The 72,089-nt window shown below is 37.8% G+C and overlaps 1 pseudogene; it reads left to right on the top strand.

Moving 5' to 3' along the window:
• The first annotated feature begins 15,639 nt into the window (after positions 1-15,639).
• LOC147603714 (uncharacterized) lies at positions 15,640-37,459 on the top strand (annotated as a pseudogene).
• Positions 37,460-72,089: the final 34,630 nt, after the last annotated feature.

Genomic DNA, 72,089 nt, shown 5'->3' with positions numbered 1-72,089 from the left:
AGTTTAATGCTATTTTTTCCTATTTTTTGTGGTTTAAAATAAGCATTAATGAAAATTTTTACCAAAATACCACATATTTTATTATGGATATTTTTGGTAGCTTTGTATAAAGCTTAATTAAGTTTTATTTAAGTTTTAATTAAGCTTTATTTAAGTTTTTTTAATTAAAGTGTTTTTTTTAAATTCCAAAAAAAAAGCTTTTCAAAGCTTGGAAAAAAAGAGGAGAGAATACGAAATTTGGGAAAAAAATTCTTTGGATAATTTTGAAAATGATTTTCTTGGAAACTCTTGGCTTTCCGCATTCCTGGGAAACCCTTTATCTTTCCACATTCCCGGGAAACCTTTTAGCTTTTCGAATTCCGAAAAATCTTTTGACCTTTCGGATTTCGGAAACTTTTGAGCTTTCACATTTTGATTTTTTTTGTCTTTTCATTTGCCTGAAACTGTTGGCTTTCCGTATTCCAGGAAGACCATTGGGATTCTGAAATTTTTGTCCGTTCTATTCTTATGCATTCGAAATAAATTAAAAATTTAAAAAAGTTATTGAAAATTAGTGCAAAATTAGACAAGGGTTATTTTAAATTTCTGGAAAATGTGGGGTTGGTGTTTGGCATGTAGTGTGTCCATTAGGGCACCCGTGACTATTCAAATTCCTTTAAAATTATATTTTTTGACCCATAAAATTAGAAAAACCATTAAAATTGTAAATTTTCATTGGATTTGAGAATTGTCGGGCAGAATTGAAAATATCATGAACGATGGGATTCTTAGGAAAAATTAGGATTTTTCTAGAAATTATTTTTAGAAAACCTAGAAATTGAAAATTTTAAAATATCAATGGCATTTTAGCAAATTTTTTTGCTAATTTTTTTTGGAAAAATATAGGTTTGAAATGCCATAAGATAGGTTTGGTAGAATTCAAAATTATCGTATTTTGAGGCCCTATTAAATTAGGAAAAATTAAAAAAAAATCATGATAATTCTTTTTCTTGAGAATTTAATATTTTGAAAGGCTATTTAATGTTAAAGTACGTTTTCTCGTGCTGACATTAGATAGATGCAAGTTATTCGTATATTATTAATACCATTATACCTCGTATTAATAGTTATTTCTATTTGGATTTATTCTAAACGATGTTTTCATGATTTTTTACCATTTTTTAGCCATTCTTTTTGGACATGTTCCTTAATTTCTTCAATGATGGCTAGAATCTGCGTTCAAAGTGTGTTTCACCTTTGACACTTTTCCATGATAAATTTTTTTTGCACTTGTTTAAGTGTGGTTTGTGCTTAATTTCTTAAGCCTAAGACAAATTCTATCATGGGTTAGTTGATCTGTTTGTTTTGGTGGATTTATTGGATGTTTTCCAAGTTTTATATGGACTCATCAGGTTCTACCTAGATCAATTATGTCTAGGGGGTTTTTAATGAGTGCTACACACATGTGTTTCACTTTCTTACTTTGGAGTTTTGCTTGAATGACACCACGTTCATATACTCCGGATTGATGCATTGGCCCACCAATTTTAATGCTTCTTTTGGCATGATTAATGACCATTAGATGGCATGCATTGATTTTTATGATCAACTATGGTTTTTATGGATTCGAGGAGCTTCTATGCTTTTATTCATGGTTTTATAAGGATCTTTTGATCTTTTAGATAATATCATGTACTTTGAAGGTAGCATTTGCCTTCGTTTTTTGCACTTAATTTTGGAGTATATTGTTTGTACTCTTGTACATATTCCAAATTAGATACCTAGTTACTTATGTATCTAGGTGAATTTATTTTTTTATCCCAACTTTATTGTGTTTATTGGGTAGTTAACATTAGAAAGGTACTAATAATTTAAATTCTTTTCTAATGATGTACTCGGAAAGAGTTATTCCTTGATGTAGTCTCATGTATATAGAGACAGGTTTTAGTATGTGAAAGTCTGGGATAAGGCCATCTTATTCCTATTATACAGGATTTTATTCATTTTTCATAGACGGCATATTAGGGAGTTTCAAATTGTTAAGGTATGTATGGGTGGTATCATGGTGGAATGGGACGCTAGCGATCCCTCACATATATTATCTTATGGGATAATTGGGGCTCAAGATTGTTGCTTTGCTTACATCACTTAGCATGTTGACCTCAACATTCAAAGACAATCTCGTTTTCTAAATTCATTTAAAGTTATTGTGTGGGCATTCACTAGATAAACTTCTTTTATCTATAGCCTGCATGTATTGATGAGTGTAATCTCGTCAACATTTTCACTTGTTGAAATCTCTTGCTTTAAAGTTCAATGAGTTTATCTTGTTGTGTTCGGATTAAGGAAATTTGGATTTTTCCTTTGTTGGCATTTCTTTCTCTAGTTCCGTACTTTAGGTGATTTACACAGTCAACCTGATGGTTTACGGATGGACATATGTGACTCATCGAGACATTGATGACTCTCTATGTTGATATGGGTAACTCGAGATGCCGATACTTCCATGAGCAGATGTGGGTACATCGGGCCGCCGATGGATACCTGGTTCCTGCTGTTATAATGCCATGTTTTCCTACGTTATTGGGTGTATGCATAAATAGGTGGCCTTAATACCTATGTATGGGACACAGCTAGTACACTGATAGTAAGCATCTAATACAAAGCAAAAAGTGGGTTGTTTAAAAACAGAAAAAGAAGAAGAACCGTTTTTCGGTTACAAAGCAAAAAGTGGGATGTTTAAAAAAAGAAAAAGAAAAAGAACCATTTTTCGGTACTCCCCACGTCCTCTCTCTCTCTCTCTCTCTGCTGTGAACAAGCTTCCATGGCGACTTCATGTCTGTGTGTGTCTTGTGATTGATGGTAAGGCTTACCCTCTATAGTAGAATCTTTCTCTCTCTGTCTCTGTCTCTGTCTCTGTCTCTCTCTCTCTCTCTCTTTGCCGTGAACAACCTTCGATGGTGACTTCATATGTGTGTGTGTGTGTCTTGTGATTGTTTGCTAGTGGTAAGCCTTCCCCTCTATAGAAGAATCTCTCTCTCTCTCTCTCTCTCTCTCTCTCTCTCTCTCTCTCTTTGCTTTAAACAAGCCTCCACGGTGTGTGTGTGTCTTGTGATTGTTTGCTAGTGGTAAGCCTTCCCCTCTATAGAAGAATCTCTCTCTCTCTCTCTCTCTCTCTCTCTCTCTCTTTGCTTTAAACAAGCCTCCACGGTGACTTCACGTCTGTGTGTGTTTTTGCATTACAGGTTTCCTGGATTTCTTAACTGAGGGTCCAACAAGCCAAGGCTCGGCCAAGGCACCAGCCAAGCCAGGGCGGCCCAAGCCACCAATCGCAGCCCGCCAGATCGAAAAAATAGACAATGTTACAAGCAGCCCTTCTCAGAAATTAGAAGCATTGCAGTAGCTGCGTACGGGGCTTGTGGACAGCTACCTTCATCTCATCTTACAGTGTCTTCGAAGTTTCGATGGACAGGTCTGACTCTCTTAAGAGCCTCATGCTATCCACAAAGTGAGCACATTCGACTTGTTGAACTGATCAAAAGGAGGCTTATGGACAGCTACCTTCATCTCATCTTACAGTGTCTTCGAAGTTTCGATGGACAGGTCTGACTCTCTTAAGAGCCTCATGCTATCCACAAAGTGAGCACATTCGACTTGTTGAACTAATCAAGAGGAGTTTTTTCAACATGGAAATAGTTCCAATTGCACAAGCAGAAGATGTTCAAAGCAGCTTATGTACATGTGCTGGCTCCTTCAAGTGTGCACCATGCAAATCAAAATTAATCAGGGAGTATGAAACAGGCCGGAAGCGTGCTTATCATGAGAAGTTAAAGTCAAGGAAGTCACCAGTGAAACAAGTCAGGCTCAGCATCACAAAACAGAAGGTGATTACTTCAAAAGTGATTAAGTGTTTGACGGATTACACACAGGGTCTTGACAATAAAGCAAAGGGTGAGATCGTCTCATAAGTATACTCAACCATTGAGCTTTAAGAGATGTACAATTTAATTGTGCATCTCTTAATTGTCACAAAGCTGAGGAATCCACACAGGATCATAAGATCTTGCTCCATGGATTACACAATACCCTCAAGGCTGTCAAAAGACTAAAAAGCTCTAGGGAATTGTTTGTTAAATGGGCAAGTATCATGATGGTCATGAATTCCACAAGTAGAAAACCAAATATAGCAGTTGCATCAAGGCTACTTGGAGTTCATCGAAGGAATTTTTATGCAGCTAGATCTCAAATGAAGCAACATGACTCACAGCTGCCATTGCATTTGTGTGAGTGACAACGACAACATAGAAGTATAATCATAGAGGAAGTGAAAGATTTAGTCATTGCATATTGGACAAACAATACACGTGTGTCGCCGAACAAAAAGGATGTATGTCGAAAGCGTGTTGGACGAAAGCTGTATGAGAAGGTGCATCTGCTTGAACAACCTCAGGTTTGTCTTCCTTGTTATGCCATACTTTTTAAATGTCCCTAATTGCCTCTTGGTTGTACATTGGTCGGTAGTACAGGGCTGAAGTTAGGCACCAGCTTCATAGTGTGTAATACTAGTCTACCATGGTAACCCTTGTAGCTACCACTTTCAATTACAGTTTCATCCTCGTAAAGGTGGCTAGCAAAGCAAGCCATGAAGGTGGTGGTAGGCTCACAGATTGGTCGCGTGGATGAGTTTATGCCTGATTTATGCATGTTTATGCATAACAATTATCTAGAGAGATCTTAGGGTTTTAACAATGGTATCAGAGCAATCTCTAGTTAATTATTGTTATTTTTTCTTTGTTATTGTAAATTTTAGCATTTTTTGAAGTAAATTTTAATATTTACTAAATAAAAATGTTATTTTGTTGATTTGTGTTGATGATTTACACGTGGATTATCGATATGGCAGTTGGAATGCGTGTTTTTTCGATTCTATTGGACCAAAATACCACATATTTTATTATGGATATTTTTGGTAGCTTTGTAAAAAGCTTAATTAAGCTTTATTTAAGTTTTTTAATTAAAGTGCTTTTTTACATTAAAAAAAAGCTTTTCAAAGCTTGGAAAAAAGAGGAGAAAATACAAAATTTAGGGAAAAAATTCTCTGGATATTTTTGAAAATTATTTTCTTGAAAACTCTTGGCTTTCCGCATTCCTCGGAAACCCTTTGGCTTTCCACATTCCCGGGAAACCTTTTGGCTTTTTGAATTCTGAAAAATCTTTTGATCTTTCGGATTCCGGAAACTTTTGAGCTTTCACATTCCGAATTTTTTTGTCTTTACATTTTCCTAAAACTATTGGCTTTCTGTATTCCGGGAAGACCGTTGGGATGCAGAAATTTTTGTCCATTCTATTCTTATGCGTTCGGAATAAATTAAAATTTTTTAAAAATTATGAAAAATTAGTGCAAAATTAGACAAAGGTTATTTTAAATATCTCGAAAATGTGGGGTTGGTGTTTGGCATGTTGTGTGTCCACCATTAGGGCACCCGTGAATATTATAATTCCTTTAAAATTATATGTGGGGTTGGTGTTTGGCATGTAGTGTGTCCATTAGGGCACCCGTGACTATTCAAATTCCTTTAAAATTATATTTTTTGACCTATAAAATTAGAAAATCCATTAAAATTGTAAATTTTCATTAAATTTGAGAATTGTCAGGCGAAATTGAAAATTTCGTGAATGATGGGATTCTTAGGAAAAATTAGGATTTTTCTAGAAATTATTTTTAGAAAACCTAGAAATTGATATTTTTAAAATATCAATGGCATTTAAGCAAATTTTTTTGCTGAAACGTTTTTGAAAAAACATAGGTTTGAAATGCCAAAAGATAGGTTTGGTAGAATTCAAAATTATCGTATTTTGAAGCCCTATAAAATTAGAAAAAATTAGAAAAAATTAGAAAAAATCATGATAATTCTTTTTCTCAAGAATTTAATATTTTTTGAGGCTATTTAATGTTAAAGTATATTTTTTGAGGCTATTTAATGTTAAAGTATATTTTCTCGTATTGACATTAGATAGATGCAGGTTATTTGCATATTATTAATACCATTATACCTCGTATTAATAGTTATTTCTGTTTGGATTTATTCTAAACGATATTTTCATGATTTTTTACCATTGTTTAGCCATTCTTTTTGGACATGTTCCTTAATTTCTTCAATGATGGCTAGAATCTGCGTTCAAAGTGTGTTTCACCTTTGACACTTTTCAATGATAATTTATTTTGCACTTGTTTAAGTGTGGTTTGTGCTTAATTTCTTAAGCCTAAGACAAATTCTATCATGGGTTAGTTGATCTGTTTGTTTTGGTGGATTTATTGGATGTTTTTCAAGTTTTATATGGACTCATCAGGTTCTACCGAGATCAATTATGTCTAGGGGTTTTTTAATGAGTGCTACACACATGTGTTTCACTTTCTTACTTTAGAGTTTTGCTTGAACGACACCACGTTCATGTACTTCGGATAGATGCGTTGGCCATCAATTTTAATGCTTCTTTTGGCATGATTAATGACCATTAGATGGCATGCATTGATTTTTATGATCAATTGTGATTTTTATAGATTCGAGGAGCTTCTATGCTTTTTATCCATGGTTTTATAAGGATCTTTTGATCTTTTGGATAATATCATGTACTTTGAAGGTAGCATTTGCCTTCATTTTTTGCACTTATTTTTGGAGTGTATTGTTTGTACTCTTGTACATATTCCAAATTAGATACCTAGTTACTTATGTATCTAGGTGAATTTTCATTTTTTTATCTCAACTTTATTGTGTTTATTGGGTAGTTAACATTGTCTTTTCTAATGATGTACTCGAAAAAAGTTATTCCTTGATGTAGTCTCATGTATATAGAGATAGGTTTTAGTATGTGAAAGTCTGGGATAAGGCCATCTTATTCCTTTCATACAGGATCTTATTTATTTTTCCTAGACGGCATATTAGGGAGTTTCAAATTGTTAAGGTATGTATGGGTGGTATCATGGTGGAATGGGACGCTAGCGATCCCTCACATATATTAGGATTCTAAAGAAAAATTAGGAATTTTCTAGAAATCATTTTTAGAAAACCTAGAAATTGATATTTTTAAAATATCAATGGTATTTTAGCAAATTTATTTTCTATTTTTTTTGGAAAAATATAGGTTTGAAATGCCATAAGATAGGTTTGGTGGAATTCAAAATTATCATATTTTGAGGCCCTAAAAAACTAGAAAAAATTAAGAAAAAATCATGATAATTCTTTCTCTCGAGAATTTAATATTTTCGAGGGTTATTTAATGTTGAAGTACATTTTCTCGTGCTGACATTAGATAGATACACGTTATTTGCATATTATTAATACGATTATACCTCGTTTTCATAGTTTTTTCTGTTTGGATTTATTCTAAACGATGTTTTCATGATTTTTTTACCATTTTTTAGCCATTCTTTTTGGACATGTTCCTGAATTTCTTCAATGATGGCTAGAATCTGCATTCAAAGCGTGTTTCACCTTTGACACTTTTCCATGATAATTTATTTTGCACTTGTTTAAGTGTGGTTTGTGCTTAATTTATTTTGCACTTGTTTAAGTGTGATTTGTGCTTAATTTAAGCCTAAGATAAATTCTATCATGGGGTAGTTGATCTGTTTGTATTGGTGGATTTATTGGATGTTTTTCAAGTTTTATATGGACTAATCAGGTTCTACCTAGATCACTTATGTCTAGGGGTTTTTTAATGAGTGCTACACACATGTGCTTCACTTTCTTACTTTGGAGTGTTGCTTGAACGACACCATGTTCATATACTCCGGATTGATGCATTGGCCACCAATTTTAATGCTTCTTTTGGCATGATTAATGATCATTAGATGGCATGCATTGATTTTTATGATCAACTATGGTTTTTATGGATTCGAGGAGCTTCTATGCTTTTATCCATGGTTTTATAAGGATCTTTTGATCTTTTGGATAATATCATGTACTTTGAAGGTAGAATTTGCCTTCGTTTTTTGCACTTAATTTTGGAGTATATTGTTTGTACTCTTGTACATATTCCAAATTAGATACCTAGTTACCTATGTATCTAGGTGAATTTTTTTTAAAATCCCCACATTATTGTTTTATTGGGTAGTTATCATTAGAAAGGCACCAATAATTTAAATTCTTTTTTAATGATGTACTCGGAAAGAGTTATTCCTTGATGTAGTCTCAGGTATATAGAGACAAGTTTTAGTATGTGAAAGTCTGGGATAAGGCCATCTTATTCCTTTTATACAAGATTTTATTCATTTTTCCTAGACGGCATATTAGGGAGTTTCAAATTATTAAGGTATGTATGGGTGGTATCATGGTGGTATGGGACGCTAGCGATCCCTCACATATATTATCTTATGGGATAATTTGGGGTCAAGATTATTCCTTTGCTTACATCACTTAGCATGTTGATCTCAACATTCAAATACAATCTCATTTTCTAAATTCATTTAAAGTTGTTGTGTGAAAATTTTCTAGATAAACTTCTTTTTATCTATAGCCTGCATGTATTGATGAGTGTAATCTCGTTGGCATTTTCACTTGTTAAAATCTCTTTCTTCAAAGTTCAACGAGTTTATCTTAATGTGTTCGGATTAAGGAAATTTGGATTTTTCCTTTGTTAGCATTTCTTTCTCTAGTTCCGTGATTTATACAGTCAACCTGATGGTTTACGGATGGACATATATGACTCATCGAGACATTGATGACTCTCTATGTTGATATGCGTAACTCGGGATGCCGATAATTCCATGAGCAGATGTGGGTACATCGGGCCGCTTATGGATACTTGGTACTTGCTGTTATAATGCCATGTTTTCCTACTTTATTCCGAATGGTTTACAACAAGGAAACTACTTTGAGTATGAATTCCTCTGATCATCCGCAGTCTGATGGGCAAACAGAGTGTATGAATCAAATTGTAGAGGAGATGCTTCATGCATATGTCCTTGGAAAAGCATCAAATTAGGAAAAATATCTTCCAATGATGGAATTTGTCTATAACATTTTTAAACATACGGTTATTGGTTTTAGTCTGTTCATGCTTATGTATGTGTATCAACCTAGGGCACCTATTGATGTCAGTCTTAAGGACATCGAGCTTGATGCAGAAAGGGATTTCTTGCATGATATGCAGGAAATGCTGACCAAAGCTCGGAATTCTATCAGGAGTGCTCAAGATAGGGCACGGTTCTGCTAATAGAGGATGCTCAACTTGGTCTTCTGGACCTGGAGCGTTGGTTTATTTAAAGGTTCCTAAAGATTCTTAGACTTTGTTAAACGAAAAATGCTCGAATTTATCTCCTAGATATTGTGGTCCGTTTCGATTGGCAAGGTTGCATATGAACTTTAAACTACCTCCACATGTTAGAGTTCATCAAGTCTTTTGTATCAATAGATTAAAAGGAAAACTAGGAGGTGAGGATAACACATTAACTCCTCAAGAACTCGTTGAAATTGAAGAATTATCCTATGTTCCACATGAACCTGATAAGGTACTTGAATTCAGGGAAAGAAAACTTTGTAGTTGACTAATCCCTGAGGTTAAAATTAGGTGAAAAGATAGGGAAATAGAGGATTCGACTTGGGAGTCGGTTGAGATTGTTCAGCGCAGTTCTCCTTCTTTTCATTGCAAGAGTGCAATGTTTTGAGAGAGGGGAAGTATGTTATATGCACATTATGTGTGTATATACTAGGAGGCTAACCCACATTAGGCTTGTGAGCATGGGAGCATGGGAACAAGCTCTAGTGGAGCATGGGTTAGGACTAACCTTAAAGGTTAAGGTTAGGGTCACGCATCCAAGCATCACACATGGGAAATGGAGAGTCACGAGTCACTTGAGGACCCTTCTATATAATAAGGACATGGGCACACTTAAGGGAGGCTAAGGATATGCTATCTTGAGGCTAGGTTATAATATGATGTTCTCTTGTATAGAGGATTATATCTACTCACCTACCATTTCACACTATAGCTACATGCTACTGGATTGGAGTTATACCTCTTGATGGTATGGGACATCAAGGTAAAGGTATGATGTACTTCATTATAATTCATGTGTGCATCCCTTGGGCTCAGGGGTGGTCGGGTGGATGAGTTTATGCCGGATTTATGTATGTTTATGCATAACAATTATCTAGAGAGATCTTAGGGTTTTAACAATGGTATCAAAGCAATCTCTAGTTAATTATTGTTATTTTTTCTTTGTTATTGTAATTTTTAGCATTTTTCGAAGTAAGTTTTAATATTTACTAAATAAAAATGTTATTTTGTTGATTTGTGTTGATGATTTACACGTGGATCATCGATATGGCGGTTGGAATGCGTGTTTCTTCGATTCAATGGTTTGAATCGAAGTTGCGGGAGAATTCCGTGAGTTTAATGCTATTTTTTCCTATTTTTTGTGGTTGAAAATAAGCATTAATGGAAATTTTTACCAAAATACCACATATTTTATTATGGATATTTTTGGTAGCTTTGTATAAAGCTTAATTAAGTTTTATTTAAGCTTTATTTAAGTTTTAATTAAGATTTATTTAAGTTTTTTCTAATTAAAGTGTTTTTTTTTCAATTCCAAAAAAAAAGCTTTTCAAAGCTTGGAAAAAAAGAGGAGAGAATACGAAATTTGGGAAAAAAATTCTTTGGATAATTTTGAAAATGATTTTCTTGGAAACTCTTGGCTTTCCGCATTCCTGGGAAACCCTTTATCTTTCCACATTCCCGGGAAACCTTTGGCTTTTCGAATTCCGAAAAATCTTTTGACCTTTCGGATTTCGGAAACTTTTGAGCTTTCACATTCCGATTTTTTTTGTCTTTTCATTTTCCCGAAACTGTTGGCTTTCTGTATTCGAGGAAGACCATTGGGATTCTGAAATTTTTGTCCGTTCTATTCTTATGCATTCGGAATAAATTAAAAATTTAAAAAAATTATTGAAAATTAGTGCAAAATTAGACAAGGGTTATTTTAAATTTCTGGAAAATGTGGGGTTGGTGTTTGGCATGTAGTGTGTCCATTAGGGCACCCGTGACCATTCAAATTCCTTTAAAATTATATTTTTTGACCCATAAAATTAGAAAATCCATTAAAATTGTAAATTTTCATTGGATTTGAGAATTGCCGAGCAGAATTGAAAATTTCATGAACGATGGGATTCTTAGGAAAAATTAGGATTTTTCTAGAAATTATTTTTAGAAAACCTAGAAATTGAAAATTTTAAAATATCAATGGCATTTTAGCAAATTTTTTTGCTAATTTTTTTTGGAAAAATATAGGTTTGAAATGCCATAAGATAGGTTTGGTAGAATTCAAAATTATCGTATTTTGAGGCCCTATTAAATTAGAAAAAATTAAAAAAAAATCATGATAATTCTTTTTCTTGAGAATTTAATATTTTGAAAGGCTATTTAATGTTAAAGTACGTTTTCTCGTGCTGACATTAGATAGATGCAAGTTATTCGTATATTATTAATACCATTATACCTCGTATTAATAGTTATTTCTATTTGGATTTATTCTAAACGATGTTTTCATGATTTTTTACCATTTTTTAGCCATTCTTTTTGGACATGTTCCTTAATTTCTTCAATGATGGCTAGAATCTGCGTTCAAAGTGTGTTTCACCTTTGACACTTTTCCATGATAAATTTTTTTTGCACTTGTTTAAGTGTGGTTTGTGCTTAATTTCTTAAGCCTAAGACAAATTCTATCATGGGTTAGTTGATCTGTTTGTTTTGGTGGATTTATTGGATGTTTTCCAAGTTTTATATGGACTCATCAGGTTCTACCTAGATCAATTATGTCTAGGGGGTTTTTAATGAGTGCTACACACATGTGTTTCACTTTCTTACTTTGGAGTTTTGCTTGAATGACACCACGTTCATATACTCCGGATTGATGCATTGGCCCACCAATTTTAATGCTTCTTTTGGCATGATTAATGACCATTAGATGGCATGCATTGATTTTTATGATCAACTATGGTTTTTATGGATTCGAGGAGCTTCTATGCTTTTATCCATGGTTTTATAAGGATCTTTTGATCTTTTAGATAATGTCATGTACTTTGAAGGTAGCATTTGCCTTCGTTTTTTGCACTTAATTTTGGAGTATATTGTTTGTACTCTTGTACATATTCCAAATTAGATACCTAGTTACTTATGTATCTAGGTGAATTTTATTTTTTTATCCCAACTTTATTGTGTTTATTGGGTAGTTAACATTAGAAAGGCACCAATAATTTAAATTCTTTTCTAATGATGTACTCGGAAAGAGTTATTCCTTGATGTAGTCTCATGTATATAGAGACAGGTTTTAGTATGTGAAAGTCTGGGAGGATAAGGCCATCTTATTCCTATTATACAGGATTTTATTCATTTTCCGTAGACGGCATATTAGGGAGTTTCAAATTGTTAAGGTATGTATGGGTGGTATCATGGTGGAATGGGACGCTAGCGATCCCTCACATATATTATCTTATGGGATAATTGGGGCTCAAGATTGTTCCTTTGCTTACATCACTTAGCATGTTGACCTCAACATTCAAAGACAATCTCATTTTCTAAATTCATTTAAAGTTGTTGTGTGGGCATTCACTAGATAAACTTCTTTTATCTATAGCCTGCATGTATTGATGAGTGTAATCTCGTCAGCATTTTCACTTGTTGAAATCTCTTGCTTTAAAGTTCAATGAGTTTATCTTGTTGTGTTCGGATTAAGGAAATTTGGATTTTTCCTTTGTTGGCATTTCTTTCTCTAGTTCCGTACTTTAGGTGATTTACACAGTCAACCTGATGGTTTACGGATGGACATATGTGACTCATCGAGACGTTGATGACTCTCTATGTTGATATGGGTAACTCGGGATGCCGATAATTCCATGAGCAGATGTGGGTACATCGGGCCGCCGATGGATACCTAGTTCCTGCTGTTATAATGCCATGTTTTCCTGCGTTATTGGGTGTATGCATAAATAGGTGGACTTAATACCTATGTCTGGGACACAGCTAGTACACTGATAATTCCATGAGCAGATGTGGGTACATCAGGCCGCCGATGGATACCTGGTTCCTGCTGTTATAATGCCATGTTTTCTTACGTTATTAGGTGTATGCATAAATAGGTGGACTTAATACCTATGTCTGGGACACAGCTAGTACATTGATAGTAACCATCTAACACAAAGCAAAAAAAGTGGGTTGTTTAAAAAAAGAAAAAGAAGAAGAACCGTTTTTCGGTTACAAAGCAAAAAGTGGGATGTTTAAAAAAAGAAAAAGAAAAAGAACCATTTTTCGGTACTCCCCACGTCCTCTCTCTCTCTCTCTCTCTCTCTCTCTCTCTCTCTCTCTCTCTCTCTCTCTCTCTCTCTCTCTCTCTGCTGTGAACAAGCTTCCATGGCGACTTCATGTCTTTCTATGTCTTGTGATTGATGGTAAGACCCTCTATAGTAGAATCTCTCTCTCTCTCTCTCTCTCTCTCTCTCTCTCTCTGTGTCTCTCTCTCTCTCTCTCTTTGCCCCGTGAACAACCTTCGATGGCAACTTCATATGTGTGTGTGTGTGTCTTGTGATTGCTGGTGGTAAGCCTTCCCCTCTATAGAAGAATCTCTCTCTCTCTCTCTCTCTCTCTCTCTCTCTCTCTCTCTCTCTCTCTCTCTCTTTGCTTTAAACAAGCCTCCAGGGTGACTTCACGTCTGTGTGTGTTTTTGCATTACAGGTTTCCTGGATTTCTTAACTGAGGGCCCAACAAGCCAAGGCTCGGCCAAGGGACCAGCCAAGCCACCAATCGCAGCCCTCCAGATCGAAAAAATAGATAATGTTACAAGCAGCCCTTCTCAGAAATTAGAAGCATTGCAGTAGCTGCGTACGGGGCTTGTGGACAGCTACCTTCATCTCATCTTACAGTGTCTTCGAAGTTTCGATGGACAGGTCTAACTCTCTTAAGAGCCTCATGCTATCCACAAAGTGAGCACATTCGACTTGTTGAACTGATCAAAAGGAGTTTTTTCAACATGGAAATAGTTCCAATTACACAAGCAGAAGATGTTCAAAGCAGCTTATGTACATGTGCTGGCTCCTTCAAGTGTGCACCATGCAAATCAAAATTAATCAGGGAGTACGAAACAGGCCGGAAGCGTGCTTATCATGAGAAGTTAAAGTCAAGGAAGTCACCAGTGAAACAAGTCAGGCTCAGCATCACAAAACAGAAGGTGATTACTTCAAAAGTGATTAAGTGTTTGACGGATTACACACAGGGTCTTGACAATAAAGCAAAGGGTGAGATTGTCTCACAAGTATACTCAACCATCGAGCTTTAAGAGATGTACAATTTAATTGTGCATCTCTTAATTATCACAAAGCTGAGGAATCCACACAGGATCATAAGATCTTGCTCCATGGATTACACAATACCCTCAAGGCTGTCAAAAGACTAAAAAGCTCTAGGGAATTGTTTGTTAAATGGGCAAGTATCATGATGGTCATGAATTCCACAAGTAGAAAACCAAATATAGTAGCTACATCAAGGCTACTTGGAGTTCATCGAAGGAATTTTTATGCAGCTAGATCTCAAATGAAGCAACATGACTCACAGCTGCCATTGCATTTGTGTGAGCGACAACGACAACATAGAAGTATAATCACAGAGGAAGTGAAAGATTTAGTCATTGCATATTGGACAAACAATACACGTGTGTCGCCGAACAAAAAGGATGTATGTCGAAAGCGTGTTGGACGAAAGCTGTATGAGAAGGTGCATCTGCTTGAACAACCTCAGGTTTGTCTTCCTTGTTATGCCATACTTTTTAAATGTCCCTAATTGCCTCTTGGTTGTACATTGGTCGGTAGTACACGGCTGAAGTTAGGCACCAGCTTCATAGTGTGTAATACTAGCTGTCACGTAGGCTGTAACGCCTGTGAGACCGATGGCAGACCGGATGGCTATATCCGGGGTTCAGTGGGAGAGGACGCCCATGCGGAGTCATGGGCGGCTAGGCTAGTGTGGACGGCAGGCCACACACTATATAGCCTGGGGGATGAGGGGCAATCCTCATTCTTCCTCTATGGCTGGGTGGTGAGCCAGAGGCCGTCCCCTCTTGTGGTAATGCCCGTAGAGCGGCGTTACGGGAATGTAACACTGGTATCTCGATGGGACTGTCAGAGCCCGCGCGTGACCGGGGGACCGGAGCCCACTCGATGGTTTTCGACCATTCGTCTCCTTATCCTTATCTCGAATGGAGGGTGTGGAGGGAGGCAGCCATGGAAGAATGGAGGGGAAGAACTCTCTCTCTCTCTCTCTCTCTCTTCCCGTCACACACAGCAAGCAATGGAGGTAAGCAAATTTTTGTTTTTTATTCTCTCTCTGCGTTGAAAGGGTCTGCAAACTGAATTCGTTTGGTAGGAGAGAAAAATCGACTCTCTATATTGTGTGGGAGAATGGAGGGGGGGCGAAGCAACAGCCCCACTGCGAAGAAAGTTTGTGTCGCCTCTTGCGTTGAGTGGGGAACCCGCCTTGAGGGCTGACTGGGGAACCCGCCTTGAAGGGGCGAAGAGTAGCCCCCAACAATCCTTCGAAGAGCAGCCCAGCGCAGACCAGCCCCACAATGATCACTGGGGGGAGGCGTGAACAAAGCGTCATTTTGCGTTGAAGATGGGGGCGAAGAGCACGTCTGAGTGGCTGCGCTCTGCAAAACGGAACGCCAGCCTAGCGGCCAGGCGGCGGCCAGCCGGCCAGGCCAGCCCAAGCGGCTACGCAGGTGTGTGGAGCTGCTGAAGGCGAAAAACAATTCGCCCGTTGCTATGTTGACCAGTGTGGGGGGGGCGAACGCAGCCCAGGCGAAGACACGACCTGCTCCCTCGACTGTGAATACCGGCTGCAGCGGGCGTGTGGAGGATGGCGCTGCTGCTGCGTTGCTTGAGCCATGGGCCAGCAGGCGGCCAGCCCACGCGGCGGGCAGCCCCGGCCAGCCCAGCGGGCGGCCAGCCCGCCAGCCCAGGCGGCGGGCAGCCCCGGTGGCCAGCCCAGCGGGCGACGGCGACGGCGGCGGCGGCCAGTCCACGCCGGCCAGCCAGGGGCGGCGGCGGCCAGCCACCAGCCCAAACGCCACGAGACAAAACAAAAAACCTATATATTTTTTTAAATATATTCTTATTGTTCATTTTTATGAAATTAAAAATGAAAGAATTCAAACGAATCCTCTCTTGAATGGGGAGGAAAGATATGGCAAGGCACAACCTCTTAACCATTTTTATTTTTGTTATGAAGACTCTGGTGGGAGCGTAGCCTCGCCAGATTTCAATTTACACTTTTGCGAGCGTCGTCTTGCTAGTGTTAAAATTTGTTCGAACAAATTTGTGTTTGTTCTGTGGTGACAAACAAATGTGTTCTTTTGTAGACACACCCCACGAAACCAACCCACACGGCCGTCGTGCAGTGTGGCCGTAGTGCCTGTTTTCCACGAGAGAGACCCACCGCATACGGCCGTAGCGCCGCGTGCTAAGAGAGAGACAAATCCCGCGGCCGTAGTGCCGAGTCCTTCGAGAGAGAGCCGTTCTATGGCCGTTGTGCCTAGTGAACACGTCTATGGCCGTAGCGCCTCGAGAGTAGCACATTTGGTGATCACACATTTGGTTCAGAAACTAAATTTAAGCTGAGCATAGACTTAGTGTTGACCATCAAAGTCACGTAGTTTGGCTAGTGTAAATCAAAAACTGAGGTGTGTTTTACTTGGGCTAAGAGGACCGGCAATGGCGTCGGCAGTTGTGCCCAAATTAGACGAAGTGCTTATCACGAGAAATCTAGGTAAGCATAATTGAGCGGTAGTGCTCATAACCCTTCACAATCTTTTAACAGTTGCTAAAAGATTGTGATAAACTTTGGCATATGGGAACCATGTACAAGCGTAGTCTTGATGTGGTTATGCCTTGTGTCCAAACAAGTTGCTTACTGTTTGTAGCAACAAAAGGCTTTGGCCCGTAGAGGCAAGCTGGCCCTTGTTAAAAGTAACAAAAAAGTGTCACTACTTGGGCCTCGAGATTAGTGACTAGTTTGATTTAGTCACGTCATTGCCTGGTAAAAGTAATCCCTAAGGTGTGTATTACTTGGGATAAAGGGGCTAGGTTTGCTGCTAGCAGTACTCAATTGAATGGTTTATCTAGGAGTACTAATCTGAGGGATTAGCATATGCCTAGATAATAATAGCAGATTTAGGATTGATTTGTAAAATCAAAGGTAAATCTGAAGGGGTATAATCTTGAGATGTAATGCTCAATGCCCTTATAGAAGTTGATCGAAGAGAACTGTTCTTAAACTTACTAAACATGGTTTTCTCTTCTTTTTATTGCCATGCGTTGACATCCCACTGCTCGAGAGTTTGTGGTGATCTTTCGAGGGGGGAAAGAGCCTTTTTATATGTCACATCAATTGGGTTGGTGGTAATTTGATGGTATGGGACATCAAATTCTCACGGAATCGATTGTAGTCTTGGTGGAATGGGACGCCAAGGCTTGTGAATGTAACTTGACTCTTTGGCAGGTCTGTATGTACACTTGTCTGTAGTGATAAAGTGTGCAAGATAAAAATTTGAACTTTGAAAATTACCAAATATAGCCATAAGTTGGGATAAAACCCAGTTACAGAGTTCGGAGAAGCTCTAGGTAGCAAGACCATGATGGTGTGCTAGTGCTAACAGAGTGATTTAGTTCCGGAGTGATCTAAATCTAGAGGTTAGTAGTAAGACTAGTTTGGTTGGACAATTTCATGCATGGGGGATGCCCTATAGCATTTTGCAAGCGTAGTCTTGCCTATGTTCAACATAATTGTGCGATTGTGAGCACATTTTAGTTGCTACCATATGAATTTGGGAAATATATTACTTTCCTACATAAGCAATTGTAATATTGCATGACAGGCTATTTTGCTTACAAAGTTCATGTGCGTGTAAACCTATGAGTCGTATGACCCCTGGGAAATGAGTGGAGCATTTCTAGGATTTAATAAGGTTTTACATGGCAATAATGAGTAGTATCTCACTCCAGATGAGCCTGGTTGTTGTTAGTATCGGATCCGACATATGAAGTGTACATAAACTTGGGCTGAGTTAGGATAGAAGGCTAAGCCGGAGAGCTTAGTGGTAAATCCTACTGTATCTGGTGAGTTTTGACTTAACCGGAGTGTTAAGAAGTAAACTCAAAGTCTGGGGCTGAACCGGAGTGTTCGGAGGCAGACATATCTTTTGTTAAATCAGAGAATTTAGCAACAGATAAGCTTGGGGTGAACCATGGTACCCAGGAAAAAAGCTCTTCACACTAAAATAGTGCACAATAATTTTAGGGTGATAAAAATCCATCGCAGGAATGTTTTACAACTTTCCATAGATGATAGATGAGACCATGTACTTTACGGAGTTAAAGTACATAGGTGGTGACTTCGGCGCCACATTTTTTGTAGGAAGTCACCAGTGGTGTGGTTAGGTCAGCCGAGACTCCACAAGACCTATGCACTAGTTTTTATGTTGACCTCTATGATAAGGACGTCCAAAAATTCGTGTTGTAATACCAGAAATTGTACTGCAATGTGCAATGGAGGGGTCAATTTGTGTAGTCACTTCTTAGCAGCAAGTGACTTAAGCATCTTGTTATAGATGGTTGTATATGGTACTCCCACTCGGGGGAGGTACGCCATGGGTACGGAGTTACTCACAGACTAGTATGGAGCTACTAGTGTGATGATAGTGCTTACGTAGTTACTCACTACTAATACATAGCTGCTAATAAAGTTAAGATCCTCGAGTGAGAGATACTCTAGATCAACATTTTAATTACCGAACCACAATCCATGAGTATCGAGATACTCATAAATATGTTGACGTTGCTCAAATCGAGGGATTGATTTGTTCGATGGTATGGAATAAGCAAGGAGAGTGAAGTAACTTAAAAGTTACACATCACTAGTCCTAGTGAGTTGACAAGGTCATCCGTAGTTTGATGATCCCCTCTACCTATCAGACAACATTCAATTTGCAAGCCCTGGCATTTAATCCGTAGTGATTATGAGTTTGGTGTGAGATATGGTTATGAAGTTCTTACAAGAGTACTCGTTTATTTGCTTGTCATTGGTTATAGCTTGGTAGAGATTGCCACCTATGATGGGTAGGTAGCTTTGCCGCTATAATGAGGAGGCAGCAAATAATGTTCTTATAGTTATACTTCATACCAACACCAAACAGGGATAGGATGAAATTCCTAAGTTCATCATCACGAAGTACTGTGATGTTTGCATTTATATTGAATGTATGATGTAATGAGACATTGAGCGTGTGTAATTACCATCAATTATCTAGCAACCTATGGCTTCGCAGCAAGATCTTCTGTGGATTGATAATGTGGTTATTAGTAGTTTGGAATTTTTCTTGATAGATGGTACAACCCACCCAAATGATTCATAAGTGTGTAACCGCTTATGAAGGGTAGTAATATGCAACAATGAAGCACTTTGTTACAAGTGTGAAACCACTGATATGTTGCAAAGCAGTTTATCAATAGTACCACCATATGTGCGTAGACACGATACCACATCTTCGTTGCAAGATGTTTAAAAGCTTCTTGGAAGGACTCAAGAATATAACATATGATATTAAACATGGTCTAGATTTGTTCTTGGACCTATGACACTAGCGCGTAGTCCGCTTGAGAGTACAGTTTTTGAGGACAGAAACCTTTCTTGAGGGAAAGGAGGGATATCCTCAAATATCACATAAACTCGAATAGTTGTGTGAGTCCAGACAATACTTGAAGGGATATGTCTGGTAATAGCAACAAAGAGTTGTAAGTGAATGGATGTAATTCCAGACACCCGTAGTGGTGCAAGAATCTTTATCAAACATCTCCACATACTATATGATCTGCCCGCAGATGTAGTATGGCATAAGATATAGGAAGTTTGATTGTTATATTTGAAGGGAAATCTTCAAAACTTACATTTACTCTGAGTTAGAGTGGAGTTTAACCATCCGTAGATTGATGGTAGTTAGAAACTCAACAAGATTCTAGAGCATATGCTTGTGCAAAGAGGTTACTCTAAGAGAGAAAGTATCTCTCAGCTTTGGAACTAATCCTTGTGATGCATGATTAGATTGGCTCTAGTTTATTTCTCCTATGGCCGTAGAGCTTTCCAAGGAGAAGTTTTAACAAGTTGGTGATGCAACATGGTAGCGTAGTCTACAAATATCTAGTAGCATGGTCTGAGAAATTGCGCTACTAGAGTGCTCTCCAGTACATTAGCTTCTGTGCTAATGACATGATGCAAAATCAAGGCATGAAATTTGCCTTGGGGTTTTGGTTGAAATACCATATCACGGCTTGTGTGAGCATGATCCTGTCTTTACAGAGGTCTGGCGTGCTGTACGCGCACGCAATTTGTCACAGCCTCGCCCACCTTCTTTGCCAGCACGTAATGCTAGTCCGGAGAGACTGGCCGTAGGTGCGGCGGGTAGCGAATCGAGAGTTAGTCCGGAGAGGCTAGCCGAGCCTTCGGGTATAGTTTTGATAGTCCAAGTGTGGGTCATCCTGGGATTCAGAAGACCTATGCACTAGTAAAAAAGACAGTTTTATTGGCCTAGTTTGTTTAAGAACGTCCAAACTTATGTGCTGAAATGCAGTAAGTGCCAGGTCAATAAACATGAACGTCTTAAGGTTGGAGAACTACTCCATCCGCTGGAGATTCCTCAAGGGAAATGGGAAAGCATTTCCATGGATTTCATTACCGGTTTACCCAAGACGAATCGAGGGAATGACTCCGTGTGGGTGGTAGTGGACAGGTTAACTAAAATGGCAAAGTTTATTGCCACGAAGAAAACTGTTAAAATGCCAGAGTTGGCAGAACTCTTTATTGAACATCTCTACAAGCTATATGGCCTGCCCGCAGATATAGTGTCGGATAGAGATAGAAAGTTCAACAGTCATTTTTGGAGGGAAATCTTCAAAAAAGTTGGATACTACTTTGAGTATGAGTACGGCAGATCATCCGGAGTCTGATGGTCAAACTGAAAGAGTTAACCAAATTCTCAAGGATATGTTGCATTCTTATATTAGTAAGAAGCAATCTAATTGGGAAGAGTACTTGCCCTTATTGGAGTTTGCCTATAAAAGCTCCAAACACTCAACGACTGGATTTACACCATTCATGTTAATGTATGGATTCCAGCCGAGATCTCCGATGGTTGTAGGCCTGGAAAAGGAGAAGATTCAATCTGTCAAGGAGTTCCTTGATAAATGAATGATATGCTCAAAGTTGCACGCGAGAGCATCCGTAGCGCACAGGATCGTGCTAATACATTTGCCGATAAAGGACGCAGACAAGTGACCTTTGCAGAAGGTGACTTTGTATTTTTAAAGGTTCCTGCGCAGTCAGCAACCATGAAAACGGGAAAGTGTGATAAACTTTCTCCTAGATATTGTGGTCCTTTTAAAATCCTTAAGAAGATTGGGGACGTAGCATATAAACTTGAGTTACCGGAGAGTTCTCAAGTCCATCCTGTCTTCCATGTCAGTAAACTGAAGAAGTCAGCTCACGGGTTAGAGAATGCAGTTTCTCCAAAGATTTTGGTGGACTTGATAAAGCCACCAAAGATATCACATGAATCTGAAAAGATTCTATAGTATCGTGACAGACAAACCCAACATAAAGTGTACTAGGAGGTACTTGTTAAATGGACAGATAGGGATGAGGAGTAGCAACGTGGGAACGCCGTAGTGCAATTTCCAAAAGGTTTCCCCAGTTTGTTTTCGAGGACGAAAACTCTTCTTAAGGGGGGGGTAATGTCACGTAGGCTGTAACGCCTGTGAGACCGACGGGGCAGACCGGATGGCTATAACCGGGGTTCAGTGGGAGAGGACGCCCATGCGGAGTCATGGGCGGCCAGGCTAGTGTGGACGACAGGCCACACACTATATAGCCTGGGGGATGAGGGGCAATCCTCATTCTTCCTCTATGGCTGGGTGGTGAGCCAGAGGCCGTCCCCTCTTGTGGTAATGCCCGTAGCGGCGTTACGGGAATGTAACACTAATCTACCATGGTAACCCTTGTAGCTACCACTTTCAATTACAGTTTCATCCTCGTAAAGGTGGCTAGCAAAGGAAGCCATGAAGGTGGTGGTAGGCTCACAGATTGGTCACGTGGATGAGTTTATGCCTGATTTATGCATGTTTATGCATAACAATTATCTAGAGAGATCTTAGGGTTTTAACAATGGTATCAGAGTAATCTCTAGTTAATTTTTGTTATTTTTTCTTTGTTATTGTAAATTTTAGCATTTTTTGAAGTAAATTTTAATATTTACTAAATAAAAATGTTATTTTGTTGATTTGTGTTGATGATTTACACGTGGATCATCGATATGGCGGTTGGAATGCATGTTTTTTCGATTCTGTGGGACCTAAATATCACATATTTTATTATAGATATTTTTGGTAGCTTTGTATAAAGCTTAATTAAGCTTTATTTAAGTTTTTTAATTAAAATGCTTTTTTTTACATTCCAAAAAAAAAGCTTTTCAAAGCTTGGAAAAAAGAGGAGAAAATACAAAATTTAGGAAAAAAATTCTCTGGATATTTTTGAAAATTATTTTCTTGAAAACTCTTGGCTTTCCGCATTCCTCGGAAACCCTTTGGCTTTCCACATTCCCGGGAAACCTTTTGGCTTTTTGAATTCCGAAAAATCTTTTGACCTTTCGGATTCCGGAAACTTTTGAGCTTTCACATTCCGATTTTTTTTTCTTTACATTTTCCTGAAACTATTGGCTTTCTGTATTCCGGGAAGAGCATTGGGATGCAAAAATTTTTGTCTGTTCTATTCTTATGCGTTCGGAATAAATTAAAAATTTAAAAAAATTATTAAAAATTAGTACAAAATTAGTACAAAATTAGACAAAAATTATTAAAAATTAGTACAAAATTAGACAAGGGTTATTTTAAATATCTCGAAAATGTGGGGTTGGTGTTTGGCATGTTGTGTGTCCATTAGGGCACCCGTGAATATTCAAATTCCTTTAAAATTATATGTGGGGTTGGTGTTTGGCATGTAGTGTGTCCATTAGGGCACCCGTGACTATTCAAATTCTTTTAAAATTATATTTTTTGACCTATAAAATTAGAAAATCCATTAAAATTGTAAATTTTCATTGGATTTGAGAATTGTCAGGCGAAATTGAAAATTTCGTAAACGATGGGATTCTTAGGAAAAATTAGGACTTTTCTAGAAATTATTTTTAGAAAACCTAGAAATTGATATTTTTAAAATATCAATGGCATTTAAGTAAATTTTTTTGCTAATTTTTTTTTGGAAAAACATAGGTTTGAAATGCCAAAAGATAGGTTTGGTAGAATTCAAAATTATCGTATTTTGAAGCCCTATAAAATTAGAAAAAATTAGAAAAAAATCATGATAATTCTTTTTCTCAAGAATTTAATATTTTTGAGGGCTATTTAATGTTAAAGTATGTTTTCTCGTGCTGACATTAGATAGATGCAAGTTATTCGCATATTATTAATACCATTATACCTCGTATTAATAGTTATTTTCGTTTGAATTTATTCTAAACGATGTTTTCATGATTTTTTTACCATTGTTTAGCCATTCTTTTTGGACATGTTCCTTAATTTCTTTAATGATGGCTAGAATCTGCGTTCAAAGTGTGTTTCACCTTTGACACTTTTCAATGATAATTTATTTTGCACTTGTTTAAGTCTGGTTTGTGCTTAATTTCTTAAGCCTAAGACAAATTCTATCATGGGTTAGTTGATCTGTTTGTTTTGGTGGATTTATTAGATGTTTTCCAAGTTTTATATGGACTCATCAGGTTCTACCGAGATCAATTATGTCTAGGGGTTTTTTAATGAGTGCTGCACACATGTGTTTCACTTTCTTACTTTAGAGTTTTGCTTGAACGACACCACGTTCATATACTCCGGATAGATGCGTTGGCCATCAATTTTAATGCTTCTTTTGGCATGATTAATGACCATTAGATGGCATGCATTGATTTTTATGATCAACTGTGGTTTTTATAGATTCGAGGAGCTTCTATGCTTTTTATCCATGGTTTTATAAGGATCTTTTGATCTTTTGGATAATATCATGTACTTTGAAGGTAGCATTTGCCTTCATTTTTTGCACTTATTTTTGGAGTGTATTGTTTGTACTCTTGTACATATTCCAAATTAGATACCTAGTTACTTATGTATCTAGGTGAATTTTCATTTTTTTATCTCAACTTTATTGTGTTTATTGGGTAGTTAACATTAGAAAGGCACCAATAATTTAAATTCTTTTCTAATGATGTACTCGAAAAAAGTTATTCCTTGATGTAGTCGGGTGGATGAGTTTATGCCTGATTTATGCATGTTTATGCATAACAATTATCTAGAGAGATCTTAGGGTTTTAACAATGGTATCAGAGCAATCTCTAGTTAATTATTGTTATTTTTTCTTTGTTATTGTAATTTTTAGCATTTTTTGAAGTAAATTTTAATATTTACTAAATAAAAATATTATTTTGTAGATTTGTGTTGATGATTTACACGTGGATCATCGATATGGCGGTTGGAATGCGTGTTTTTTCGATTCTGTGGGACCAAAATACCACATATTTTATTATGGATATTTTTGGTAGCTTTGTATAAAGCTTAATTAAGCTTTATTTTAGTTTTTTAATTAAAGTGCTTTTTTTACATTCCAAAAAAAAAGCTTTTCAAAGCTTGGAAAAAAGAGGAGAAAATACGAAATTTAGGAAAAAAATTCTCTGGATATTTCTAAAAATTATTTTCTTGAAAACTCTTGGCTTTCCGCATTCCTCGGAAACCCTTTGGCTTTCCACATTCCCGGGAAACCTTTTGGCTTTTTGAATTCCGAAAAATCTTTTGACCTTTCAGATTCCGGAAACTTTTGAGCTTTCACATTCCGATTTTTTTTTGTCTTTACATTTTCCTGAAACTATTGGCTTTCTGTATTCCGAGAAGACCATTGGGATGCAGAAATTTTTGTCCGTTCTATTCTTATGCGTTCGGAATAAATTAAAAATTTAAAAAAAATTATAAAAAATTAGTGTAAAATTAGACAAGGATTATTTTAAATTTCTCAAAAATGTGGGGGTAGTGTTTGGCATGTTGTGTGTCTATTAGGGCACCCGTGAATATTCCAATTCCTTTAAAATTATATGTGGGGTTGGTGTTTGGCATGTAGTGTGTCCATTAGGGCACCCGTGACTATTCAAATTCCTTTAAAATTATATTTTTTGACCTATAAAATTAGAAAATCCATTAAAATTGTAAATTTTCATTGGATTTGAGAATTGTCAGGCAAAATTAAAAATTTTGTAAACGATGGGATTCTTAGGAAAAATTAGGATTTTTCTAGAAATTATTTTTAAAAAACCTAAAAATTGATATTTTTAAAATATCAATGGCATTTAAGCAAATTTTTTTGCTGAATTTTTTTTGGAAAAACATAGGTTTGAAATGCTAAAAGATAGGTTTGGTAGAATTAAAAATTATCGTATTTTGAAGCCCTATAAAATTAGGAAAAATTAGAAAAAAACCATGATAATTTTTTTTCTCAAGAATTTAATATTTTTGAGGGCTATTTAATGTTAAAGTATGTTTTCTTGTACTGACATTAGATAGATGCAGGTTATTCGCATATTATTAATACCATTATACCTCGTATTAATAGGTATTTTGTTTGGATTTATTCTAAACGATGTTTTCATGATTTTTTGCCATTATTTAGCCATTCTTTTTGGACGTGTTCCTTAATTTCTTCAATGATGGCTAGAATCTGCGTTCAAAGTGTGTTTCACCTTTGACACTTTTCAATGATAATTTATTTTGCACTTGTTTAAGTGTGGTTTGTGCTTAATTTCTTAAGCCTAAGATAAATTCTATCATGGGTTAGTTGATCTGTTTGTTTTGGTGGATTTATTGGATGTTTTCCAAGTTTTATATGGACTCATCAGGTTCTACCGAGATCAATTATATCTAGGGGTTTTTTAATGAGTGCTACACACGTGTTTCACTTTCTTACTTTAGAGTTTTGCTTGAACGACACCACGTTCATATACTCCGAATAGATACGTTGGCCATCAATTTTAATGCTTCTTTTGGTATGATTAATGACCATTAGATGGCATGCATTGATTTTTATGATCAACTGTGGTTTTTATAGATTCGAGGAGCTTCTATGCTTTTTATCCATGGTTTTATAAGGATCTTTTGATCTTTTGGATAATATCATGTACTTTGAAGGTAGCATTTGCCTTCATTTTTTGCACTTATTTTTGGAGTGTATTGTTTGTACTCTTGTACATATTCCAAATTAGATACCTAGTTACTTATGTATCTAGGTGAATTTTCATTTTTTTATCTCAACTTTATTGTGTTTATTGGGTAGTTAACATTAGAAAAGCACCAATAATTTAAATTCTTTTCTAATGATGTACTCGAAAAAAGTTATTCCTTGATGTAGTCTCATGTATATAGAGACAGGTTTTAGTATGTGAAAGTTTGGGATAAGGCCATCTTATTCCTTTCATACATGATCTTATTTATTTTTCCTAGATGGCATATTAGGGAGTTTCAAATTGTTAAGGTATGTATGGGTGGTATCATGGTGGAATGGGATGCTAGTGATCCCTCACATATATTAGAATTCTAAAGAAAAATTAGGAATTATCTAAAAATCATTTTTAGAAAACCTAGAAATTGATATTTTTAAAATATCAATGGTATTTTAGCAAATTTATTTGCTGAATTTTTTTGGAAAAATATAGGTTTGAAATGCCATAAGATAGGTTTGGTGGAATTCAAAATTATCATATTTTGAGGCCCTAAAAAACTAGGGAAAATTAAGAAAAAATTATGATAATTCTTTCTCTCGAGAATTTAATATTTTCGAGGGTTATTTAATGTTGAAGTATATTTTCTCGTGTTGACATTAGATAAATACACGTTATTTACATATTATTAATACGATTATACCTCGTTTTCATAGTTTTTTCTTTTTGGATTTATTCTAAACAATGTTTTCATGATTTTTTACCATTGTTTAGCCATTCTTTTTGGACATTTTCCTGAATTTCTCCAATGATGGCTAGAATCTGCATTCAAAGCGTGTTTCACCTTTGACACTTTTCCATGATAATTTATTTTGCACTTGTTTAAGTGTGGTGTGTGCTCAATTTAAGCCTAAGATAAATTCTATCATGGGGTAGTTGATCTGTTTGTTTTGGTGGATTTATTGGATGTTTTTCAAGTTTTATATGGACTAATCAGGTTCTACCTAGATCACTTATGTCTAGGGGTTTTTTAATGAGTGCTACACACATGTGCTTCACTTTCTTACTTTGGAGTGTTGCTTGAACGACACCACGTTCATATACTCCGGATTGATGCATTGGCCACCAATTTTAATGCTTCTTTTGGCATGATTAATGATCATTAGATGGCATGCATTGATTTTTATGATCATCTATGTATTTTATGGATTCAAGGAGCTTCTATGCTTTTATCCATGGTTTTATAAGGATCTTTTGATCTTTTGGATAATATCATGTACTTTGAAGGTAGAATTTGTCTTCGTTTTTTGCACTTAATTTTGGAGTATATTGTTTGTACTCTTGTACATATTCCAAATTAGATACCTAGTTACCTATGTATCTAGGTGAATTTTTTTTAAAAATCTCCACGTTATTGTTTTATTGGGTAGTTATCATTAGAAAGGCACCAATGATTTAAATTCTTTTTTAATGATGTACTCGGAAAGAGTTATTCCTTGATGTAGTCTCAGGTATATAGAGACAAGTTTTAGTATGTGAAAGTCTGGGATAAGGCCATCTTATTCCTTTTATACAGGATTTTATTCATTTTTCCTAGACGGCATATTAGGGAGTTTCAAATTGTTAAGGTATGTATGGGTGGTATCATGGTGGTATGGGACGCTAGCGATCCCTCACATATATTATCTTATGGGATAATTTGGGGTCAAGATTGTTCCTTTGCTTACATCACTTAGCATGTTGATCTCAACATTCAAATACAATCTCATTTTCTAAATTCCTTTAAAGTTGTTGTGTGGAAATTTTCTAGATAAACTTCTTTTATCTATAGCCTGCATGTATTGATGAGTTTAATCTCGTTGGCATTTTCACTTGTTAAAATCTCTTTCTTTAAAGTTCAACGAGTTTATCTTAATGTGTTCGGATTAAGGAAAGTTGGATTTTTCCTTTGTTAGCATTTCTTTCTCTAGTTTCGTGATTTATACAGTCAACCTGATGGTTTACGGATGGACATATATGACTCATCGAGACATTGATGACTCTCTATGTTGATATGCGTAACTCGGGATGCCGATAATTCCATGAGCAGATGTGGGTACATCGGGATGCTGATGGATACCTGGTTCTTGCTGTTATAATGCCATGTTTTCCTACTTTATTCCGAATGGTTTACAACAAGGAAACTACTTTTGAGTATGAATTCCTCTGATCATCCGCAGTCTGATGGGCAAACAGAGTGTATGAATCAAATTGTAGAGGAGATGCTTCGTGCATATGTCCTTGGAAAAGCATCAAATTAGGAAAAATATCTTCCAATGATGGAATTTGTCTATAACAGTTTTAAACATACGGTTATTGGTTTTAGTCCGTTCATGCTTATGTATGGGTATCAACCTAGGGCACCTATTGATGTCGGTCTTAAGGACATCGAGCTTGATGCAGAAAGGGATTTCTTACATGATATGCAGGAAATGCTGACCAAAGCTCGGGATTCTATCAGGAGTGCTCAGGATAGGGCACGGTTCTGCTGATAGAGGATGCTCAACTTGGTCTTCTGGACCAGGAGCGTTGGTTTATTTAAAGGTTCCTAAAGATTCTCAGACTTTGTTAAACGAAAAATGCTCGAATTTATCTCCTAGATATTGTGGTCCGTTTCGATTGGCACGGTTGCATATGAACTTAAACTACCTCCACATGTTAGAGTTTATCAAGTCTTTTGTATCAATAGATTAAAAGGAAAACTGGGAGGTGAGGATAACACATTTACTCCTCAAGAACTCGTTGAAATTGAAGAAATATCCTATGTTCCACATGAACCTGATAAGGTACTTGAATTCAGGGAAAGAAAACTTTGTAGTTGACTAATCCCTTAGGTTAAAATTAGGTGGAAAGATAGGGAAATAGAGGATTCGACTTGGGAGTCGGTTGAGATTGTTCAGCACAGTTCTCCTTCTTTTCATTGCAAGAGTGAAATGTTTTGAGAGAGGGGAAGTATGTTATATGCACATTATGTGTGTATATACTAGGAGGCTAACCCACATTAGGCTTGTGAGCATGGGAGCATGGGAACAAGCTCTAGTGGAGCATGGGTTAGGACTAACCTTAAAGGTTAAGGTTACGGTCACGCATCCAAGCATCACACATGGGAAATGGAGAGTCACGAGTCACTTGAGGACCCTCCTATATAATAGGGACATGGGGCACACTTAAGGGAGGCTAAGGATATGCTATCTTGAGGCTAGGTTATAATATGATGTTCTTTGTATAGAGGATTATATCTACTCACCTACCATTTCACACTATAGCTACATGCTACTGGATTGGAGTTATACCTCTTGATGGTATGGGACATCAAGGTAAAGGTATGATGTACTTCATTATAATTCATGTGTGCATCCCTTGGGCTCAGGGGTGGTCGGGTGGATGAGTTTATGCCGGATTTATGCATGTTTATGCATAACAATTATCTAGAGAGATCTTAGGGTTTTAACAATGGTATCAAAGCAATCTCTAGTTAATTATTGTTATTTTTTCTTTGTTATTGTAATTTTTAGCATTTTTCGAAGTAAGTTTTAATATTTACTAAATAAAAATGTTATTTTGTTGATTTGTGTTGATGATTTACACGTGGATCATCGATATGGCGGTTGGAATGCGTGTTTCTTCGATTCAATGGTTTGAATCGAAGTTGCGGGAGAATTCCGTGAGTTTAATGCTATTTTTTCCTATTTTTTGTGGTTGAAAATAAGCATTAATGGAAATTTTTACCAAAATACCACATATTTTATTATGGATATTTTTGGTAGCTTTGTATAAAGCTTAATTAAGTTTTATTTAAGCTTTATTTAAGTTTTAATTAAGCTTTATTTAAGTTTTTTTAAACTAAAGTATTTTTTTTAATTCCAAAAAAAAGCTTTTCAAAGCTTGGAAAAAAAGAGGAGACAATATGAAATTTGGGAAAAAAATTCTTTGGATAATTTTGAAAATGATTTTCTTTGAAACTCTTGGCTTTCCGCATTCCTGGGAAACCCTTTATCTTTCCACATTCCCGGGAAACCTTTTGGCTTTTCGAATTCCGAAAAATCTTTTGACCTTTTGGATTTCGAAAACTTTTGAGCTTTCACATTCGGATTTTTTTTGTCTTTTCATTTTTCCAAAACTGTTGGCTTTCCGTATTCCAGGAAGACCATTGGGATTCTGAAATTTTTGTCCGTTCTATTCTTATGCGTTCGGAATAAATTAAAAATTTAAAAATTTATTGAAAATTAGTGCAAAATTAGACAAGGGTTATTTTAAATTTCTAGAAAATGTGGGGTTGGTGTTTGGCATGTAGTGTGTCCATTAGGGCACCCGTGACCATTAAAATTACTTTAAAATTATATTTTTGACCCATAAAATTAGAAAATCCATTAAAATTGTAAATTTTCATTAGATTTGAGAATTGTCGGGCAGAATTAGAAATTTCATGAACGATGGGATTCTTAGGAAAAATTAGGATTTTTCTAGAAATTATTTTTAGAAAACCTAGGAATTGAAATTTTTAAAATATCAATGGCATTTTAGCAAATTTTTTTGCTGAAATTTTTTGGAAAAATATAGGTTTGAAATGCCATAAGATAGGTTTGGTAGAATTCAAAATTATCGTATTTTGAGGCCCTATTAAATTAGAAAAAATTAGAAAAAAATCATGATAATTCTTTTTTTCGAGAATTTAATATTTTGAAAGGCTATTTAATGTTAAAGTACGTTTTCTCGTGCTGACATTAGATAGATGCAGGTTATTCGCATATTATTAATACCATTATACCTCGTATTAATAGTTATTTCTATTTGGATTTATTCTAAACGATGTTTTCATGATTTTTTACCATTTTTTAGCCATTCTTTTTGGACATGTTCCTTAATTTCTTCAATGATGGCTAGAATCTGCGTTCAAAGTGTGTTTCACCTTTGACACTTTTCCATGATTTTTTTTTGGCACTTGTTTAAGTGTGGTTTGTGCTTAATTTCTTAAGCCTAAGACAAATTCTATCATGGGTTAGTTGATCTGTTTATTTTGGTAGATTTATTGGATGTTTTTCAAGTTTTATATGGACTCATCAGGTTCTACCTAGATCAATTATGTCTAGGGGTTTTTTAATGAGTGCTACACACATGTGTTTCACTTTCTTACTTTGGAGTTTTGCTTGAATGACACCACGTTCATATACTCTGGATTGATGCATTGGCCACCAATTTTAATGCTTCTTTCGGCATGATTAATGACCATTAGATGGCATGCATTGATTTTTATGATCAACTATGGTTTTTATGGATTCGAGGAGCTTCTATGCTTTTATCCATGGTTTTATAAGGATCTTTTGATCTTTTAGATAATATCATGTACTTTGAAGATAGCATTTGCCTTCGTTTTTTGCACTTAATTTTGGAGTATATTGTTTGTACTCTTGCACATATTCCAAATTAGATACCTAGTTACTTATGTATCTAGGTGAATTTTATTTTTTTATCCCAACTTTATTGTGTTTATTGGGTAGTTAACATTAGAAAGGCACCAATAATTTAAATTCTTTTCTAATGATGTACTCGAAAAGAGTTATTCCTTGATGTAGTCTCATGTATATAGAGACAGGTTTTAGTATGTGAAAGTCTGGGATAAGGCCATCTTATTCCTATTATACAGGATTTTATTCATTTTTCGTAGACGGCATATTAGGGAGTTTCAAATTGTTAAGGTATGTATGGGTGGTATCATGGTGGAATGGGACGCTAGCGATCCCTCACATATATTATCTTATGGGATAATTGGGGCTCAAGATTGTTCCTTTGCTTACATCACTTAGCATGTTGACCTCAACATTCAAAGACAATCTCATTTTCTAAATTCATTTAAAGTTGTTGTGTGGGCATTCACTAGATAAACTTCTTTTATCTATAGCCTGCATGTATTGATGAGTGTAATCTCGTCAGCATTTTCACTTGTTGAAATCTCTTGCTTTAAAGTTCAATGAGTTTATCTTGTTGTGTTCGGATTAAGGAAATTTGGATTTTTCCTTTGTTGGCATTTCTTTCTCTAGTTCCGTACTTTAGGTGATTTACACAGTCAACCTGATGGTTTACGGATGGACATATGTGACTCATCGAGACGTTGATGACTCTCTATGTTGATATGGGTAACTCGGGATGCCGATAATTCCATGAGCAGATGTGGGTACATCGGGCCGCCGATGGATACCTAGTTCCTGCTGTTATAATGCCATGTTTTCCTGCGTTATTGGGTGTATGCATAAATAGGTGGACTTAATACCTATGTCTGGGACACAGCTAGTACACGGATAGTAACCATCTAATATAAAGCAGTTTAAAAAAAGAAAAAGAAGAAGAACCGTTTTTCGGTTACAAAGCAAAAAGTGGGATGTTTAAAAAAAGAAAAAGAAAAAGAACCATTTTTAGGTACTCCCCACATCCTCTCTCTCTCTCTCTCTCTCTCTCTCTGCTGTGAACAAGCTTCCATGGTGACTTCATGTCTGTGTGTGTCTTGTGATTGATGGTAAGGCTTACCCTCTATAGTAGAATCTCTCTCTCTCTCTCTGTCTCTCTGTCTCTCTCTCTCTCTCTCTCTCTTTGCCGTGAACAACCTTCGATGGCGACTTCATATGTGTGTGTGTGTGTCTTGTGATTGCTGGTGGTAAGCCTTCCCCTCTATAGAAGAATCTCTCTCTCTCTCTCTCTCTCTCTCTCTCTCTCTCTCTCTCTCTCTCTCTTTCTCTCTCTCTCTCTCTCTCTCTCTCTCTCTCTCTCTCTCTCTCTCTCTTTGCTTTAAACAAGCCTCCATGGTGACTTCACGTCTGTGTGTGTTTTTGCATTACAAGTTTCCTGGATTTCTTAACTGAGGGCCCAACAAGCCAAGGCTCGGCCAAGGCACCAGCCAAGCCAGGGCGGCCCAATGTTACAAGCAGCCCTTCTCAGAAATTAGAAGCATTGCAGTAGCTGCGTACGGGGCTTGTGGACAGCTACCTTTATCTCATCTTACAGTGTCTTCGAAGTTTTGATGGACAGGTCTGACTCTCTTAAGAGCCTCATGCTATCCACAAAGTGAGCACATTCGACTTGTTGAACTGATCAAAAGGAGTTTTTTCAACATGGAAATAGTTCCAATTGCACAAGCAGAAGATGTTCAAAGCAGCTTATGTACATGTGCTGGCTCCTTCAAGTGTGCACCATGAAAATCAAAATTAATCAGGGAGTACAAAACAGGCCGGAAGCGTGCTTATCATGAGAAGTTTAAGTCAAGGAAGTCACCAGTGAAACAAGTCAGGCTCAGCATTACAAAACAGAAGGTGATTACTTCAAAAGTGATTAAGTGTTTCACGGATTACACACAGGGTCTTGACAATAAAGCAAAGGGTGAGATCGTCACAAGTATACTCAACCATCGAGCTTTAAGAGATGTACAATTTAATTGTGCATCTCTTAATTGTCACAAAGCTGAGGAATCCACACAGGATCATAAGATCTTGCTCCATGGATTACACAATACCCTCAAGGCTGTCACAAAAGACTAAAAAGCTCTAGGGAATTGTTTGTTAAATGGGCAAGTATCATGATGGTCATGAATTCCACAAGTAGAAAACCAAATATAGCAGCTGCATCAAGGCTACTTGGAGTTCATCGAAGGAATTTTTATGCAGCTAGATCTCAAATGAAGTAACATGACTCACAGCTGCCATTGCATTTGTGTGAGCGACAACGACAACATAGAAGTATAATCACAGAGGAAGTGAAAGATTTAGTCATTGCATATTGGACAAACAATACACGTGTGTCGCCGAACAAAAAGGATGTATGTCAAAAGCGTGTTGGACGAAAGCTGTATGAGAAGGTGCATCTGCTTGAACAACCTCAGGTTTGTCTTCCTTGTTATGCCATACTTTTTAAATGTCCCTAATTGCCTCTTGGTTGTACATTGGTCGGTAGTACAGGGTTGAAGTTAGGCACCAGCTTCATAGTGTGTAATACTAGTCTACCATGGTAACCCTTGTAGCTACCACTTTCAATTACAGTTTCATCCTCGTAAAGGTGGCTAGCAAAGGAAGCCATGAAGGTGGTGGTAGGCTCACAGATTGGTAGAAAAGGTTTTGCTCAAGCTGATATGTTATATATTAGGCCAGCACAGGTAGAAGCATCAGGTTAGGATTTCTGTCATACCAATGAACTCCAAGCCTGGGAGCTGATAAGAGTGGTATCTTCATGGTAGGTACTATGCTAAGAGTGGTGGCTCCTAGGCTTGGAGCTCAGTTACCAAGCTTGGAGCTCATAGGCATGAGGCTGGGAGTGATTCAGGTGGTATCTTGATGATAGGTACTATGCTAAGAGTGGTGGTAGCCACCACTGTTTACATTGCAACTACTGTTCCAAAGCTAGTAGTTACGCTTATATCCCTAAAAGCCACCATTGTCAACCTGGTAGCTTCCACTCTTAAGGTGGTTGCTACCTTACCTACCTACTGGCTTTCACTCTATACAGGTAGCTACCATTGTTAACATGGCAGCTACTACTGTTCCAAACCTGGTAGTTACCTTTCTGCCTTTACCATTGTCAACCTGGTAGCTTCCACTCTTAACATGGTTGCTACCTTACCTACCTGGTGGCTTTCACTCTTAATAGGTAACTGCCACTGTTAACATGGCAGCTACTGTTCCAAAGCTGGTAGTTACCTTTTTGTCCCTAAAAGCCACCATTGTTCACCTAGTAGCTTCCACTCTTAACATGGTTGCTACCGTATCTACCTGGTGGCGTCCACTCTAACCAAATAGCTACCACTCTTAACACGGTAGCTATTGTTCCAAACCTTTAACCTAAAAGCTATTGTTTATTTCTGGCATGAAAAATTTCTAAATTACCAAGTTAGTTCTAATTCTTTGACTTCTATAAGCTATATATGTTCATAAAGGCTGATTTATTGTCCTGATTTATTGCAGGTAGAATTCTTTCTTGCTTTCAAACAGAGTCATCCAGAGGTACAGATTCACCAAAGAGCATTTGAAAAGCTGAAGCCTTATTTTGTACGCAAGCTTCGAGATCGGTACAGTTGTTGTTGCATCACACATGTCTAGATGTCATTCTTACGAGATGCTATCAACCATTTACGCCAAGCTGGTCCAGGTGTGCATGGAAAAGAGTGTATATGTCAATGTAACATTTGTGGTGTTGGAGAAAAATGCACAGCTCACACACAAACTTACTCAAGCCTTACAAATTTGTGGGAATCAGTATTGTGTTTAAAGCCTAACAATTTAGACTTCTTTGCTTTAAAGTGTTTGATGGGAGAGTGCCCATCTTGTGGACCCTCGACATGTCCTATGGAGGAATCAAGTAGCGTACGCACAATAAAGGTGAAGATTTTTGAAGACATTCAAGTTGGTGAAACAGATTCTGGCAAGAAAAAGAAAAGAAAAGTTCTCTCCCACAAGGAGATGCAACCTGGGGAACTATTTGACCTCTTTAGGGATCACTTACAAAAGTTCATAAAGCACAACTTTATCTACAGATGGCAAGCTGAGCAATTTAAAGAGTGTCTACGTGTATTTCCTGACGATGTGGTTGTTTCAGTTGTTGTAGACTTTGCTGAAAATTATACATTCAAAGAACAAAATGAGATTCAATCAATGCATTGGTTTTCTTGCCAAGTTACAATATTTGTCCATATCACATATGTGCAGATTGCAGGAAGTCTTCAAAAGTATTATAATTTTTACATTTCTGATGATAAAACTCATGATACTCTTTTTGTTCAACATTGCTTCATGCTCCATCATGGATGGTTAAAAGAGCTAGGCTTATCCCTCCAGATGGATGTAAAAAATGTGTTCTTGCATGGTGGATTGCAAGAAGAGGTGTATATGGATCCGCCACCAGGTTTTGAGGATACAGGTCACCCAGAGTATGTGTGTAAGCTTTGTAAGGCCTTCTATGGACTAAAGTAAGCTCCACAAGCATGGCATGATAAGATTGCAGAGTATCTTGTCACTATATGGCAGATGCAGATCACATTGGGTGTGGTCAGACGGGGCAGCCTCGCAGTTTAAGGCAAAGAGGCCTTTCTACTTTGTTGCCCGGTATGGGACTCTCACAAGGTTAAAGATGACACATCATTTCTCGGGATCTGGTCATGGGAAGGGTGAACATGATGGTGCAGGTGCTGTTATCAAAAGACATTTGACTCAAGAGTAGCTTAAGCCAGACTGTAGAAAATTGCAATGTGCAGAGGATGTGGTTGCCTTTTTAAGACAAACCATGTGTGATGGGGCTGCTGCCACATATGCATCCAAAGTAAGACCAGTTACCAGGGTGTTTTGGGAAGTTAAGGAAGGCGACGTGGATAGAAGTGGGACTGCAAATCTGTGGATGGCACTCGTGGGATACATTGTGTCTCAGGTTACTCTTTAACAAATGGAAAAGCTCTCAGATGCAGGCAGCTATCATGCTTTTGCAATTCTTGTATGCAAGGCCTTTGGAGGAGGTGCTCTAGGAAGTCACATGTCAAGAAGTGGGAGTATGTTACCCTTGAACCTTCAGAAGATGTCAGAGATACTAATGAAGTTGAAGATTTTACATACGAAGGACACCATGATGCTTTGAGTGATGCACTTTGCATTGGTGACAATTTTGCTGTCATAGCTCCTCTCATGACAATGAGGAGCTTGCAGATTTTTATGTCTTGAAATGCAGAGCTCAGAAGCAAAAATCTAATACTAAGCTAACAGATGGCTGGGGGAATGTTTGCCTTGCTGGTTCATTTGTTGTCAAGGGAATATGGTACAAACAAGCGAAAGGAAATCCCTATGAGTATAAGCTATTAAGGCGCAAGCTTGAAGCTATTTTGCCATCCCACCTTGTAAGATCCATCAAGTTCCCAATGGAAAAGGTTCAAGGACGTGGGATGAGATTTTTGATTTCCCCAGAAGCATATGAGGCTATTTACAATACCACTCCCTTTTGATGTATAGCTTGCTGAAAATAATTCAAGTTATTTCTTTTGGACATACTTGTTTTTTTTGGATCCTCGTCTACTCATGCTGATCTCTTTTGCAGGCAAGGGTCACCAAGAGCCACACCAGGCTTGTGGGTGTCTGTGAATGATAATTAAACTTGCATGATCTTTCTTAGGGATGCTCAAATTGTGGTACATGGTAAATCTTACTAGGCACATTCCATACATGTCAAGGTATTCTTTTACACTATGGGTCTTATGATGTGGCATGACCATATTGCTCAAGATGCTCACAATTAATGAGCTTCTAAAGTATACCACTATACCAGTACCTAGCAGGAGGACCTTGGTAGCACTTGGTATGTGAGATCCCTGTTCCCACTGAGCAACGGATTCAAGATACTGGCAGCGGAAGTAACACATCATGCGCGGGTAGGGGTCTCACACTCGGGGCCTCGCCCACGAATATCCGGACAAGAGACTAATCCGTCGGTTTGTCCAAAACCGAAACCAGAAAAAACTTCCTTTACCCGGAAAGCATGGGCGATTCCACCAGGATAACTCTTTACTCTAACGTAGTCAAGATCATTACGGATCAACTGATCTGACTGCACCTCTAACGGTACTTGGTCAAATCAAGGAAGAAACTTGCACTTGGATCATTGGGATCAACGCTTTTTTCCCCATCAAGAGGCACAGCCGTTGATTCCTATCCATAGAACAATTTCTATTCGGGATTTACTTCATCTATCGTAATAATAGAAATTAAATCTCGATTTACGGATCCATCAGTCCAGCCTAACCCCATCCGATCCCATGGGTTAGCCAACCGCCCAACCACTGTAGTGATGGGATCCAATTTTGGAATTTGGTTAGGTTTTGTCCCGGGTACCAAGGAAAAGAGTTCCAAGGTCCCCTAGCCGGAAGTTCATGCAAACATAGAACTAGCCACACCACTTACACACCCAATATGAAATTGCCTTTTTCTTAGCATCAACTAACTTTAAAACAATCCTTTAATGAAACCATAGTACCACTGATCATAATCTTCCAATTTATCCGGTTGATTCATAATTTCCCATCATTCCTTTATCAGAGTATCTATGGCATCATTGGCAACTAGAACGCTCACCACCTGTCCACACAGGGGCCTTTTCAATAGTTCCTAGCCCATAATACTCGGCAATATAATCACTTATAAAAATCAAGATGGACTCTCGTTGAAGATCAGCAAGATCAACCAACAGATCCATAAAAAAGAGCCATGGACTCATCCGTTGAGGACCAGCAAGGTCAGTCAACCAGATCCATGCCCGGTTTCACAAAACAACTCTTACTCCTTGTTCCAATATCTTCCTCGACGCACGCGTGGGTATCCTAGGCGACCCAGAGCCCGAGCACCGTATGGTCAGCACCCTCTAGGATCCTTCGCAGGTGACCTAGCGCTTCACTCATAGGCCGCTTCCTTGGTCCCTCATCCACCGTACCGGAAGCTCACCATTTTAATCGAACCGAGGCTGGTCAAGACCTCGGTCAACCTTGCTACGCGAGACGTCCTCCATTGACTCTCCGTCAGCAGTTGCAACTTTATCAGTTAGGTCTCCACGACCTTAATCACAAGACGGTCAAAATGCTTCCCCAGCATTCTTGACATAAAACAGCCATTTACAAACAGCATTTACAAACAGTTTACAAATACAGTTTCTATATTAACTCTCATTTTTTCACATTATCTCATTAATCCACATTACTTATTCCACATTCCATGTATATGTGTACTCATCCAATCACCTCCTTTTCCATCTCTTCACTTCAGATTCCTTCACATCACATATCATATATTCACATCCATATCCACATCCATACATCCACATCCACATCCACATTCACATCCATACATCCACATCTACATGCTTATCTCCATTTTCACATCCTCATTTATACATCCACATCCCATATCCACATTCATACATACACATCCATATCCACATCCACATCCACATCCACATTCACATCCATGCATCCACATCTACATGCTTACCTCCATTTTCACATCCTCATTTATACATCCACATCCCATATCCACATTCATACATACACATCCATACATCCACATCTACATCCACATACATACATACATCCACATCCACATTCCACATTCACATCTATACATCTACATCTACATTCACATTCACATACATCCACATCCACATTCCCATACATCCACATCTATACATCCACATTCCACATTCACATCTACATTCACATTCACATACATCCACATCTACATTCACATTCACATACATCCACATCCCCATTCCCATTCACATCTATACATCCACATCTACATCCACATACATACATACATCCACATCCACATTCCACATTCACATCTATACTTCCACATCTACATCCACATTCACATACATCCACATCCACATTTCCATTCACATCTATACATCCACATCCATTCACATCTATACATCCACATCTACATCCACATTTACATCTATGCATATACATCTTCATGCATATATCCATTTTCATGTTCATACATCCACACTCCCATCTCCATATCCACACATCCACATACATACATCCATTTTCTCATTCCCATTTATATAACCCCATATACCTTCACATCTAATCTTTTACATCACATCCATTCTCGCCCTATCACAACCCATATACATCTTATCCTATCACATACACTTCTTACCTCATCCCCCCATACACATCTTAATTCATCTTATCACCTCCTAACTTATTTCATAAGCATCTTATCACCTCTTATCACACCTCTTATCACATCTCTTATCACCTCCTAACTTATTTCATAAGCATCTTATCACCTCTTATCACACCTCTTATCACATCTCTTATCACCTCCTAACTTATTTCATAAGCATCTTATCACATCTCTTATCACATCCTATCACATCTCTTATCTATTTATAGAATACAAGAGAATTCTTACATTTGATATAAGATTTCTTTACACATTTATTTATGAATAAATTCTATTTAAGGAGATTAATACTTTCAAAGTAAAAATCAATCTTTTATGCATCTTCCTATGCATAAATTCATTTTTTATGAAAATGACACTTTTGAATTAAATTTTAATCTTTTATGCATTTTTCTATACATAAATTCAATTTAGATGAGAATGACACTTTTGAATTAAAAAATCAATCTTTTATGCATCTTCTTATGCATAAATTCAATTTGGTAGGAATTACACTTTTAGAATAAAAAAATTTCTCTTATGCATCTAAGTTAAGCATAAAATCCATTTATGAGAAAAATCACACTTTTAGTATAAAAAGAATATCTTTTATGCATACCTATATGCATGAAATCCAATATGATAAAAGTAACACTTTTGATATAAAAATTTTTGCATTATGCATACTTCTATGCATGAAATAAAAATGGTAAAAATAACACTTTTGATATAAAAATTTATCCATTATGCATACTTCTATGCATGAAATAAAAATGGTAAAAATAACACTTTTGATATAAAAATTTATCCATTATGCCTAGCATTAAAATTCAATTTCTCCATGATTGTAATGAAATTCTTTCAATTAATCTAGGATGATAATTCCTAGAATATGGTAGGAAGTCCTCTTTTTATGCTTTGAATGAGATTATTTTATGCATAATTTTTATAAAAATTTTGCCATAGCTCCGCTGCTATGACTGATAAATCTTAATTTTTCTAAGGGATAATGCTTATCATTAAGAAAATAATTAAAATAATCTCTAATTGGATTATCAATCCATAATGGATTGAATCATTAATATACATAAACTAAAAGCATAGAAAAAAGCCATTAATTTGGCCTCAAGCATAGCTTAATCTTGGGTTAAGAGAAAGCTTTATGAAAAGCTTGATTTGGATTGAGAACGGTTCATGAGTATGACCATTTCTTGAGTGAGAGAGAGAATTTTCATAAAAATCATTAGAATTTAAACATAAATGAAAATTAACTTCAATAGCATTATGTAACTCTTCACTACTATTCAAACTTCAATAGCATTAAAAAAAAACCATACCAATTAAACTTCTCAAGCTTGAGAGGGGTTGAGAAGAGAGAAACATTGAGAAATTATAGAAAGATCAATATTCACTAATTACCTTACAACTTGCTTGATTCTTTGTTCACGGTAGAGGCCCCCAACCAATCAATTGGTTAAGTATGTTGATGGAGCCACTAATGGGGATTGAAGAAAGAGGGAAGCTCCAAAAACTAGTGAATTATTAAATGAATTCACAGTTTCTGGCTTAGGTGGAGTAGAGTAACGATGCATAAACACTATATATTTTTCAACAAGGGGGAGGCTTCTATTTATAGGAAAAATTGAGCTCCTAACCAAACAAACTGATTCTAGAATTTTCTAAATCAGTTTGGTCAATATTTGACCATTTTTAGGTCAGTTAAGCTAACTTTCTGGAACTAGACTTAAATGAGGAGAGAGGAGAGATGAAATATCTCAATTTTTATGAGTTTAAAACTCATTCAAGCATGTGAAATATGCACCTCCTTTAAAGAACTCCCTTTCCTTACATATGTCATATTTTTAATATTGCTCATAGTTTTTTTACTAATAAACCTTGTACATTTTCAACTCTTCATCTTATGTGAAATATGCACCTCCTTTAAAGAACTCCTCTTCCTTACATATGTCATACTTTTAATATTGCTCATAATTTTTTACTAATAAACCTTGTACATTTTTAACTCTTCATCTTATGTGAAATATGCACCTCCTTTAAAGAATTCCCCTTCCTTACATATGTCATATTTTTAATATTGCTCATAGTTTTTTACTAATAAACCTTGTACATTTTCAACTCTTCACCTCATGTGAGCATTTACTCATTTTTGGGTATTTTCTTTTTACAAGTTGGATTTATCTCCTCCCTACACATGGATTGATGCTATTGGTCCATAGGAACCTTAATTGGACCATAGTCTAAAGATTTCTGAAAATCTAGACCCTTAGGCTAAGGTTCTTTATAGCTATTTTCAATTAATTCCAATTGCACATTGGAAAATTCTTTTTGAATTTCTGTTTCAGGGGAACTCATCTGAATTAGAAGAGATATTTTTCTATCCAAAAATATTCAAAATCTGAATATTTTCTCTCTAGAATATTTTTCTCTCTCTAGGCTAAAACAAATAGAAACAAGGTCTTTATATTTCTGAAGAGGGATTGATTACAGGGAAAGATACTAGACATCAAAAAGGGGGTGGGGGAGGAATCTTACATTCTACCCCACTTAAAAAACGCGAGATGCCCTCATCTCGCAAACTGGGGGTAATTTCGCAAGATGCACAAGTATGAGACTGAGAGAAAATTTTTTTAATTAAGATTAACCACCAATTAAAAAAAAGTCTCAAGAGAGCAAGATTCAAGATAAGAACAAGATTTAAACTTTATTCATTCTCGGAACTTATGCAGTAAAGATAGAAGAACTCTTTACACTTCCATAAGCCCGTCCATCATATGATCACAGAAGCAGCACTCACAAGCTGCACAAGTATAAGGTAACTCATCTATGGGAATAATTCTGTTGGTTATTGCCGCACCTATCTCAGTGGTATGAGGTGTTCTAACAAAAGGACCTCTGAGAGGCAAGCCAAAAACGGGGTAAAGGCATATCTTCTCATGAGGAAGAAAACACGCCAGTAAGAAGACCCGCTCAGAAAACCCAGGATGCCTTGATCTCATGACGCAGTAGTATCGGGGACCCAAACCCAAAGCTTCAATAACCATGGCCAAGCGGACATTGTTACGAAAGTGCTGCTGACCCCAGGGTGTTACCCTAGTTATGTCTTGATAGGTCCGCCATTTTGTCTGTGCTACAGAAGTTCCCAAGTGAGGGAAAAGTGAGCGCTCATACTGCTCTATAAAATCTTTCTTCACAGACTCCCTTGCGTCTTGAAGGTGAGAAACCATCATGGATAAAACTAATTCTTGTTGCCAAGCCATGAAGGAGATTAAGAAAGAAAGAAGATCGATGGAAGTACGATTACTGCTGTGAGCGACAGGTAAAAAATTACGACTTATATAAAGGAAGGAGTTAGCGTAACCTAGAAGCCAACGGTATCTTGTCACTGAAGTTTTATTGTCTTTCCTTGATTTGGGTTTGGCACATATTTCTATGAAATACATTAAGAACTTTGAGATGAGGAGGTAAAAGAAGCTTGTAGGCTAAGTCACCTACTTTCATTGAATTCAGATATAAGGCTCACAATATCTGGGGGATAAGTTCTTATACTCCCCAAGAGATAAAGAACTTCTTTTGGGCCGTACTCGAATGAAAACCAAAACCTTGGTATCCAAAACACCGATTTTCACTTCTGAACTCATTGTTCTGAATCCTTAAAACAGCGTGACTCCTGAGAAGTATTCTAGGAAAAGGGTCTTCCTTTTTTTTAAACAGAATCTTTCTTTTATTTTAGAGAGGGACTAATTATAAGATCAAAAAGGGAGATTCTTACTCCTGTATACCTCGAAGGCTGGGGAGGAATCTTACATTCTACCCCACTTAAAAAAGTGCGAGATGTCCTCATCTCGCCAAGTAGAGGATAACTCTTTTTCTTAAGATCCAATTTATTCTAGGGTTCCTTATATTCTGGTCAACCCAACAGAATACGGGGATATATATCCCTTATACAGAACTCATCATTAAATAAATTCATTTCAGATCATATCATTCATATCTTTAACACGATAATGGTCCATCAGATCGAAAATTTTTCTTTCTGAACATTCCTCCACGGGAATTTCAGTCAAGCAAGTTTTCAATTTGTCATCCCTTAACTTGATATACCGAGTCAAGTGTTAACAGTAGCACTTTGACAGCACAATCCACTAATCTCATAGTGATTTGCTGAAATCATTATCATCATTTATCATTACAGGGACTCGTCCCATTCATCCTCATTGCGGTTTTGCTCAGGTTATTATATTTCAACTAAATTTCAAAAATCATCATTTTTCAATCAGAATCCCAATCAATTCATCAGTTCCCAAACAGAATTAAAAATCATATCAACCACATTCAAATTCATCATCTGGATAGCATTAATGCTTATAATTTCAAGTCTTAGATTTACTCGTATATACTGTCAGTAAAGAGCTGCAGTTATACTCTCGGTATATACGGATAGTCACGGCCCTTGGAATTATAAGGTAAATACCATCATGTCTAGGCCTCAAGCAAGTCAGGGATTCTATATAATTGCGGTACTTCCATCTGAAGACCCAATTACCAAATTACGAATTTCAGTTTGAATATCAAATTGTATGAATTATATCACACAATTACAACCTTTTTGTGTTTCTTGATAAATTTCTGACCTATTTGTCTTCTCAGTTGATCTTTATTAACCAAACGCTCTGATACCAACTGTGAGATCCCTGTTCCCACTGAGCAACGGATTCAAGATACTGGCAGCGGAAGTAACACATCATGCGCGGGTAGGGGTCTCACACTCGGGGCCGCGCCCACGAATATCCGGACAAGAGACTAATCCGTCGGTTTGTCCAAAACCGAAACCAGAAAAAACTTCCTTTACCCGGAAAGCATGGGCGATTCCACCAGGATAACTCTTTACTCTAACGTAGTCAAGATCATTACGGATCAACTGATCTGACTGCACCTCTAACGGTACTTGGTCAAATCAAGGAAGAAACTTGCACTTGGATCATTGGGATCAACGCTTTTTTTCCCCATCAAGAGGCACAGCCGTTGATTCCTATCCATAGAACAATTTCTATTCGGGATTTACTTCATCTATCGTAATAATAGAAATTAAATCTCGATTTACGGATCCATCAGTCCAGCCTAACCCCATCCGATCCCATGGGTTAGCCAACCGCCCAACCACTGTAGTGATGGGATCCAATTTTGGAATTTGGTTAGGTTTTGTCCCGGGTACCAAGGAAAAGAGTTCCAAGGTCCCCTAGCCGGAAGTTCATGCAAACATAGAACTAGCCACACCACTTACACACCCAATATGAAATTGCCTTTTTCTTAGCATCAACTAACTTTAAAACAATCCTTTAATGAAACCATAGTACCACTGATCATAATCTTCCAATTTATCCGGTTGATTCATAATTTCCCATCATTCCTTTATCAGAGTATCTATGGCATCATTGGCAACTAGAACGCTCACCACCTGTCCACACAGGGGCCTTTTCAATAGTTCCTAGCCCATAATACTCGGCAATATAATCACTTATAAAAATCAAGATGGACTCTCGTTGAAGATCAGCAAGATCAACCAACAGATCCATAAAAAAGAGCCATGGACTCATCCGTTGAGGACCAGCAAGGTCAGTCAACCAGATCCATGCCCGGTTTCACAAAACAACTCTTACTCCTTGTTCCAATATCTTCCTCGACGCACGCGTGGGTATCCTAGGCGACCCAGAGCCCGAGCACCGTATGGTCAGCACCCTCTAGGATCCTTCGCAGGTGACCTAGCGCTTCACTCATAGGCCGCTTCCTTGGTCCCTCATCCACCGTACCGGAAGCTCACCATTTTAATCGAACCGAGGCTGGTCAAGACCTCGGTCGACCTTGCTACGCGAGACGTCCTCCATTGACTCTCCGTCAGCAGTTGCAACTTTATCAGTTAGGTCTCCACGACCTTAATCACAAGACGGTCAAAATGCTTCCCCAGCATTCTTGACATAAAACAGCCATTTACAAACAGCATTTACAAACAGTTTACAAATACAGTTTCTATATTAACTCTCATTTTTTCACATTATCTCATTAATCCACATTACTTATTCCACATTCCATGTATATGTGTACTCATCCAATCACCTCCTTTTCCATCTCTTCACTTCAGATTCCTTCACATCACATATCATATATTCACATCCATATCCACATCCATACATCCACATCCACATCCACATTCACATCCATACATCCACATCTACATGCTTATCTCCATTTTCACATCCTCATTTATACATCCACATCCCATATCCACATTCATACATACACATCCATATCCACATCCACATCCACATCCACATTCACATCCATGCATCCACATCTACATGCTTACCTCCATTTTCACATCCTCATTTATACATCCACATCCCATATCCACATTCATACATACACATCCATACATCCACATCTACATCCACATACATACATACATCCACATCCACATTCCACATTCACATCTATACATCTACATCTACATTCACATTCACATACATCCACATCCACATTCCCATACATCCACATCTATACATCCACATTCCACATTCACATCTACATTCACATTCACATACATCCACATCTACATTCACATTCACATACATCCACATCCCCATTCCCATTCACATCTATACATCCACATCTACATCCACATACATACATACATCCACATCCACATTCCACATTCACATCTATACTTCCACATCTACATCCACATTCACATACATCCACATCCACATTTCCATTCACATCTATACATCCACATCCATTCACATCTATACATCCACATCTACATCCACATTTACATCTATGCATATACATCTTCATGCATATATCCATTTTCATGTTCATACATCCACACTCCCATCTCCATATCCACACATCCACATACATACATCCATTTTCTCATTCCCATTTATATAACCCCATATACCTTCACATCTAATCTTTTACATCACATCCATTCTCGCCCTATCACAACCCATATACATCTTATCCTATCACATACACTTCTTACCTCATCCCCCCATACACATCTTAATTCATCTTATCACCTCCTAACTTATTTCATAAGCATCTTATCACCTCTTATCACATCTCTTATCACCTCCTAACTTATTTCATAAGCATCTTATCACCTCTTATCACACCTCTTATCACATCTCTTATCACCTCCTAACTTATTTCATAAGCATCTTATCACATCTCTTATCACATCCTATCACATCTCTTATCTATTTATAGAATACAAGAGAATTCTTACATTTGATATAAGATTTCTTTACACATTTATTTATGAATAAATTCTATTTAAGGAGATTAATACTTTCAAAGTAAAAATCAATCTTTTATGCATCTTCCTATGCATAAATTCATTTTTTATGAAAATGACACTTTTGAATTAAATTTTAATCTTTTATGCATTTTTCTATACATAAATTCAATTTAGATGAGAATGACACTTTTGAATTAAAAAATCAATCTTTTATGCATCTTCTTATGCATAAATTCAATTTGGTAGGAATTACACTTTTAGAATAAAAAAATTTCTCTTATGCATCTAAGTTAAGCATAAAATCCATTTATGAGAAAAATCACACTTTTAGTATAAAAAGAATATCTTTTATGCATACCTATATGCATGAAATCCAATATGATAAAAGTAACACTTTTGATATAAAAATTTTTCCATTATGCATACTTCTATGCATGAAATAAAAATGGTAAAAATAACACTTTTGATATAAAAATTTATCCATTATGCATACTTCTATGCATGAAATAAAAATGGTAAAAATAACACTTTTGATATAAAAATTTATCCATTATGCCTAGCATTAAAATTCAATTTCTCCATGATTGTAATGAAATTCTTTCAATTAATCTAGGATGATAATTCCTAGAATATGGTAGGAAGTCCTCTTTTTATGCTTTGAATGAGATTATTTTATGCATAATTTTTATAAAAATTTTGCCATAGCTCCGCTGCTATGACTGATAAATCTTAATTTTTCTAAGGGATAATGCTTATCATTAAGAAAATAATTAAAATAATCTCTAATTGGATTATCAATCCATAATGGATTGAATCATTAATATACATAAACTAAAAGCATAGAAAAAAGCCATTAATTTGGCCTCAAGCATAGCTTAATCTTGGATTAAGAGAAAGCTTTATGAAAAGCTTGATTTGGATTGAGAACGGTTCATGAGTATGACCATTTCTTGAGTGAGAGAGAGAATTTTCATAAAAATCATTAGAATTTAAACATAAATGAAAATTAACTTCAATAGCATTATGTAACTCTTCACTACTATTCAAACTTCAATAGCATTAAAAAAAAACCATACCAATTAAACTTCTCAAGCTTGAGAGGGGTTGAGAAGAGAGAAACATTGAGAAATTATAGAAAGATCAATATTCACTAATTACCTTACAACTTGCTTGATTCTTTGTTCACGGTAGAGGCCCCCAACCAATCAATTGGTTAAGTATGTTGATGGAGCCACTAATGGGGATTGAAGAAAGAGGGAAGCTCCAAAAACTAGTGAATTATTAAATGAATTCACAGTTTCTGGCTTAGGTGGAGTAGAGTAACGATGCATAAACACTATATATTTTTCAACAAGGGGGAGGCTTCTATTTATAGGAAAAATTGAGCTCCTAACCAAACAAACTGATTCTAGAATTTTCTAAATCAGTTTGGTCAATATTTGACCATTTTTAGGTCAGTTAAGCTAACTTTCTGGAACTAGACTTAAATGAGGAGAGAGGAGAGATGAAATATCTCAATTTTTATGAGTTTAAAACTCATTCAAGCATGTGAAATATGCACCTCCTTTAAAGAACTCCCTTTCCTTACATATGTCATATTTTTAATATTGCTCATAGTTTTTTTACTAATAAACCTTGTACATTTTCAACTCTTCATCTTATGTGAAATATGCACCTCCTTTAAAGAACTCCTCTTCCTTACATATGTCATACTTTTAATATTGCTCATAATTTTTTTACTAATAAACCTTGTACATTTTCAACTCTTCATCTTATGTGAAATATGCACCTCCTTTAAAGAATTCCCCTTCCTTACATATGTCATATTTTTAATATTGCTCATAGTTTTTTACTAATAAACCTTGTACATTTTCAACTCTTCACCTCATGTGAGCATTTACTCATTTTTGGGTATTTTCTTTTTACAAGTTGGATTTATCTCCTCCCTACACATGGATTGATGCTATTGGTCCATAGGAACCTTAATTGGACCATAGTCTAAAGATTTCTGAAAATCTAGACCCTTAGGCTAAGGTTCTTTATAGCTATTTTCAATTAATTCCAATTGCACATTGGAAAATTCTTTTTGAATTTCTGTTTCAGGGGAACTCATCTGAATTAGAAGAGATATTTTTCTATCCAAAAATATTCAAAATCTGAATATTTTCTCTCTAGAATATTTTTCTCTCTCTAGGCTAAAACAAATAGAAACAAGGTCTTTATATTTCTGAAGAGGGATTGATTACAGGGAAAGATACTAGACATCAAAAAGGGGGTGGGGGAGGAATCTTACATGGTAGTAGGCTACAAGCATCTAGGTAGCACCAAGATAGCAGAAGATAGTGATATGGTATCAAGCAGGTAGTAGTATGGTAGCACCTGCATACTAGCTTGGCAGCACCTGGGAATAAACCAAGCATCTGCATACTAACCTAGCAGCATCTGGAAATAAATCTATCACCCACCACCCAGTATACCAGTACCTAGCAGCAGGAACTTGGTAGCACTTGGTAGTAGCCTGCAAACACCTAGGTAGCACCAAGGTAGTAGTCTACAGATTATACTAGTGTTTCAAATTTAGTAGTGCAAAAACATTATAGCAGAAATTGAAAAACTTTACATTATACCAGTGTTTCAAATTTAGACTAAATGATACCTGTAATCAAGACAATAACTTATATATCCAGTCTGCAGCTTTGCTTTGCAAGAGTGCAAAAATGGCCATCGCATTATGTCAGTTAGAACACTTCTACAACATATACAAGGTTCCAAAGTGGACTCCATACATTTAGTTTGTTGGGAACATAATGGTCTGATCACAAGTCTCGATATACTACAGTTCGTTCATATGTTCGTCCATCCACCTCCTTCGCACAGCTATGCTGTCATCATCTTTCATGATTGGTAGCGACGTATCTATAGTATAGGTGACGCGATCCTCGACACCAAGCCATGTATCAAGCCAGCCTCTGAGGACTATCGTAAGATAATCCTGCATTTCCCGAGGGTCTTGATCTTCCATTTTCTTTACTATACATGCGGTTCCTTGAGGATTCCATAAAGTTTTGTACTCGCTATCATCCACCATGATAGTGTTTGTTGGTGAATACTGAGGATAAGCCTCCCAAAACACGGTCAACTTCTTATAAAACATTGGTTTCTTGGTAATTCTCTGGAACTTAGTCTCCTTTGTGCAGAACTCTTGCGTAAGCATGCCTTTGAACTAGTGGACGTGAAAAGGTATAAAGCACCTCAAAATTTTGTTTGCATTGACCTTGTTAGCACAAGTCCATATAAAGACATCAAAGCGTTCCAAGCACCAATGCACAAACCTCTCAGCATCATGCTTTTGCCCTAACAGTTTCCTGCCACCGATATCTGTCACTTCAAGCATATTCTAATAGGGGGGGTTTGTGCATATCTGCAGTCAACCGTTGTGAGTAGCACTCCATTGAGATCCAAAATTAAAGCTGGCCGTAATTGAAATGAAGGGCTGGTTGGATCCTCCCAGGCGCGATACATCTTTGCATTAGGATGTCTCACACTACCTGCTGCAATCGATTCGATATCATCTCTCAGTTCAGTTCTCTGATTACTCTCATGCTTTTCAAACAACTCTGATGCTTTCTGATCAACAGCAATATGGGCACTTACATCACCCTCCACTGACTCGCCTCCACTGAAGCTGTGTCTTGTGCCTCATAATGCTCCTTGAACACATAGTTCTTTGCTGGGTCATTTCCTAAGCTCTGAGAGCTGTCCTTTTCAGTCCCACATTCACCTTTTACCTCACTTTTCCCCTGAAATGCATCATAAAAACTAACAGCTTGTGCTTTAATCTGTCTTAGCATGTCAGTAGCATTGTTCACAGGAACACCATAATCCCGTGTTTTCCTTGCATTATGTACTATGGCTGCAAGGCATGATGTCTGGACAAAACACCAAAAACCCGCCTTTTCCCAGACATCATTATCCTCCTCTGTGACTTTATTACCATCCTGCACTGTATCAACATCCTGCACTTTTTCACCATCCTGCACTTTATCACCACCATCCTGCACTTTTAAACCATCATCCTGCACTTTATCACCACCATCCTGCTTTTTATCACCATCCTGCACTTTATCACCCACCATCCTGCACTTTTTCACCATCATCCTACACTCTATCACCACCATCCTGCTTTTTATCACCATCCTGCACTTTATTTACACCATCATGCACTTTATCACTATCTTGCAGTGTATCACCATTCTGGCTTGTGAGGACATTGCCAGATATTTCAGCTAGTCCATCCACACTGACAGTGTCTGCAATGATAAATTTCATACATTGGAAAAGAACTGAATGAAATACATAACAATGAGAGATATATAAGAAACAAAATAGTCGGACTCTTTTCATTCATTAAATAGAAAATGTCAACAATTTGGTTACAGAGCCAGAATGGCTATTGATGGGACAAACCCAAAAAAGGGGGTTGACATGCATTCATGGGGAGAACTAGCAGAATTTAGATCTTTTTCTGACTTTGACAGTAGAACCTTTTCGTCCCGATCCTTTAGAGATATTGGCAGGTTCCTCCTTGTCCGGTTGATCATCTGTTATATTGGAAGCTTTATCTAGGTCCTTATTGCTTGAAGTTGGAGGATGCTGGCTAGAAGATCCTCCTGCATGGAAAACAATCATTAGCAAGTGAAAACATATTAGTCTACATTCAATCATAAAAGTGAACACAACCTTTCGTTTTCCTCTTTCTTCCCCTTTTCAACATTTTAAAGGCTTGTAGTAGTGAAGGACTCTCTTCTTGATGATTCTCCTTGTCCATGTCACTATCTACAAGACTTTCTACACCCAAGTCCACAAGTTCTCTCTCCTTGATATTGTCATCCTTTGGATCAGGTTCCTTGTTTTTTCCACGAAAATCTACCACGGTCTCAAGTTCCGTGTCCAACTGTATATTTTCTACATTATAACTTGGTGTTGAAAAAACTTCATCCATTGGCTAAATGTTTTTGGCATCCTCATTATCTGCAATAAATTCAATCATTAGAAAATATTTTCCCACCTTAGTAGACAGTAAACCATACCAAATTGAAAGTAAACCCTCACAACTTAACACAAGCTCTACCGATTCTAGCTACAAAAGTTACATACTAGAAGCTATCATATTTACCTTCAAACCTCTGGAGGCCTTGGTAGCTTTCAGCATGCCTTAACATCTTGGTATCCCTTGGTAGCTTTTAGCATGGAAGACTCAAGCATATCTTGGTAGCTTTTAGGCATCCCTTGGTAGCTACCAAGCTTCCAAGGGTAGCTGTTAGGCTTCCTAAGGTAGCTACCAGGCTTCAAAGGGTAGCTATCAGGCTTTTAAGTATAGTTGAGAGGCTTCAAGGATAGTTACCAGGTACCTACCAGGCTTCCATGGGGAAGCTCTCAGGCTTTTAAGGGTAGCTGAAAAGCTGGAAGGTAGCTACCAGGTAACTACCACGATTCCAAATGTAACTTTTAGGATATTAAGGGTAGCTGACAGGCTTTGAAGGTAGCTACCAAGCTTTCAAGGGTTAACACCAGTCTTCAAAGAGTAGCTATCAGGCTTGAAAGGGTAGCTATCAGGCTTTTAAGGGTAGCTGATAGCCTTTCCAGGTAGCTACCAGGTAGCTACCTGGAATCTAAGTAGCTCCCAAGCAGCATAAGATAGCTACCTTGCTACCAGAATCAGCTGCCATGCTACAGATGACAACTCTAGGTGGTACCATTTATCCACATGCATCTTACCCTCACCCACCTTACAAAAAGGTACATAAAAAAAACCAGTAATGAAGACAAGGGTTAGAGAGCATAACGGTATGCTACGTACCATGGGAAAAGCACGATTTGGCAGCAGTGTTTGGAAGCATGGAGGGTACTGTGCTTCGTGACTCCCTTGCATAACCGGGGGCATCAATGTGGCCAAGCATCAGCAAAGACCTTGTAGCAAGCGAGATCATTTGCGTGCATCCCATAGCCATCCCATCAGCAAAGACCTTGTAGCAGGCGAGATCATTTGCGTGCATCCCATAGCCATGCAAATCTCTTTGCTTGTAGCAAGGTGAGCAATAAATATGATAAGCATGACCACAAGGAAGTATAAACATGCAAAGACCATTTGCATCATACATGACCAATCCACAAGCAGAACAAATATTGTGCGCATCCGATAAGCCCAAATCTGCATGTGGTAATTTAGGTGTTGGCAAGGATAGGAACACTTTGTTCCTTCTTGCCTGCATGTCTTTCACAAAATCCACCTGAGCACACACATGCATCTCTATTTGTTTTGCATTTTCTAGAAACTCTTGACTTTCACAGCCCGCACTAGCAGGAACAGTACCCATAACAACTCCATCCACAGTTTGGATGGTCAACGAGACAATCTGTCCACTTTCATCCTCAGCTCCTGTAACTTCCCAGCATCTGGTGGGTCTGACGCATTTTCAACCTTTTGCAACTCAGATTGTGCATCTTCCAACTGTCTTTTCAAACTACTAACCAGGAGCTGTGCCCCTTCATCTTGATGCATATCCGCTTTGTACTTCTCAACTTTTCTCGTAGCTTTGTTGAGCTCTGACATGGCATGAGCATATTTCCTTTCAAGCACCTCAATTATTCTGTCCAACACAGCAATTGCCTCTGAGTCCACATGCATATTTTGTACTATCTCTTTGATTGCTCAAGAGGCTTCACCTGTTCAAACTTGGAGGTATGCGGTGCAGGGAATTTGCCTATAATAGTTTTAAACATACGGCTGTTTGTTTTAGTCCGTTCATGCTTATGTATGGGTATCAACCTAGGGCACTATTGATGTCGGTCTTAAGGACATCAAGCTTGATGCATCAAGGGATTTCTTGCGTGATATGCATGAAATGCTGACCAAAGCTCGGGATTCTATCAGGAGTGCTCAGGATAGGGCACGGTTCTGCTGATAGAGGACGCTTAACTTGGTCTTTTGGACCAGGAGCGTTGGTTTATTTAAAAGTTCATAAAGATTCTCAGACTTTGTTAAACGGAAAATGCTCGAATTTATCTCCTAGATATTGTGGTCCATTTCGATTGGCACGGTTGCATATGAACTTAAACTACCTCCACATGTTAGAGTTCATCCACTCTTTTGTATCAATAGATTGAAAGGGAAACTGGGAGGTGAGGATAACATAGTTACTCCTCAAGAACTCATTGAAGTTGAAGAGTTATCCTATGTTCCACATGAACCTGATAAGGTACTTGAATTCGGGGAAAGGAAACTTTGTAGTTGACTAATCCTTGAGGTTAAAATTAGGTGGAAAGATAGGAAAATAGAGGATTCGACTTGGGAGTTGCTCGAGATTGTTCAACGCACTTCTCCTTCTTTTCATTGCAAGAGTGCAATGTTTTGAGAGAGGGGAAGTATGTTATATGCACATTATGTGTGTATATACTAGGAGGCTAACCCACATTAGGCTTGTGAGCATAGGAGCATGGGAACAAGCTCTAGTGGAGCATGGGTTAGGACTAACCTTAAGGGTTAAGGTTAGGGTCACGCATCCAAGGGTCACACATGGGAAATGGAGAGTCAAGAGTCACTTGAGGGCCCTCCTATATAATAGGGGCATGGGGCACACCCAAGGGAGGCTAAGGCTATGTTATCTTGAGGCTAGGTTATAATATGATGTTCTCTTGTATAGAGGATTATATCTACTCACCTACCATTTCACACTATAGCTACATGCTACTGGATTGGAGTTATACCTCTCTTGATGGTATGGGACATCAAGGTAAAGGTATGATGTACTTCATTATAATTCATGTGTGCATCCCTTGGGCTCGGGGGTGGTCGGGTGGATGAGTTTATGCCTGATTTATGCATGTTTATGCATAATAATTATCTAGAGAGATTTTAGGGTTTTAACATACCCATACCTTTGCATGTCCTTGATAGTAGCCCTGTGCTACTAGTAAGTCTTTTTTGACCCATTGTTTTTGAATGTCGAGTGATGTTCGAGCATACTTGGGTTGTTGCTTTCTCTCCTTGTATTGTTTCCCTTGTTGCTTTCTTGTAGCTTTGCTCTCCTACTTTGACACCCATGGGGTTTTGTCCTTATCATGGGCTTGAAACTAGGACTTGGGAACCCATTGTTGTCTAATTGGATACATTCACTGCCTTTGCTGTGGTTCTCTTGACTGGGGATGATGTTTTGATGTGGACGCTTGTTCTATTGATTCATCCATTTTGCTTGGCATTGGCAGCTCCATGTCGCATGTAACTGCCTCTTTTCCCTTATTTAATGGACTCCATAATGGGAGGGTGATGGTTTCTTTGACATTGTGCTGTACTTGATGTTTTGCCCATTGCATGTGATAGTTGCTGTTGACGCAAATCTAGGATTGTCCAAGAATCATCTCCTCTTCCATGGTTCCTACCGCCCCGCAGGCATAGCAAATACCTTGCCAACAAAGGGATTATTTCTAATGGAGATATTATTATTCAAAAATCCAATTGTTTGCGTAACAGATAGATGCAGACTATAAACCTGTGTATTAGTTGCCTCTAGGGGGGTTTGTTTAGTGCTACCCATGTCTCATAGGAAATCAAGTTATGACTTGAACCCGTATCAATCAATGCGATGCTCATCATGTGACTACCCTTTGTAGAGACATTTACATTGAGCTGTGCAGGCTCAATATCTAGATCATCCTTGTCAAGCAAGGTGAGTGAAGCCATGTTCACATGTAGCGTTCTCCCTTGGAGTCTCTATTTTTCTTTGGCTTCCTCTTGAGCTTATCTGATTTTTTCCTTGACTAGCTCTTTCTTTTGTTTTAGAAGATGCTCTTGTGCAAGCATTTCCTAGGTTAGGGGTCCATAATATTTTTTGACTTTACTTTCGTTGATATATCCCTCCATTTCTACCCCATCAATGGTTTCAATTCGAACTGACCCTTGAGGGGTGATTTCGGACACTCTAAAAATCCCTAACCCTCTGTATTTTAGTTTTTTTTTTTGGTGCTTCCAAAACCATACAAGAGGACGATGTCCCCCGTTTTCAGTTCTTTGTGTTTTAGGTTATGGACAAACCAATGTTTTCTCTGTAGTTTTTCGACCATAAGTCCATGCGAGGCAATTAGTCGGGTTTCATCGAGTTTTTTAAATCAATTATCCTCTCGCCTAACGCATTTTGTATAAGCCTTTCCTGTATTACAATACACAGGCTTGGAATTAAGAACTCCATAGGCATTACTGCATCCATGCCATAAGGTAGACGAAAGGGAGTGTATCCCATTGCTACCTTATACGATGTACAATAGGCTCATAGTGTTACAGTCATCTTGTGTTCCCAATCCGTGCGACTGGCTTCTAAAGTCTTAGTCAAGATAGCACATAAAATCTTGTTTATGCTCTCTTCTTGGCCATTTGCCTCTGGGTAATAAGGTTGAGATTCTTGATAGCCTATAAGGAATCCTGTGAGTAATTGTTCAATCACCTCATTGATGAAATGTGAACCCTAGTCACTCTGACTAATTCTAGTGGACAACCAAATCTAGAAATGATTTGTTCATATAAGAACTTGGCCATAGTTTGAGCATCAGCTCTTTTAGAGGCCCTTGCCTCTGCCCACTTAGTGAAATAATCCGTGGCCACGATCACATAATGGGCTGCTGAACTAATAGGTCCAACAAAATCAATGCCCCATTTTTCAAAGGGTTTTTTCACAATTACAAGGGTAAGTGGCATCTTGTCCTTTTGTTGCGGAATAGTAAACCATTGACATTTCTCAAATCTTTTCACAAATTATATGGCGTCTCTGAATAACATAGGCCACCATAGTACTGCTTGAAGCACTTTGCAAGTTGTAACTTCTCCTACAAAATGTTCTTCAGATATTCTCGAGTGTGCTCCTTCTAATATCGTGACAAACTTGTCTTCTCGCACACATCTCCTGAGGATATTATCTTTGCCCAGCTTATATAGTTCTCCTGTAATCAATTGATATGGTGCCGCCAGCTTAATAAGCCCATGCATCTTATCTTTGTTCAAAGGTCAATCTTGTGGGAAACCATGAGCTAGGTATTCTGATATTTCATCACTCCACTCAAGCACCATATCAATTTTGAAAAGACATGCATCTGGGAGGTCATCGTCTCAATGCCAGTTTGCAGCATTAGGGGAAGGTTGAGGTCTATAGGGGCCCTTTAAGCTGCCATATTATGATTTTAATGACTTTTTGTTAAAACGTTAAGTTTCTTTGACTTTAGATACCTTCTTGTTCTTCAAACGGCTAGAAGTTTGAATTTCAAAGTTTCCCGCCAAAATTCAATTTGAAATTGAGCGAGCAAAACTATATCATGTGACATATCTATGGAAAGAGCTCGACGAGTAGATTCTAGATTTGTAATCTCCGACAAATTTTGAGCTCATATGTAGAAGTTATGGACATCCGAAATTTCAAAAACTGTCCCCTCCACTTTTTGAAAATGAAAAGTACAAAAAGGCATCTTCTAGAGAATCTTTTGACCACCTTTAATCACCCAACATTTTTGTATACATGGCATCACACGATTGGCTCTTTTCCTTAATAACCTTTTAATCACATGGCATCTTAAAGGGCCCCTATAGACCTCAACCTTCCCCTAATGTTTCTCTGTTCGAAATTCTAGACATATGGTCTGCCAAAACATGTTGTGATTATTTTCTTACAGTATCGAAAAGTTGAATTCCAGAAGTAAAAGCAACCAGTGTGTGATTCTCCCCATGGTGCATGGCTTATTCACTAGATATAATAAGGCCTAATGATCCACAAAGAATACAAACCTGTTGGCCAACAAGTAATGTCTATATTTCTTAACAACATAAACCATGGCCAACTCTTCACGCTCAGTTGTGGTCAGTTGTGGTGTAGATTATCTCTGCATCATTTAGTTGATGATTGGCAAAGCAAACTAGGTAAATCCAATTTGAATTTCCCAATACGCATTCTCTAGCAAAATTTGATGCATCAATGTGCACAGAGAATACAAGATCCCAGTTGGGTCGTCTCAGAATTGGTGCACTATAGCCAGTGTTTTCTTCAACTTGTCATATGCATTTTGGCATTCTTTCGTCCATTCAAAGACAATGCGTAGTCTATACAATGGCCTGGCAACTTCAACATAGAATATGATGAATCATCAATAATACCCAACGTGTCCCATAAACTGATGTAACCCCTTGTAGTTTGTTGGTGGGGGTAATTCCAAGATCAACTTCACCTTTCTCTCATCAGTGGTGGTGGAAATACCATTCTTAGACACAATGTGCCCTAAGATTACACCGTGCTTGACCCAGATTGACACTTCAAAGGGTTTAAGGATATACGATATAATTGACATCTCTCAAACACCTTCCTTAAGCAAGCTAGGTGGTCAGTCTAGCATGAGTGTGTACATAGATCGTCAATGAACACCTCCAGCCACTTTTACAAGTAGTCCTTGAAAGCCGTGCACATTAGTCGTTGTTTTGGAAAGTTGTTGGGGCATTGGTGAGGCCAAAAGGCATAACGTTATAATCATAGGTTGCCCACATTGTATTGAAGGCCGTCTTGTATTGGTGTTCTGGTGCTATGGACACTTGATTGTAGCCTAAAAACCCATCTAAGAAGTTGTAGGCTTCCTTGCTTGCTACCCATTCTAATACATGTTGCATATATGGTAGTGGTAGTGGTCTTTCCTGGTGGCTGCATTGACCTTTTTGAAATCAACACAAACTCTTAGTTTTCCATTCTTATTTGGCACAATCATGATTGGTGGTGAAAGCCAATCTATGTGATCAATCTCATAGATTAAATCCGCAGTGGAGCAATGAGTTTATCAATTTCCTCCTTTACAATCTTGCTACATATTTTGGATTCATTTGATATGATTTTTGCCTAGATAGTCTTGATCTCCTTTATAATCTCACTGCATATTTTGGATTCATTTGATACGGTTTTTTCCTAGATGGTCTTGATCCTTCCATGATCAGGATGGTGTGTTGAACCTCCTCGGGTGGTACACCCTTCATTTCCATGTATTTCCAAGCAAAACAATCCTTGAACTCTTTTAAGAGAGCAATGAGTTCTTCTTCTTCAGCCGTTAGTTAAGTCTTTAGCGATGTAGACAGGTTTGGTATCCTCCCGTGGCTTTGCAATGTCTATCTCCTTAACTTCCGCTGGACTGTTGTAGGACATGGATTGGCCATTTTCCTTTGGACTGTTGTAGGACATGGATTGGCCATTTTCCTTCACTCTTTTGGTCGTCAATTGGACCACTTTTCATTCATCAATGATGTAGGTTTTGAAATGGTCGGGCACTAAGAGCATGCCTGGCTTATTGTCCTCATCATCTTCTATCCTAGCCATTGCCTTCTTTGCCTCTCGCTCGGCTTTAGCCTCAGAGCCTTATTTCATTTTATTTGTCCTGCCTTACAGAGTTTAGGCATATCAGGCTCTTGTGGCGTGGCTTTCTCCTCTTGTTTTCCTGCCAACGTTATCTTACTCAATTCCTAACCCCAGTTCTTAAAGAACTCCTTGTGCACCTTAGTGACTTCAAGATATCTTAGCCACTAGACATCCGTGGGTTTACTATATGTAACATATGGCATTTCATTAAGTGATATACCTCTTTTGTTTTTGCCACTTCCTAAAGCATTGGGCGATGTTGCAACCTTGCGGTCGCTGTTTCCTCTTCTCTTGGTTGCACATTTACCATACACACATCTATGGTGGCAAGTACATGCATTCAATTTTCACAAAAGTTCGGAGGTGGAAGTGACGCATACATTTCGACCTCTTCCTCTTCTCATGAATTCTCCCTAACTAGTTGGTAGATTTGTAAGGATGTAGTTTGTTCTGTGGTGGGGTGACCGAATCATCTCCAAACAATTGCTCTTCCATGGGGTGTGCCTTCCACGTATGGAGCTTGATTTTCAGAATTCGTGAATCCTTTTGAATCTACACTTGTTCTAATGCCCAATCGTGTAGCACCTTGGCTTCCCTCATGAAGGGTCTGCCTAAGAGAATATCGTAAGATTTGGCTAGCACAGAAAGTCTATTAGAACAAATGCATGATGGTAACAGAATGAAAAGACCTTAAGCTTTATATTTTTCAATAACCCCATTGGCCTTGAAGATGTTCCATCTGCCATCTTTATGATTAGATCCGCTCTTTCTAGTTTCGATTTTCCCTAATTTTTCCAGCATCTCTTGGTGATGATGCTCACACCCGCACCTCCATCCAGGATAGCAAGTGCTTGGTACCCGTTATGGTAGATTGGAATGGTGGCATTCATGTCATCACTCTCATAATACCGACCCAATTGGTTGACAGGTATTTTGATGAATCTGGGTGCTCCCCCTTCCTTCGGCACTAGATTCTTTTCTGGTAGAGATGACTAGCTCTCCTCTATATTGGACATTGGGTTCATTCTTCCTTCTATCCAGTCCTTGAAATTTGTCCACAATGCCGGCGTGTTGCGTAGCAATGGTCCAAGCGGCATTTTGAGGGTTGTAGACAATATTGTTGAGAGACCGCTTATGTCTTTAGGTTCTCTAGCAAGTCAGGGCTTCTTCCATGTGTTTGTCTCATATTCAATCCTAGAGAATGAATGGATCGACAATTCTTGATCTACCTCCTCAAACATTCTTGCCATCAGGACACTATGAGTCCCTTCTTCAGACTCTTCTGGAATTGGAGTAGGCACATCCAACTTCCTTTCTTTAAACAGCTCATTTCATGGATACACTGTATCCCTAGCCTTGTTAGCCCTCAATATCATGGATACACTATATCCCTAGCCTTGTTAGCCCTCAATTTGGCTTCATGTCTATGTTGACATTCCTCAATAAGGGCCTTAACTTCCTCAAGCTTCCTTATTTCTTCTTCAACATTTGGATATTCTCCAATACCTTTAGGGGTTGTTGGTCTCTCTTTTGGCTGCTCATCTGGTTTCGGCACTTGGTTGTCTCCTTCCTTTGATTGGGTGGATCTAGTGTCAATGGTATCTTCCTCGGATCCATCCTGAATTATGACCCTTCTTGCCCACCTTTTTCACTCTTCTTCTTTTCCTCGTCTTAGTGGTTGCAATACCTCCAGGGTTCTTCCCTTTGTCCACTTGTTTCTACTTGTGAGCGTGTTAGGACATTCAGTGGCATGATGTTTCCATGTTGCACACTTATAGTCTTGATGGTGGCATGGTTAGAAGTAGAAGCAGAGCCATTGACACAATATGGGCAGTCCTTGATCAAATGATCAACACCATACTTAACATAAGAAAGTGTTGGCATGGCATTGGTCTGCACTGTGATCGGCTGAGTCTGGCCAGCATTAGCCACTTTTTTTTGTTGCTACTCGATGAGGTCCATTACAATGAAAACATTTTATAGGTCCCCTTCTCATAGTCGAGTTTATGTCTTTTCCTTTCCACTGTATCGTGGTTTGAAACACTGGTATTGGCATGCTGTTTTGTAAGACATAGTACTTTGGTGTGATCTCCGTTGATTCATCATAGTAGTCGTTTTATTAACTTTTACTTTGCACATGACTGCTTCCTCTTCCAAGGGCTCCTCGATCAACACCTGGTTGATCTTGGCCTATGGTGGTTGTGGTGGTAAAACAAGAGGTGGCAATGGTGACATGCCCTGCATTCTGAACCCTCCCCTTGGTAAATAGGATGTATTCAGCTGCCCTGTAGCCGCATTGGTTTGCATTGGAGGTGCTGGTAGTAAGGCTAGCGGCACGCTAGGTGCTGGCAATTGTGCTGGAGGTTGGATGTATTCAGCTGCCCTGTAGCCGCATTGGTTTGCATTGGAGGTGCTGGTAGTAAGGCTAGCGGCACGCTAGGTGCTGGCAATTGTGCTAGCAATTGTGCATTGGAGGTGCTGGTAGTAAGGCTAGCGGCACGCTAGGTGCTGGCAATTGTGCTGGAGGTTGGATTCTTGGATATGTACACATGGCAGTATTGTGGTTTCCTAGTCTCTAACAGTGAGCACAATAGAGTAATTGCCTTGGTCTTAGGTGAGGGCATTCAGTGCTCGTGTGATTTTGTCTATAGATAGAAACTCTCTCTGAGGGTAGAGAGGGGAATTCCCTGATGCTTCTCTCCCATCCCTGACTTTTAACTTCTCTAAAGAGAATGTGGATGAGAGGGAGAGAGAGCTTGAGTTTCTTGCAACAAGCAAACACACACACACACACACACACACATACACAAAAGAGTGCAAGACACAAGAGAGATGGATGGCTGAAGTTTCTTCTATCTTCTTCACTTCTCTAAAACCATATAACTTAAAGATAAGAGTACATACATAAAGGGAGAGTACTCTCACACAACATACAAAGTGGTTAGTCTATAGTGTGAAACCGACTATATGAGCTGGCGCTATAACTATGCCATAACTCTAGTACTCCAAAATGGCTATCACATAGCCTATCATCCACTGGTGCCATATCGACCATAATCTCACCAACCATGCCAGTGACATAAGTACAAAAGCTATCACCCAAGCAGGTCATCAATGTTCACCCCCCATAGCACTAGTTGAGCTCGATATCTCAACACTCCCCCTGGATCTCAACTCCACACACTGCACTCCAAGTAAGCTCCTAAACCTGTGGAGCTTCTATGTGCCCAATGCCTTCGTGTGTGTAGATGTCAGCCACCTGATCCTCTGTATTGACATATACCAGATCTACATCACCTGCTAGAACCTTCTCCCTCAAAGTGATAATGCACCTCAATGTGCTTCATTCTAGCATGGTATACTGGGTTACTAGCCAACTGTATGCTACTCATGTTGATGCAATAGATGATGACTGCCCTATCCACGGGCTCACCCATATCACCAAGTAGCTTCTAAAACCAAGCTACAGCAGAAGCTACCATAGCAGCACCCCTATACTTTGCCTTTGTACTTGACAAGGCAACTGTTGGCTGCTTCTTACTCCTCTTCAACTCATAGCAGCACTCCCAAATGAGAACATAAAACCACTGGTAGATCTCCTATCTACAACACTACCAGCCCAATCAGCATCTGTGTACCCATGTAGCTGTATCTCTATACCAACATCATAGAAAAGTCCATAATCAACTATGGACTTTATGTACCAAAGATCCATGCCGCATCTAAGTGTGGCTTCCTAGGAGCTTGCATAAGCTGACTCACAAGTCCAATAGCATAACTCAAGTCTAGCCTAGTAATGGTCATGTAGATCAAGCTACCCACTATGCGCCTGTAATAAGTAGTGGGCTCCTCCAAAAGCTCACCTATATCTGTGGAAAGCTTTGTGATCTGCTCCAATGGCATTGAAATAGGCTTACAACCTATCCTAGTGGCATACTTGGATAACATGTCCAAGCCATATTGTCTCTGTAATAACAAAATGCCATGAGGTGATCTCACCACCTCTATGCCTAAGAAATACCGCAGCAGCTCACCCAAATCCTTCGTCTAACTTTTGCTTCAAAAGCCTCCTGACATCATGTATGTTAACATCACTATCACCAGTGAATCAAGTCATCCACATAGATGACTAATAGCATGATTCCTCTATCTATCTTTTTCACATAAAGTGAAAAATATACATTGGATATCTGAAATCCAATGGTAACAAGATACTCCCATCATGTTTAATCATGCTCTGGGTGCCTGCTTTAAGCCACACAAGACTTTGCGTAACCAGCACACAAAATTTGGGTGTGCATCACTCTCATAACCTAGTGGCTGCATCATGTAAACTTTTTCTTGCAAATCACTATGCAATAAGGAATTCTTTACATCCATCTGATGTAAAGACCAACACTTTGTTGCAACCATAGCAATGACAGCTCTCACGGTTGCCATTCTTGCAACCAGGCTGAATGTCTCTTCATAGTCAATGCCATAATTCTACGCATAGCCTTTGGCCACCAATCTTGCCTTATACCTACTCTCACTGAACCATCAACGTTATGCTTGACTTTATACACCTACTTACATCCAATTTGCTTCTTTTCCTTAGGCAAAGGCACTAACTCCCATGTTGCATTTGTATCCAATGCTGCCATCTCCTCATTCATGGCATCTTCCCATTTCTTATTTCTAAGTGCTTGCTCAAACCAAGTGGGCTCCAATTCCTGTATTGCTTTAACCATGTAAGCATAAGGATAGGTTCTATCTCCATCATATCTCAACCTGTCAAAGGGGTACGTAACCCTCGTAGACCTGCGTACACCTGGATCACTGCCAGGTGTCCTCTAACAGCCCTCATTCTTCTTACACAAGGAGTAACCACAGATGGGATTCCAAGCTCCTTATCAAGGATTTTCTCAGAGCTGCTGGAGTCACCATCCACATATGAGTGACTTGCTGACAAATCAAGCAGCACAAAGGGTTGATCTACCTTTTCCTTCCCTTTGCATGATACATATGTACCTAGATCTGTCCTCAACCTGCCTGACCATGGGCTAACATTGGATTCATTGCTCTATAGAGGACTCTCCAGGTCCACTTAGCACATGTGATTGTTACTCTACATGTGGTGCAACATCAACACTTCTTACATCTACATTTTCTGTTGCCTTCACAGCTGGTGTATACCAGCTACTCATCTCGTCAAAAATATCTCTTCTTACTTGTATCTCACGAGTGGTAGGGTTATAATATCTATAACCTTTTTCTCCATAGCATAACCAATAAAGATGCATTTCTTTACCTTTGGATCCAACTTTGTTCTCACTTCATTAGGAACATGGACATATGCAATACACCCAAACACTTTCAAGTGAGACACATCTGGTCTTATGTGTGTAAACTTCTGTTCAAGCATCATACCATGAACAGCTGCAGTGGGTGTCCTGTTCATAATGTACACAGTAGTTGCTATTGCTTCTACCCAAAAATAATGTGGCATATTCTTTTCAGCCACCATACCATGAACAGCTGCAGTGGGTGTCCTGTTCATAATGTACACAGCAGTTGCTATTGCTTCTGCCCAAAAATAATGTGGCATATTCTTTTCAGCCACCATCAAGGCACGTGTCACTTCTGTAATGTGCCTATTTTTTCTTTCTACAACACCATGCGAAGTGTACCTGCATGTAAACTGTCTCTTGGTTCCCTGCTTTCTCAGGAAATCGCTGAACTCATTAGAGAAATATTCTCCCCCACCATCTGATCTCAGGCATTTTATTTGCATGCCTTTTTCCTTCTCGAGCAAGGCTTTAAATCTCTGAGGAAAGTGAGCAAACACCTCACTTTTCTCCTTCATGAAGTAAACCCACACTTTCCTAGTGTGGGCATCAATGAAAATAACATAGTACCTGCAACCTACAATTATTGCAGTCTTGGTCAATCCCCATACTTTGAATGTATGACATCTAATGGCCTTGCCTTGACATGCTTTTTAGGTGGGAAAGCATGTTTGGCTTGCTTATCAAGCCAGCATGCTTCACATACTTTGTGCATACCATCAACCTTAAACTTTGGCAACCATGCAACAATATTTTAGGCCTACATAGACTTCAATCGTCGCTGTACATTCACATGACCAATGCACTTGTGCCATATGTCAATATCTATAATGACATCTGTTTCATGCGTAAACATGGATGCCTTTACTTCAGGCATGTTCACACCCAAAGTAAACATCCTGCCATTTCTGTTACCCTTTTGCAACCAAGCAACACTGATTTTTGAAGTCTTCCATAAAACATCCTTGAGGATTACTTGTAGACCCTGCTCAACCATCTGTCTAACAGAAACCAGGTTCTTTATAATATTTGGAACATGAAGTACATCTACCAAGTACTTCATTTTGCCATCCTACATAGACAATGGCACTTTACCAACATGCGCAATGGGATGCGCAGTAGTATCATCACCTATTTCTACCTAACCTAGTTTTTCTATTTTCTGCATGTCTCCGGTGATGTGGTTAGAGGCACCAGAATCCACATACCATGTATCTTGAGATCTTGAAACATCTCTTGTTAGAATTGTGCATGTGTTGCATCACAAACAGCTCCTCACTCCTAGCACCTCCCTATTTACTAGATGATGCATAGTTGCCTTGCTCTAGCTTTCCACTTTTAATGTCATTCTACTTTTATAATAGTCCTTTGCCATGTGCCCTGGTTTTCCACAGTAATAGCACTCTATGCTATTTGCATTCTGATTTCTTTGCCAACCACCTCGGCCTCTTTGGCTCCCTCTGCCTCTAGACTGGCCTCTTCCACACCTGTGTATGATTGATGTTGTGAATCATTGGATTGTTGTTGTTCAAAATTTTGATTTTCTTGTTGGCCACCACCATGGCCTCGACCACGGCCTCTACCTGAATTGGAGTAGAAGGCCTATTCTGATGTGTTCTTGATTTGTGAAGAAGAGTCCTCACCTAAAGACTTTTCTTCTATGATCAACATAGACACCAAGTCTTGAAAGTTGGGAATATTCTCCCTGACTACAATGGAGGTCTTGAATGGCTTGTGCTCTTTTCCAAGCCCATTCAAACAAACACTTACCAAGTCATCATCTTCCATGGATACATTGATAGACCCAAGGGATTCAATAATGCCCTTGATATTTAAATCATACTCATTGATTGACATGCTTTTCTTTTCCATAGTATGTAGCTCTTACTTTAGCTGAAATTTCCTTCTCTTTGTGTTGGTCTGGAACATTTACACCAGATTCTACCATGCCACTACTGGAGTGTTGGCATCATGTATGTGTCCTATCATCGTGTCTGTGACACTAATTGAAAGCCAATACATGACTTTCCTTGCACCCTGGTTCTAATCCTTAAATTCCTTTATGTCTGCTGGAGTGGCATTCTCTTCAGACAACTTTGGAGGCTTCTCATTGTCTCCTTCCACATAGTCCCAAAATCCTTTACCCATAAGGAAATTGGTCATTCTGAACTTCCACGCATGGAAGTTATTCTTTTACAACTTCTCACTGATAGTCTGATTGATTTTGTCAAACATTTTTTCTTGCAACAATTAAATATCTACAATAGACAATTTCTATATGCAACCTGTAACACAACAATATCTTCTCTAACTATTGCAGCGGTACTTCAACACAACCTGTAGGTCACCTGATCTGACCAAAGTACATGTACATACACCGAATGTCAACAAAACATGTGCAAACACTATTTGCACTCCTAAAATGCACTATTGCACTACAATAACTAGATTTTAACTGGTGATAGTTCTCAACCTATCACCCAGGTGGGTCATCAATGTTTGCCATAGCACTAGTTGAGCTCGATATCTCAACATTCTCCAAGATGGCATTACTGAGTTCTTCCACTGTCATGTTGCTAACTTGCTTGTTCTTGGGTCCCACGTCCTGATGGCTAGATACTCATGATGCTGCTATTACTAAAGCTACCTTGGCACCTTTTGGTTGCGGCAACTCAAGCATGTTATCCTCATATTCAATCACCAACTTACAGCATGTATCTAGAGTGGTCGGTCGTGTTAACACCAGATAATCATGCATCTTATGATCTTGGAATCCTCTCCGAAAGTAGGGCAATAACTAATCATCATCATCAGTTAGCCTTTTCCTCAATTTTCATCTTGAGTTCAAGTGTTTGAGCCAAGAAACATAATCTTGCATGGACTCATTATCTTTTTGCCTGATGTTGTGGAGCTGTGCCATAGGACTCCACCTATCACCACTTCGAGCAAAGCTCGATATGAACACATTCTTAGGCCGAGTGAAATTGACTTTATCCTCATGCTTTAGGGTTCGATACCATTGGTGGGCTTTCCCTTCTAGGGTTAGAGAAAAAGCATGTATCATAGTTACATCACTCACCGGCCCACATGTTTCACAGGTTGACTCAAAGATCTCTGTATGTTGGATCGGGTCCCCATCACCTGAGAATTTTTGCACCAGCTTCGAAATGATGTGTGGTTTCATCTAAGATGGTTTGGATTTAAGAGTAGTGCCTAGTTCCCTAACCATGACTCTGCCCATTTCTATAGCCATATTCAACAGATCCACCCTTGTGACCGCATTTAGATCTGTGTTAGGATCCACAATTGGCCTTCATCGAGGAGCTACCCCCCCTACCTAGACCTCGTCCTCTTCCCACATTGGTTCTTCTATTCAATTTGAGTCTATGGCTGGGTCTAGGTAAATCCTCATCACCTGGCCCAGCTTGCCTTTGTTGGATTAAAAGTTCCATGCTCTCCAAGAATGTGGGATCATTGATCATTTCTTGTATATCCTCTCTTGTGTAGAGTCGATCCTCTCCTCCTACAGATGCCCTAGGTAGATTGTCCACCTCTTCTTGTGTTTCAAGGCTTTCATCAGCCTTTAGTTCCTCATTGATGGGTTCTAGGGCTGATATCCCTCCTTCTGTCATCCCCACCCACATGTTATTAGTGGCATTTTTCAAGGTTTCTAAATCCTTGCCTCCTGGTTGTAACAGATTCTAGGGCTGGTATCCCTGCTTCTGTCATCCCCACATGTTATCAGTGGCATTTCTAGAGGTTTCTATATCCTTGCCATGTGGTCGACTAATTCAAATTATCCATTTCCCTCTATTCTGCCGTCGTTCTTCGCGTGTCAAGCTCTTGCCTTTTTAAGCTCAATTGCCGCAATTGTCACTTTGCTCTTCAGCCACCTTCAAGTCTCTTTCCACTTCCTCAAATGTGGGAAAGAAGATTGGACCTGTCTTGGGCAGCATTTTCCTTATCCCTCCTAACCCTAGGGGTCATCCCACTAATCCTCACTGTGTTAGCATTCTTGGGGCCAAAAGTTAGGGCTGTTTGGGTTGGTAAGTCCGGTCTTAGACCATGTCTTGCGCTTGTTGATGGGCCCATGCGCTTGTTGATGGACCCATGTGCAGATTGTGCTTCATCTTGTGTGCCATGCTTGGAGAACAAAAAATCCCCTGGCCATATCAAAGATTTCACTGGATTTCATAAGAGAAGAGGGTTTTTCTTCCTCTCCAAAGCTAGAGAATCTTAGCCCTTCTTCCATGGATTCTTCGCTACTTGTTTCTATGGTGGTCAGATTTCTCCAAGCTACAACACTCAATGGAGTGCTCACCGAGCGACCTGAACCAACACTTCTTTGGTAGGAAGCACCTGGGTGATTTGATTCTGTAAGATTCCTCCCACCAGCTTTTGAGGTGTGCAGGTATAAGAACCTCTCCTTTTGATCTTATAATTATTCCCCTCTCTAAAATAAAAGAAAGATCATGTTTTACCCTGTTTTGGCCTGGAGAGAGAAAATGTCTAGAGGGAGGTAATTCAAAATTGAGATATTTTTGGATATAAAAATCCTCCTAGTGTCTAAAATGGTTTCCCCTGAAACAGCAATTCAAAAAGAACTTTTCAATGTACAAATGGAATTAACTGAAAATAGGTATAAAGGACCTTAGCCTAAGGGTCCAGATTTTTAAAAATTTTTGGATTATGTTCCAATTAAGGTTCCTATGGACCAATAAGATTAATCCAAGTGTAGGGAGGAGATAAATTGAAGAATAAAAGAAAAACCACCCCAAAAATGAGTAAATGCTCACATAAGATGAAGAGTGGACTGACCAAAGAAAACAATTAAAAAACTAAATTTTGACACCTCAAAGTGAATCAATTAAATGAGATATTTTTATCTCTCCTCTCTCCTATTTCAAAACTAGATCCTAAAAGTAAGCTGAACTGACCCAAAAATGGTCAAAAATTGACCAAATTGATCTGAGAAATTCTAGAATCAGTTTGCTTGGTTAGAGGCTCACTTTTTCCTATAAATAGAAGCCTCCCCCTTTGTAAAATCTTAATGGTTTTTATGCACTATTACTCTATCTCCTGCCCTGAGCCATCTACATTGATTTTTTTAATAATTCAATTGTTTTTGGCCTAATCCTCTCCAAACTGAATTCGTGGCCACTCCTGCTTCAAACAAGAGTAGAAACCTCAATCCCTCAAGCCAAAGGAGAGCTTACAAGCTCTATGTAAGTTAATTTTCTTGCTTGTTTAATTGTAAATCTATGGTTTTCTTGATTTTCATGTTTTATAGTTGATTGAATTAAATTCAAATGCTATGTCTTTGAGGAAAAGACCACCCCCTTCTCTTCTTTACATTCTAGCCTTTCTTAATCCTAGAAAGATTAACTAAGAGATTAATTAAACTTTTCTTATTGTTTACTCTCTTGAATTTAGAGGATTGTGTAGATTCGAGTTCTATGAATATAATTTGGGTTAATTTAAACTAATTAAAGAATGATAAAAATGAGAAATGGTCAGCCATAAAAAGGGTAAAATTTTCTAGAATTTTATGGAAAAGAAAGTTTGTTTTTATGTTATTCCAAAAGAGTAATTCCCACCATTTTTGCATCTAAAAGAAATATTCTAATTACTCCATGTACATATTCACCTATGAATATGCATGGATATCATTGATATTAATTATTAAATTTTATTTTTATGCATAGAAAGATACATAAAGGAATTATTTTTATTTCAAAAGTGTTATTCTCATTAAATTTGTTTTTTCTGCATAGAAAGATGCATAAAGGAATTATTTTTATTTCAAAAGTGTTACTCTCATTAAATTTGATTTTTATGCATAGAAGGATGCATAAAGGAATTATTTTTATTTCAAAAGTGTTATTCTCATTAAATTTGATTTTTATGCATAATAGAAGGATGCATAAAGGAATTATTTTTATTTCAAAAGTGTTATTCTCATTGAATTTGATTTTTATGCATAAATAGAAGGATGCATAAAGGAATTATTTTTATTTCAAAAGTGTTATTCTCATTAAATTTGATTTTTATGCATAGAAAGATGCATAAAGGAATTATTTTTATTTCAAAAGTTTTATTCTCATTAAATTTGATTTTTATGCATAGAAAGATGCATAAAGGAATTATCAAAAGTGTTATTCCTATTAAATTTGATTTTATGCATAAATAGATGCATAAAAGGATTTTTTTTGTAAAAGTGTTGTTCCCATTGAAGTTGATTTTTTATGCATAAAGAATTAAATAGATGCATAAAGAATTTTCATATCAAAATTAAAATTCTCTTAAATTCCATGTTTAAATTCTATGAGTATTTGGTAAATGAATAATTAAATACTCTAAGAGAGAAATTTCTATCGTTTTATATTCACACGAATTGTAAAAAGAGAATTCAGGAAATCTATCGAGATCCAAATATTCAGATAAATGATTAATCTATTCCTCATTGGAATTTGTAACTAGTTTAAAAATCAGTTAAGTGAATATTCAAAGAAAGAAATTTAGTAAAATAGTAACTGAATTATTAAACCTTTTCGAGAAAGATAGATCAGGAAAAATCTTATCCGACTCGAACCTTGAATCAGACTATGATCAAGACCAAACTCTTTTGTTAGTTTTTCGAGGAAAGAAGATGTGACCAGTTCACTCAAAACTCCCGCCAAATCTGAAAACTAAGTTTGAGACCCTTTGAATTAATATGTGGATCAAGGTTATAGAATTTTAGGAATTCTGGTATGAAATTCAAAATTTCGATCAAAAAGTTTTGGGGATACTGATTCAAGAAATACTCCTTGTATTCAAAAGAAAATCAAACTAAAAACTTGTATAGAAACCTTGCTTTCTTAAAGGACTATCTTACGCTAGAATGATAGAGGGAGCATAGATGTGAACAGATGTAATGTCATGTGAATTAAATAAATGTGAATGAATGGATGGATGGGATGTGATGTGAATAGATGT

Source organism: Cibotium barometz, chromosome 63 (assembly GCF_041138505.1).
Source record: "Cibotium barometz isolate CiBa-2024 chromosome 63, ASM4113850v1, whole genome shotgun sequence".
NCBI classification, from domain to species: Eukaryota; Viridiplantae; Streptophyta; class Polypodiopsida; order Cyatheales; family Cibotiaceae; genus Cibotium; species Cibotium barometz.
Note: the sequence above shows the minus strand (reverse complement) of the source record. Positions and strands in the feature narration are given on the sequence as shown.